Raw genomic sequence first — 72089 nt, forward strand, 5'->3', positions numbered from 1 at the left:
CTTAAAATGGATTTGTATGAAATTTTCTTCTGTAAGTGACATCAGCACCGGTCTCAAGTAGCATTCACACAAGGAGACAGCTGCAATGTCAGAGAGCCGTAATATACACTTCCATGAAATCCTAGTATTTTTGTGCAATTACTTGTTTACAAAGGCGACTGAAGTAAAAGCTTCACGTATTACATATAATAAGGGAAAGTGAGTAAGACAAGCAAAGATAAGACACCACTAGCAGACAGGGTAGGGAAGAATTTCTGTATTTGGTAATACTTTGTTTATGTTACTACTTCCGATACCTATCCTACTCATGCCCTCCTGTTTCACTTGTCTGAGCCCTGGCAATTGGCATTTTGACACTTTAAAGTTATATCTAAGCTTTCCCCAGTGCTCAAATAGCATAGCATTACTTAACCAAGTTTATGGAATGGAAATGCAAGCGTTTCTAGAGTACCCTGCCCATGGAAGAAGGGGTAGGTCAACAGCAGGTAAGTTCAAAGATTCTTATATTGAAGGCTATCATTCTATGCGCCCTTACCTGGAACCATGGCATTCTGACAGATGTGCATAGGACGGCAATGTAAATCTTGCTCCAAGATTCTGTGTCCTACACTGACTATATTGGGTGCATAAGAAAACTTCCAAGTGTGAATAAATTTTGACTGACTTAAGAATTTCACCAGAATTTTTTATTCAAAAACTTGCAGCAGTTTGCCTAATACTCATGAAATAGTAGGTTTATAACCAAATGTTTTGCCAATAATTCAGTTTAATTATTTCTAAATTAAGTGACCACAGCACAAAAAGTAGAATGCTGCAGTTACATAAATTCTTTTGCTTTACCCAGCTTATAGTGGCTGTTATAAATCCAGCTAGTGTACAGCATTTTTTCATAATCTTTTAATATGTATTATCCAGATTGACACTGTGACAGCTCTACTGTGTGGGTTAACATGATACTTGGTACAGATTTCTCATATTTGGTCTTCAGATAAACAGTTTTCAAAAACTGACTAAATATAAGCCATTCCAAGCCATTTCAGTCCATCATGAAAATACAGATTCTTCTCAAAATGAAAAAATATATATAAATAATGGTATTGCCAAAAAAGGGCAAATCAAAGGTTCAAGCCAGTCTTTACCTTTAACTCACCTTAATATGAAGGGACAAGACAGCATGTGAATGAAAGACAAAAAACAGTCTTAGCTTTTAGTTCAGTTCTGAAATGTAAGGTGGATTCTACAATCACAACTCTGAGAAGTATCCTTTAAAATGTTCAACTGCAGAACACACACTTTAAAAAAAACCACATTTATTATAGTATGGTAGCCACTGTTAGAAAACCTCAACAGCTACTCTTAATGCAGACCCCAGAAGGTCTGTGCAGGACATCAAAAGTTAAAGATAAACTCATCAGATTAATTTCTACTGGTGGGCGCTTATGCTGAAAAATATTGGATATACCTCTGACAAGTTTTTTTTTCTCTTTTTAAAAGGACTTGTGATAAAGAATTTTCTCTTTTCTAAATGAAGAACAGTCTGCCATTTTAAACATACACAATATTAAGCGAGACTCTTGTTTTACTTTAGACTGGAAAAATAAGCCAGGGACAATCAAAGTCAACACAAAATAACAAACAGCAAAAGGTAGCAAGAAAGAGAAACAGATAAGTGCAGCTCTGGTCAAATTCATCATAGCAGTTCTTTAACGTCAGTTAACGGCTCATTTACACTGTATTTCTAATCAGTAACATGCAAGCCCAAAGAAGCATTTGATCACTACACAAGGTAATAAAATCTGATTAAATTTTATCAGGCAACTGCTAAAATATGAAAATTTGCAGATGTAACAAAGTAGCTTTATCTGAACTTTAACAGGACAAAATTAAATCATTCCATTGGTTAAAAAACCCTACATTCAGTTTTACCAAACAAAATTTCACATGAAAAGTACTGTGTGATTCCAAAGTTTCTGGAGTAGAAATGGAGTGATTTGAAATGTCAAAGACCCCATTATTTTGAAAATAAAATGAAAGTACACATCAAAAATTTCTAATTCCACATGTGAACAACAAAATACTGCATATCTACCAACAACTGCATTGGGTAGGTCATTATGAAAGGCTAGCTGCCAAGATGTAGGAAATGGCTCCTTGCCTCTGTTCCCTTTGAGGAATATACAATCGTTTGAAATCCAGTCACATGAAGTACTTATCATGCTGTGATATACTGAGATACTCAATCCTTAAAGTAATCAATCCAATAGAGCTTTTTAAAGTTGCAGACTTCCAACTTTTGTATCTCTCCTTATCTATAAAGAGTCACTTCAGAACGGCAAGGAGGAGTGGGGGGAAAGGGGTCACAGCCTCTGGAACAAGATGTTGGACAGTTTGGTTTCGATTTTTAAATTAAGGAGTTCTAAGGCCACCTGTGTTTTTTTTTTCTCAGTGCTGAAAGTTGAAGTCACAGGGCCCCTTTCCCCACCATGTGAGAACATGTTCAATATTTTAGGTGTTTCAATGTCTCCTTTTGGCACCACGGAGCATCATTCTAAAAAGAAATATTCCTCTTAAGTTCCTAGTTCTGGCTGCCTTGTTCACTCACTGCCACAGGTGGAGTTTCAACATTCACAGCTATGACTATGCTCTCTCCATCCTCCGTTTTGATACGTTTCAACTCTTGCTGATCAGACTGGTCTCCGTTCTGACGTTTTGTTGGAAGAGAAGCTGATGCAGATGCATGGGTTGCTAACATGTGTAGGGGACTTGCAGCAGCTGTAAAATAAAAGAATGGAGATACATTAAATGCAGGCAAGGCAAGAGGAAGCCCAATTCCACGAATGGCTTGAGTATTACATGAAAGTTTGATGCGGCACACATTCGAGAACGACCCTAGGATGTTCTTGCATGGGTGAAAATATCTGCAGTGGCTGACCTTATGGCTAAAGAGGAAGAAAAACATTATTGTGATAAAGGGAACTTACTGCCAGAAAGTGTGAATAGGATAGCAGTCTATATTCTACCGGGAACAGATGGTCCCAAAGGATTGTGAAACAACCAAGAAAAAAGCATGAGTAAATAACTATAATACACTGTAAAGAACTGCATTTTCAAGGTTCAGGGCAGCATGTGGGGGAGAGAAATAAATAAAACAACAGCAAGATAATTGGGTATCTAAAGCTTAATTACACCATGAATCAAACCAATGCTGGGGTCAAAAGAGTTACTTTAGGCATGCCCAAAGCCTTGAGCATAACTAGTGGTGGTTCCCGACTCTCCCACAGAAGAATTCCCTAACTTTCAACAGAAACATCCTTTTGATTTTAAAAGCTGACTGCTATCTGGGATGGGGAGCTATTCCTCCAGAAATACAAATGCACAGCACAGTTACACAGTTCTTTGTATCATAGATCAGTTCCTAACTTAACGTGAAAGGGAAAGGATGTAGACTAAAAAACAAACAAAAAAACCCTTAATTTTCCAAGGTAGTAGTTACCTCAAAATAAGCTAAAGAATTAAGCACAAATCTGTAATAATTTTGAGAATCAAGAATCCACAGATACTGGACATCACTGTGACAAAAGAAAATTTGTGACACTAAAGGCATCACTCCAAATGCTTACCAGTGTTGGCCTGACCTTGAATTGCTGTGGTGATGGGTACTATATGTGTTCCATTCTGAGTTACAGTTTTTATTGGTAGCTGGTGTTGACCTAGAGGTGTCTGTTGCACTAGAGTAACCGTCTGTAAAGGTGCCGTCTGAGATGTCTGAATGATCCGACTAGCAGCTCCTATGGTTGTATGGCTAACGGCAGGTATAGGCTCCACTTTAACTGGGGGTGGGAATAAAAATAAAAATCTGTTAGAATAAAAGTTTGAAAGCACTGAATGATTCATGGTTAAAGCATCAAAATTAGCACTTCTTAAGAGAAATCAGTATGATGTAGTTGTTTTCTCTACTTGCAACAAATACAAAACATATTTGGACTGTATTACTTCCAAGGGGAACTGGAACCAAATTCTCACCTTTCGTTTCATTGTGGTCTCCATTCTCTTGAGGTTCTCCCTTAGGTTGGGCCACCATTGCTGCCTGTGTGACCACGGCTTGTCCAGCTACAGTGAAAGTATTTGCTGGTGCTAATCCAGTCACATTTGTGACAGACACAGCTGGGATCTGATGAACAACATGAACTGTCTGTACTACAGGCTGCTGGGATGTTGATGTTGTCACAGGAGTTGCAACAGTGTATGTGACAGGTTTCATAGTTTGTGGTAGCTGCCTCTGTACAGTAATTAAAACGGGCTGGCTAGATAAGGGTGATCCTATCAAAAAAATGGCAAAGGGGGGAAATTAGTTAAATCATCCACTTTCCAAAAGTCTATGAACATATTGTTTACTTGAATTTTTAAAAAAGCCTACTCCTTCCTTCAACAGTTTCTTCAGCTATACTAAGAGTAAATCCAGTTAGTTCAGTATTACTGACACTGTTTTCAGCAGTAAAAAAGTAAAAAAAAAATGTTGTTGTGCCACAAGGAGAGGGTTGCAACTGCTGGCAACACCAATAGTTAACATAACTACATTTCAAGTGTAAGTGTTGTAGATCCGTAGTTCAGTGGCTGAGCACATTTTGCAGGAGGTCACCAATGTAATCTCTGTGCTCCTATGAAACAATTTGGTTTGCTTTCCCCTTTGGAGACCTCCTAACACAGCGTTGGGGAAATCCAGAAGCTGTTGGACTCCCAACTTCCATCAACCCCACCCAGCACCATCAATTGTCATAATTTCAGCATGACAATTCCATTTCAACCCCAACTCACAAATCTTTAAAGTATTTGGAAATGGGTGTTCTATTAGCCCTTCACAAAGCATAGAGTACTTATATTTTTAATTTTCATTCATAATTTCTTTCTGCAAACAAACTTGGCTTTTGAAGTGAAGCCTACATTATACTTTCCATTAGTTTGGTACAGTTTTAATATGCATATTAAATACATGAACACTATATGAATATTTCACCTGGGGCACTCTGTGCAAATCGTGCTTCTTGTATTACTGCTAATTTTGGCTGGATAGTACTCGGCTCAGGTTCCATTGGGACAGGTGACCCTTCCCTTGACAGGCTCTCTGGGGTCTGCACACCACTCGAGTGAGCAGATAACACTCCAGAGTGATTAGGGGAAGCTGGGGCACTTCTGCAAATGAAGAACAAAAGCAGCCACTTTCAGATTGAGAATTGACAGCTACGATGAGTAGTCAGCCTCAAAAACCATTTAATACATATAATTTCCACAAGGAGGAGCTCTTTGACTGAGAAGTACTACCAATTCCTGACTTCGCAGACTTTTGCAGAGGTAATTCAAAAGCAGACTATGGTTGCTATAGTAGCACAGAACAAGGAGTAGGATGTGGGGGGCATTGAAACAAATGTCAATAAAAATGAATGAGTTATTCAGCATGCCTCAATTTAGAGGTTCAATGTGCTGAAGCCCCTGTGTGGACATCAAAGCAGACACTGGCAGGCACACGGGCACCTTAGACAATCAAAAGGTATGGAATTCCCTAACTCAAATACCTTGATCTTTGTTACTCTGCCATATACGTTCCCCTTGGATTTCCCTACTTCTCTAACACACAGGATCTGCTTTAAATATTTTTAGATACATCATTTTTGAGACAATATCTAAAGAATGAACGGAACTGTTAAAAATTTATATCTCTGTGATTTCCACCTTGGTTTAAGCGGCACCAGAGTATTCTCCCTATTAGGAAACTACTAACTGTTCATGTTCTATTCGGAAATGCATGCCTAGCCACTATGAATTTTAGTTAAATGATGGAACACATGAAACTCTTAAGGAAAACTTTCAAAATCTGTGCTTAGGTTTCTGCCCCCTGCACCACCAATACAATCCCTGTAGAGCAAGAGAAGATTTTTGGGGGAGGGGGGTGAAAGAAGTCCCATTGCACAAGCAGAATTCATTGGACAATTGGGGGATCATGGCTGGGTGTCACCCATTTAAAATATTATATAAAGTATTATACACACCCAGATTTAAGCAGAGTGGGTTAGGTCCAAAAGGTAAATGGATACTTCTCCAGAAGGCTCAAGCCATGGGGCAAGCCAATGGTTTAAAAAAGTGCAATCAAAAGCCATGTAGAGCTGCTTGCTAGCTAGCTAGCTACTACAGAAGCGTGAACAGATTGAAGGGAAAAAAGAGTGTGCCCTTGCTGGGCATTATCCCTGAGCAGCAACTGTGGAGCAAGAGGGCAGCTTGGCAGGTGTTATGTTAATAATGCAAACTGACAACATTCAATGTGTGAAAGTCGATTCTTGTGACACTACATTACCTGCACTGTGTGAATCTAGCCCTCCACAGCTATTGTTCTGTGGTAACTGAGAAATGCAATGCACTCGAAAGGGCTAAAACTGAGAAGGAACAACATTACTAGCCAGCCTAAACTTTGGAGGGGGAGGGATTTCAAGCCCCCAAAATGGCAACAGATCCTTCGTATGAAGCAAAACCCACCAAGTCTCCTCAAGAAGAAATTTTAATGGCTCCTTAGTGCAGTCAATCACAACCAACACCCGTTCTCCATTTAGGAAAAGTCCTTTATAATTGTTATACATCTAGCTCTAACAACATTGCGATTGCTTAGGACTGCGGTTACCCTATGCCCAGCAGAACAAGTCACACTTAAGGTGAAGCCTCTGAAAGTGTATTTTTAAACCCCCAACTTTGATTCCTTACCTAGAAGAGAGAGGTCCCAGAGGGGTTCTAAAGCAAGGTACTCCTCTCGGCCGCCTTTTCCTAAAAGCCTGCTCTATTAATTTGCTTTCAGAGGCAGGGTCTATCCTCCAGAAGGAGCCTTTGCCTGGTTCTTCCTGGGAACGTGGTACTTTGATGAAATAACGATTCAGAGAGAGATTGTGACGAATTGAATTCTATGGAATATAAAAAATATATAGAAATCATCCATCTCTTCAGTATCAAGCAGGAATATGGCCTAATGCAGAGGTTTCTGCTCCTTGTGAAACCACTCTCCAGTCACCACATACTCATTTGACAGCAGTCACCCTTCCATCATAACCAACTTTTTCAGCAGTGGAACTATCACTATATAGCCCCACATATTTATTAGGTTTTCAGGTCTGGCAGTCTCTCCCTCTTTAACACATGGTTTTGCCTTTTCCTGGTGCTTCAACTGTATTTTTACCTTCTGTCACCTGAAATACTTCAACTTTTGCTTAGTACAGCAGTTTTAAATTTTACATGCTGAAAAGTCATTTGACATTCTGGTGGCCTTCCCTGACTTGATCTTTCAAGCTCTTCACATTACACTCCTAGGATGTACTGAACAATGCCTTCTAGTTTCCTAATAACCAAAACATGAATTTTTCTTTTAAAAAGCTTGGAAATATTCAGGCAACATATGCTGTTCAGGCATGAAGAAATACATGAGGATGGCTAAGGATTTTGGTAATAAAGAATTCTCCTCAAGCTTCACTGTTTCTCTCCCATTCCATGTCCTCTTCTTTCCTCCTCCTTAAAAATTCCTGCCTCTTTTCCTCTCCCATCCCCTGTGTCTCTCCAATCTATACTGGAATATCCCAAGTTCTGCAACCTTACAATAGCTGCCAACAGACTACGTTATAAAAACAAAAGCACATGTTCAAGTTGGTTTTATTAGATGAAGAGGATAAGTAATCCAGTTTGGGGGTTTCTGGAAATAGCATTTGGAGAAGTTGGCACAGAATTTGTGACTCTTACTTAAACTGCTTTGACGTTTTTTACAATCAAGTGATGAATAAATTTTATGAAATAAATGAATAAATAACATTCCACTACCAGACATTTAGGGATTTCTCATTTCTCAATTACACTTTTGAAAAACCCTCATCTCCCCCAAAATACATCCATTACTAACCTTTCTATGTGGAAAAGGGTCATGGGAAAAGGGTTAGTTTTACTGAAAGAACCAGTGTACCATTTTAGGTTACTGAAACAGCTAATCATTTTCAAAGCTCTAAAAACCTATTTCACAAAGTTAAACATATAACCAGGGCGGGAGGGGGGCTGTGAAGTCCGTGGCTGAAGTAGTAATTAAACTAAGTCTTTTTCTGTTTATTTTACTTAAAACAATACTAGTTATGTTTACCTGCCAGCCCTTGTCTGCTGTCCTGTAGTAAGGATAGTTTTTAGTTATGTGCGTATAAATTCCATTTAGTGTAAGTTGCTTATCAGGTGCCATCGTAATTGCTTGTACTATTAGTTGTGCATAGGAATAAGGTGGCTTTGAGTCATCCTATAAAAGAAGATGAAAATGAATACAGTAAAAAGTTTTCTACAGCGGCTTATCCATTCAGTAACGTAAGAAATACATGAGTTGTGTATTACAATAAAGCTTGAAAATATCAGACAATTCTGGAACAGATTTGCATTGGGAGATATTATGTGTTTGAGAGTTGGGACTGATGTTGATCACAAGTAGAACTTGAGTCAACAGTGTGATACAAAAAAGGCTAATGTGAATATATGCTGCATTAATAGTTTCCATAGTTTCCAAGTCATGGAAAGTAATCATTCCATATTATTCTGCACTATTATTATTCAACCTCAAGTGGAACACCATATCCATATTAATCACAAAACTGGAAGATACACTGGAAGTCAGCCCCCCACTCAGCGTAAGATAAAACTACATTATAGAATAGCTGACAGCTGACCATCAAGTCTCTGCTTAAAAACCTCCTGCAAATAAAAGCCCTCTTCAGACAGTTCTATTCCATGATCAGATAGTGCTCGCCAGTAGAAAGTTTCTGCAATGTTTAGTTGCATTCTACTTCCCTGCAGCTTCCAGCTTGCGGTAGTGCCCTCTAGAGCAACAGAGAACATGTCTGCTCCATCTTCTGCATGACAGTCCTTCAAATATTGAAAACTGCTATCTTCTCTTTTCTTGGCTAAACAGATCCAGCTCTTTCAAGCATTCCTCATAGGATGGTTTCCAGACATTAAAATTCCATTAGCGTGCACACACTCAAGCTTGTCAATACAGCACCCACAACTTTAAACTACATTACTATGGTGTACTGAGATGTTTTTAAAACGAACAAAATATGAATGAATGAATGATCCAATACAGAAGTGCTCAGAACAGTGACTTCCCATGATATATAGACATATTGGAATGAGTTCAGAGGACGGCAACAAATACAGCTGCTGATTTGGAAAACAAGTCCTATTATTATGAAGAAAGGTTGAAAGAACTTGGCATGTTTAGACTGGAAAAGAGAGGACTGAGGGGTAACAAGATAGCACTCATTCAAATACCTGAATGGCTGTCACACAGAAGAGGACAAAGACTTGCTCTCTATTGCTCCAAGTGGGCAGATCTAGGAGGGGTAGTGGGCTTTTCTTCACTGAAGGTCTCCAAGCAAAAGCTAGACAGCCGTCTGTTAAGGATGTTCTAGCTCTGGATTTCTTGCATCAAGCAGAGAGTTGGACTACATTGCCTACAAGGACCCCTTTGACTCTGTGGTTGCATATTTGATGCCTTTTCTTTTTGAAACTAACTTTTATAGGCTTTAGCATTTTCAATATTCCAACACACAGAATGGATATAATTTGAAAGATATTTTAGAAAAATCACTTGACAACAAAGAAAATTGTGAAAGTATAATCTTCTAGCTTTATGATACTTTCTTAGCATTCTGTAGCATCTAAACTAAATACAGCACAGGTATTACAGGATACATGTTGTTTTCTCTTTCAAACTACTAAACCACATATAGTTATTATTGCTACTTTTGCTTTTTCCAACCAATACATTTCCATTAGTGTAACACAGAACTCAAGAATCAATGTTACAATATTGATTCCAATCAAGCTTACCTTTGGGCTATCTCCACCAGATGCTTCTTTGTCATTTTCTGACTGTGAATTGTCAGCCACTAGATGTAGGTCAGATGGTATTACACGGCCCATTTTGTACCCTGAAGAACCTGCACCACGAGGGCTAGATGGGCAGGAATTTGCAGCACTGTAGAATAGGAAGAGTATATTCATTACAGAGTATACCCACCCACTAATTAAAAATATCAAACACCCCCGGTTACAAAATAAATCATGCAATTAAGAACCTGCAATCATTTCCACAATAACCCTTATGAGTCTCTCAGCATTGTGAACTTTAGTAGTTATGGGGGAAGGGATCACTGGGATCTCTTTCATAAAGATAACATTAACCGCTATTTTATGAATGTGATGTTTTTGTGACGGAATTGAACTTAGATGTAAACATTTTTAGAAAACTGTTCTTCAGAGTCTAGTGCTTTACTTGTGTCTACAACAGTATATATGAAAATGGATGGACAAGCCTTAAACAAGGATGTGGCATCTCAAAATGTAGAACTACACAAGTAGGACAAGTACAGCTGCAGAATAAACTGCTCAGTTGAAACACATAGAGTACAAAATTCAATGTGGTGAGACAAAGAGCCTTGACAAAGCCTGGGTAAAAAGATCACACTGTCAAATCCAGTTTCTCTTATAGGACACAGTGCCTGGAAAAAGATATGGAGGCTAAATTTGCCAAATCACTGATGCCTTGATGACAATGCTCCATGTAAACAGTGGTTACAGCACAAATCTGAATGCTCTTTTTGAGGGGAAAAGAGAGGGGTCACTCACCAATGAAGGCAGTAGTGAGTGACATATGGGAAGAAGCAGGCTTTACTTTCCTGTTATTATTAGATTAGGAAAATGTTAACATCTTGGCAGAAGTCTCACATGCTCTCAATATAGAGAAAACAATCCCTCTTAAGGTCAACAAATGTTTGATTCTACCTAGTTTTTCAAAAAGTGTGGTGCTGCCCTCTAGCAAGTGTGAAGAGCAGCCAGCCTTCGTTTCAACTTGGAAGCTGTGAGGCCTTCAAGCAACATCTTCCAACAGCACATGGGAGGCTTGACAGGTTGAGGGAGGGAGGTAATTATTGTTTTAGCGGTAAAGTGGTCCAAATGCTGGTTTTTAATGCCACAGCTGCATCCTCCTGCATGGCTGCAAGACTATAAAGAGACAGAAGAGTCTCCAGGCTGTAATCTGGCAATCTTACTAGATGTCAGGATTGCTTGTTAAATATGGAAGTGGTTGCATATAGATGCCAACTGTCACATATTAGTTTGGAATAGATATCTGTACACGTAGGCACATCTCTCACATGTGTCCAGTGACGACAGTCAGATCAAATGAGGAACTACATTTAGGATGGTAACCTTAGGAATGCAAAGAATTGTTTTAGGTGCATTTCCCTATCTTCAGTAGATTAGATTTGAGATAGCTGAGGACACACCAGTAATGCACACCAGTTACAAAAGAAATGCTACAATGATCTAAATCCTATTCAGGATATAGTGGCCTACAGTGAGAAGGGCAGTAAACCAATCCAAAAGATTTCAAAAAAGGATGATATAAGTAAACATATAATTTGTTTATTCTTCACAATGAACAATACCAAAAACTTTGTTAGATCGGATAATACAACAGAGACTAAAGATCAACCTGTGGAGAAAAGGGAACCAACTGACTCCTGAGCTACTGTTGTTAAGAAGTCTGTTTTGCTGCATGCCCACAATAGTACTGGCTTATGGGCCTATTTCAGCATTTCAAACTGAATACCTATCAACTTTATTTGTGGAAGTTTTCAGAATGAACTTATTTTTAAAAAGCATTCAAAATGTTGACTATGTAGCTTCTAAAATGTACAACTGATAAACAAATCAGCTTTAGAAAAGCACCTGCATGACAAAGACATACCCACCCCTGAACAGGATCACTATCCAGACAACAGTTCAACTATTGCCAACCCAGCTATTAGATGGAGAATAAGCCCCCATAATGGCTCCATCTTCCATTTAATTTTCAGCAAACACTATGGTGATATCCAAACACACTATCTACATGTGTGAGTGGAAAGAGCTTCCTTTCATGTGCAGGGGGAAAGGCAGTATCTCCGTTGACAACAGTCCCTCGTGAGATTCTGCTCCAAAGGATCTTCAGCCTTTGGATGGGGTTTTCTGGGTGGAGGCTGACACTTAATGGAGTGGAAAGCTTAAAAGTTCCTGTGTGCAAAAGGAGCAGGGATTCACATATATTTTGACCCTTGCCTACAGGTTCTCAATAGGGCCTCCACCCAATTAAAAGGAAATTAACAGCATGCAATTTTAAATTAATTAAATTTGTCTATGAAATCAAATAGTTTTGAAGAGAAAAAAAAGCCATTTGATGATCCATGTGCATGTCATAGCAGATAATGTCTTAGAATATTAATTCTTTTTATGTTAAACAAAGAAAATGAATGCTTTTTCTAAGATGGTGCCTGCCATCTGTAGGTGGTGTTTTTTTTTAATACTTATATATAATTATTATTTTTACATGTGCTGCCCATTTAATAAGGGCACATTTTAGTCAGCCAATTTAAACTTACCTTAGCCAATTTAGCTTAGTTTTTAATATAGATCTTATCTGGGAATATAGTTGGAGTCAATAATTTATGCAGCTCCAATCAGTACTGTGAAGATACTGTAAGGAGGAATCTTAAAAGCCTGATTTACCCTTGATCTTTCATAATTAATGCATTTTGAGTCTTTAAACACAGACGTTTGGTATCACCATTGGGGGAAAAGTTCCATGAAAAATATTGGCATCTCTGGGTCTTCCTTTTACCTTGTTCATATAAATGTGCAGGGTAACACACAGAAGTTCTAGTCAGTTCTCCCTTGAGAAAGATTATATGGTCTCAATTGCTTCTCTTGAGATATGTTGTTTATGTTTTGTTCTGATAGGAAAGAATTTGCATGGACGAATGTTTGTTTTGATACCAAGAATCAACCAATGTGATTTTATATTTATGTGCCTCAGAAGCTGCTGGACATGCTTTATTTTGACAAAGCAACTGGAATAAAATGTGTAATGTATTATAATTTCCCAAAAATAACACATGCACAAAAAGGTAATTTAAAATAAAACTCCAGGGTGCCTGTAAGCAACCACACTGTGTGATTCTCATTTTAGCTACAGAACTTCACTGCCACTCCAGCTCCCCATGACCTCCAGGAGTAGCTTTTTGGGGGGCAGGGCAGTGATGAGAGATTGTGGTAAGAGGGGGAGTTGGGAACACACACAAAAGTCACAGCATGTGCACAGAATGCTGCATGGACAATTCTATAGATTTCAGCATTTATAATGTAGTGCCTTTCCTAAATTGTTTTCAAAGCAGCCACGACTATTATTTTTAATGCTGTAAAGCTGAAAAGCCTTGTAATGTTTTCGAAGTTATTTTTAATACTATTTTTAATGCTATAAAGTTGAAAAGTCCTCCTTCTCCTCCCTACAATCTGTTCTGGAGGGTTGGGAAGAAACCCCGAAAACGTGTGTGGGGTGCACAGGAGCACATGGGGAAAGGAAAGGGAGGGGAAATTCTACTGCATGAACAGGGATGATCCTTTAAGGTCAATGACTTCAATGGATACAGCCCACATACTCTAGGCAACACAAAGACAACTGTAATATGCTACAGAAGCATTTTGATTCATTACTTGTTATGTAGACACTGCAGTCTGAGTTAAAATCAACCACACACATTTTTCACTGAACATGCTACTACACACAAATCATGATTCCAAAGTCTCAGCTCAAGTCACAGTTTTGCCACCTTTGTTGGTGCAAAACCAACTTAAATATTCTTAAATGTACTCTGCACATACTAGCTGCTTAAAATATTTTGCAAATGACACCCAAATTTCCTTTGTACCCTTGGTAAAAATGATTTAGTTAAATTGCAATTAGAGACGCCTGCATACCCAACTTTTCTCCCCAAAAGAGATAAATTCTTTGCAAGTGTTCCAAGTGAACGCTCACAAAGGATCAAGACCATACAAGCAATCACTTTCAGCTCTTGCAAGGAACCAGAGTCCTCTGCCATCTCATCCCTTCTACTACTTTAGAGTCTCAAAACCTACTCAGGGCAGGGATGTGGTGGACATTTTCCTACATCCCAACCCAACCCAGCCTCCAACTGGAGAAGGCACTGAGGGTCAGGGACACTGAGAAATCCCACAGAACAAAAACAAGAAGGACATGCAAGCTGGAACTAATACTTTTCTTAATCTAATACTTTTTATTTTAGTATTTTCTTTTTGAAAGTGTTACCATAAAACACAGCATTGCATTGCATCCAACTAAGTCACTGCTTAAACAGAATGACACAGTGGAATTTCCCTTCCGTTCCTCCCCCATGTGCTTCCCCCTCAAATCTCCAAAGTAGATTTGGGGGTACAGGGAAGACGGAGTTCAGTTGTGTCGTTTGACTCATGCAGTTTGCTTAACTAAATTCATAGAGATTAAGATAGTGAACACAACAGAAACACCTGTTTGTGAGGTGTTGGCTGACCATTATATAAACAGAAACACCTTTGGCTCCCCCCCCCCATATTTGCATTTGTGCTGTTAAGACTTTTCGTCTCAGCAATTTTTCACATCTTAGTCAACCATTCCCTACTAGAGAGAAAGCACTTATTGGAGGCAAAAAAAATAGCTGCTATAAAAAATATCAGATGAATTTCCCCACATTTTAATTAACTGAATTATCAATACAACTCAACAAAATATGTATAAGCTTCAAACAAAATAAATAAAGATGGCTTATTAGAGAGATGGTCCATGTTGTTAAGTGACTTTGAGCATGCCCACCACCCATATAAAACCAGCTATTAGGTTACTACATAGTCAACATTTATCATGGTTCTTAAACTCAATCTAATGTTCCCAGGAATCCCAGCAGCTATGAATCATTGGTTCACAAAATGTTCCAAGTCTGACAATTTCTAAACACTCACATATTGAAAGCCAAACTAGACACAACAGCAGCAGACCTCTCCTTTTACATGCAGATTTCCCCCAATCATGTAGTTTAGGAGCAAAGGGGCCATGTGAGTGGGAACTGCAGAACCTTCTTTCCACATTCATATCCGCCGTGGAATTTAAGTGATCATGGAAGGTATTCAGCACCACTCACCAGCATGCCTCTCTTCCTCCTAAAATTGAACCATCTGTCAGGACCCACACTCTTGTTAGCGTCTTCCTAATCCATCAAACTAGCAGCACCAAAAGTAAAGGTGCTGGAGACTGACCCAGGCCACAGCGGTTTAGATCTGGCACCCTTGAACCAGAAATACTTGGCTTGGATCCTCCAGAGCCTGAAACTCAAAAGCCTGAACCCTCCCAAGGAAGTAACTCTCTTCATGACAGGAACCCGAATCACCATGTTGGCCCACCCATCACTACAGGCAGTTAGCCTAGAGAAAAGTGTTAGGAGTGGAGAAGGAAGAATGCTGGGCTTCAAGCTAAGAGTCCTGCTGCTTTAAGGTCTTCTACACCTTAAGGAAAGTGCTTTGGAAGCTGATCTGCAGACATAAAAGGATTTAGTTCAATCCTAGCTTTATGTGGCTACCGTATTTTTCGCACTATAGGACGCACCGGTCCATAGGACGCACCTAGATTTGGGGGGGGGGGGGAAATAAAGGGGGAAAATTTTATTCCCCCCCCCCGCCAGGCGCGGGGCTGGGGCGGGGGAAGCCCGAGCTTCCCCCTCCCCCAGAACGGGACCCAGAGCCATGCTGAAGCTGCGCGCAGCTTTGGCATCGCTCTGGGAGCTTGCGGGGCTGGGGGAGGAGGAAGCCCTCCCCCAGCCTCCAAACCATGTCGGGAGACAGCGGGATGGCGCGCTGCGCCTCTCCCACTGTCCCCCGAGTTTGCGGGGCTGGCGACGGGGAGGAACAGGCTTCTCCCCCCCGCCAGCCTTCTAGCCAAGTCGGGGGACAGCGGGAAGGGTGCGCTGCGCCTCTCCCGCTGTCTCCCGAGTTTGCGGGGCTGGCGACGGGGAGGAGCAGGCTTCTCCCCCCCGCCAGCCTTCTAGCCAAGTCGGGGGACAGCGGAAAGGGCGCGCTGCGCCTCTCCCGCTGTCTCCCGAGTTTGCGGGGCTGGCGACGGGGAGGAGCAGGCTTCTCCCCCCCCCCGCCAGCCTTCTAGCCAAGTCGGGGGACAGCGAGAAGGGCGCGCTGTGCCTCTGCCGCTGTCCCCAGAGTTTGCGGGGCTGGCGACGGGGAGGAGCAGGGTTCTCCCCCCGCCAGCCTTCTAACCAAGTCGGGGGACAGCGGGATGGCGGCGTTCCACCTCCCTGCTGTCCCCCGAGCTTGTGGGGCTGGCGGTGGGGCTCTCCTGAAGCCTGGAGAGCGAGAGGGGTTGGTGCGCACCGACCCCTCTCGCTCTCCAGGCTTCAGCGAAAGCCTGCATTCGCACCATAGGACGCACACACATTTCCCCTTCATTTTTGGAGGGGGAAAAGTGGAGCTTTCCATGGTGCTGTCATGCCCCATGGGCGTACTATCAAGGTAAGCAAAGGGCATCCTCTCTCACCTACTTTATATATAATTGGGGCAAACCCACAATGAAAAATATGTGTCTGAAACCATTACCTCTAGTTTGGCCTTGAGCGATCCATAGCACTGTAAATTCAAGTAAGACCAGCACGATTAGGTGGCTGAAGAGAATGTGCAAGTCTACAGTTTATTCCCAGGTTGAGCTGAGCTCCAAGTTTTATTACACAAATGAAAACTTCAAGTGATGCATTACTTTGTATTAAATTCTGTGGTCGTATATTAATTGTGCATGCAGTATCACAATGTCTAAATACCTGATGGTTCCTGTGGGAGAAGGGAGAGGGCTGATCAGGTGAGCCATGTTGTCTGGAATGTTTATTGTTAGGGGAGAGATCTGGGGTTGCACAGGTTTCACTGGGGACTGCGGGGACTCCTGTTTTTCTCTTTTTTCATTGGATAAAGCTGTAAATGTTATCTTGATGTTTGTGCTGGGAAACCTGAATGTACATCTGCAAAATAAAAACAAAATGCACTTATTAATTGGAAGAGTATAAATTTTTATTTGCATAATTTCATCAGTATTACTTTACCCTAATAAAATGTTAATTGTAAAGTGTTATTTCAGGTTACAAAATGAGCAATTACTATTTGCAGTTTTTAAAAAGTCTTAACACAGAGAACTGAACACACATATAAAGACCAAAACTAGCATTCACAGAAATAGCATAGTATCATGAAAAGCTAGATTTGAATCAAAAGCCTTAGTCCTACACACTGACCTAAAATTGGTTAGGAAATGATCCATACTTCATAAAAGGGCATACATTAAAAACCTCAATAACTCTTCTTTTTCTTTCTTTTTTTAGGTTACTGTCCTTTTCTCTAGAAAATAGCGTCTTGGGGTGTGTATGTTATATTCTGGGTGGAGGGGTAGTGTGTAAAACTGAAATCACATTTAGTCAGAACAACCCCCTAGAACCACTTCTACATGAAAAATCTTACCTGCCAGAGCCAGTGTGAGATCTCACAGGGTCACCTGAGATATTGCAAAAGCATCCATAGCCCACCCAAGAGTTTCCCAGAGTCCAAGGTTGAGAAATTAAAAGCTTTTTCCACGCAGGAAAATTCAGCAAGCAAACAGCTTTTAAACTCTCCTCCTCACATGCATTTAATTTGTGTGATATCAGCTGGCCAGCTGCCAAGCGCATAGAACTGTGATTGTGCAAGTTAAATGTGTGCAAGTTGTGATCCTACAGTATGGCAGGATTCCAACCAACTTGTTCAGCTGAGATAACTCTGACAACCAGGGGCTGCTTCAAACAATTGAATGTCATGGGGGTGGAGGAAGAAATAACTGTATAGAAATACTGTGTTCTTTATTCCTGATACATTTTGAAATCTGCTCTTTCAGGGACATAGACCTAGTTTGTTAAAGCTATAATTAATCGTTATCCATATTAGTCAATAATATAAATACATACACATTCACACAAAATAGCTTTCTTATCTGAATATTTCAAAGGATATCTCCAACATATATTACACAGTTACAAAGGTACAGAAATCAGAAACCAAAACAATCCAGTGATTGGAACACCTATGAAGGTAACAAATAATGAAAAGCATACCCCACCCCCCAAAAAAATCTCCTTCTCATAGTACTAGAACTCTGGGTTACTCAGTGAATCAGGGTAGGTTCAAGATGGATGACAGTGCTTTTCACAGTGCTTAACTATGGCAATAGTAATACTGTGTCAGATGGCTTTAAAAGGGAATTAAGACAAAATCATGGAAGTGAAGTCTATAAAAAGATATTAGCTATATTTTCCTAGTGGTGCAACAATAAAGCTGCTAGCACATTTGCAAAGCCAGCAGGGTTGTGAATGGTTTCAAATGGGATGGGGGACCATGTGTTGAGATTCCTGCATTACAGGGGGTTGGGCTAGATGACCCTCGGGGTCACTTCCAACTCTACAATTCTATGATAAGCAAACGGACTCAGGTTCAGAGGCACTATACCAGATGTTGAGGACAGGCAGCAGGGAAGGGTAGCCCTAACTGAAGCCCTAACTGTGAGCTTCCTAGAAACATCTGGCCTCTGGAAGCAGAATGCTGGACTAGATGGAGAGTTGGAGTGATCCAAGAGAGTTCTGATTTAGACTGAAAATAAGATGGACAACCAACTCCTCCATAAACTGGACCAAATTTCCTCTCTACACTATATGTATTTTTACAAGCATGACACCCCACAAGTTTAGCTTATACCAATTTTTCAATAAAAATAATTTCAGGCCAACAGCAACTACCACCAATTGAAGCCACTTCTGGAAAACATACTTCACTTGCAATTACAAATCCTACCATACTTTGCAACATTAAACCATATAAAATTTAAACCTCCAAGGCTACCAAAGAAAAGAGCTCTAAAGAAACCAAACACATCATCCTTGCACAGACTGAAAGGAACCCTGAAAGAAATCTGCCTGCAGGCAGTAGTTACTGTAGAAACCAAGCTCTTCATCGTTTTCCTCCAAGCAGAAGACACAAAAGAGCTGGAAAGCAGGGATCGATGGGAAGCAGCTTATAAAGCTGCTTGTCACATCAGCTGCAGGAAAACCAGACACTAATTCATTAAAACTACCCATGTAATGCCTCTGGAATTTGAGGCTCCATCGTCTGCGAGTACAAAAGAAACTCTGCCTATGGAAACGCTGCACTTTTAAGTATTTGGCATCTTTCAACACAAAAGCTAAACACAGGCTGGTTGTGTGGTCTCTAAATTTCATCTTCAACCTTAAGAACATGAATGAATATAATTTGTCTGGAAGAAGACTGCATGTCTACACTTGCTTCAGATTTATAAATGGCTGTTTCAGCATCTTAAACAACTTATGCCACTTTGAAGTAATAGAACAGTTGCTTCAAAATCAAGCCAACTTTTCCCCTTTCAGTTTATTATTATTTCCTGCTGTTAAATTAATTCATATTGTAAGCAGAAAAGGATTTTCTATTCTATAACCACTGTAAGTATCTATGTTTCCATGTGAGAAGGTCAACAAACAAAAAGCTGTGCCCTTCTATTAGACACTTACCCAACTTTTCATTCATATGCAAGCAGGTAGGTGTCTCTTTGGTGTAGTAACATTTAGGCCACATCACACCAATCAACAGCATACATTTCAAGCAGCCACTTGTAAGTTTTGACTAAATTTCTGGATAAACACTTTTTTTCTGTCAGAAAAGTTCTCATAATACCAAAAAGAAGACAACAAGCCAGATGTTTTTAGGAGTATGAAGGGTGCATATAACTTAGCATCTTCACCTGAACACAAAATTAAGGCTATATACTGAGATAATGTGGCAGTGTTTACTGTGATTTGGAGAGTACATTATTTATATACCACCTTTTCTCCATGTATGACATACATACAATGCGTTCATTTTTCAAAAAGTCATCTAAGAGAAGACTTTTATCCTTTTGGAATCTGTATTTTTTCTTTAAAAAAATATTGATTAGCCACTATTTCTTGCCAAAGGCATCTCAAAGCAACTTACAACCAACCAACCAAAAACCCATACAGATACATTAAAATGATGAAGAAGAAAATACTATTATACACTACCCTAATTTTCAAGCAATGAGAGATTCCAGGCAGGGGTTCCATGCACTTACCCAAGGTTTGGTTTCCTGGAAATAAGAGACAGCAGAGACTGCGGTGTCTTTAGGGTATTTGGTTTATTTACTCACATATACAACCTGAACATAAGCTGGAGAGGCGTACAGCATTAATAACACCCCAAAATTTCTTGTTTCTCCCATAGTCACAGGCTTGGATTCTAGCAGAAATCAAGCATGTCTCTCTCCCAGCTGCTGCTGCTGCCAGGTTCTGCCTGTATTGGATGTAAATTGCTTTTATATATCTGCTGGTGCTTTAAATTGTTTATATATATACGGTTTTAATTGCTTTTATTATAAAAGTTTTATACATGTAACTGTCCTGGTGTGTTTTATACAAGCAATTGCTCCAAATGTTTTTATTGTATTGTAAATTGCTTTTGGGTGTGTCATGGGAAGTGTTCACAAATGAAATAAATAATAATTAGAAAATAATGAACACATCAGATTTCAAATGGTCTCCCATCCAGGCACCAACCAGATCCAGATCTGCTTAGTTTTGGATGTCTGCCTTGAGCGCCTTTCAATTAGTGATTGAAAGATCAGTCTTTTTCCAGTCAGTATCACTTTCATATGTATTCAATCACAAGTCCATTCTTTTTTTTAAAAAAAACTGCACTAAAATGCATTGACAATATGCATTCTGTGTATATTTTTCTGAACCACAACTGCACTGCAAAAAATAGCAAAGTATGCAATGTCCTGATTCATGTATCAGTGCAAGAATGGCAAAATAGGCTGGTTCACTCTGAAATGCAGACCAAACATAATTCTCCCCATCCAACTTCCAATGCATGTATAAAATGGGAACATAAGAAGCCAAGGACATAGGCTGGTAGGCTCATTTGTTCTAACTCTTGATGCTACTTCCATCTAGCCCAATGTTTTATTTAGACATGTTTACTGTAGTGTCTGAAGGGAACAATAAAATTAAAAACCTGGACTGTACTTCAAAATACTGTGATTCTATAATGTGACTATATTGTGCAAATCTTATGCAAGCCATTTTGAGAGCCTTTTCTTACTACAAAACGAGATATATTAAATCAAACAAACACACTGTTCAATTCATGGAATCATACATTTTATGCACTCTTACTTCTGAAGGAGGAGGAATCTATGAATGATGCAAGCTGCTGCAGTAGCCAACATAACAACAAAGCAGTGTTGTTTTCAGCAATATACAGCACAGGTTACGGCCTAATTAATCTGTAACCTTTTAGTTCCACACTCTCCTAGACAAGCCCAGTCAGCATATGGTCCAACAAGATCAGCATATCACTTAACAACCCATGAAGCAGTGCACCTAAGCATTCTTCAGATTAACTATTAAGAGCATCTACTTTTCAACAGTTTTCTAAGCACATCATTTTGGACATTTTCCTGCAGATTTGCTACTTTGACATACTATACTTAAAACTTGCCCCACTGAAATCTGATTAATGCCTGACAATAAGAGCAGACGAACCACTCATTTTCAATAGCCTCTCAAGTCCTATGCCAGTGTCTCCCAAATCTTGAGCTTATGCCACCCTCGTGAGCTTATTCTGTATTCTATCCCCACCCCAAATCCAGCATTATTAAGTCTGTTCCACAGCTGGGTGTGCGAAGATCCTTCCATACAGTCATGTACATGCAACTTGCTGGTGTTCACAAAAATCTGTGGACTGCGGAACTAACTGATTACTAGCATTAGAAAAGATAGCAAGCCATATCTGATACTTCCTAAAACAGGAGCAGGCAATGTGGTGTTCCAACTCCCATCATCCACAGCTACATGGCACAAATGGTAAGAGATTATGACTACTGTAGTCTACAATATCTGGAAGGCACCACACTGGCTATCTCTGTCCTAAAACCATATATAGGAGAACACCATTAGAACAAAGCAGGTCATCAAAGCAGTCAGAGGGGAAGCAGCCATCCTCACAAATCCAGGGAGAATCCTCTAAAAGCTCTTCTAGCAAGAAGAAGAAGAAGAAGAAGAAGAAGAAGAAGAAGAAGAAGAAGAAGAAGAAGAAGAAGAATTTGTACCCTGCCCATCTGACTGGGTTGCCCTAACCACTCTGGGTGCCTTCCATCTAATATAAAAACACAATAAAACATCAAACATAAAAATCCACCCATGTCTTGACACCTTTTCCAGGCCAAGCCCACATTGGGAGAATCACTCCTTTATGAGGCAGATAATATCAACCAAAGCACAAGAACCTGCTTCCTTCCCTGCCAGACCTCCACACCAGTAGGTGTGCTGCTAGCGTGGCGATGGCAAAATGCAGCTGACTGGAAGTGTGGCTGGCAAAGGATAAAGTCCTACCTTGCTGAAATGGCAGCTTTGTACCTCTAAGATGGTACAAAGACTTACATTCAGTACCACAAACTGCTGTCTATACAAAGGATTGGTGTGCAAGAATCTAAGCACTTATGGTTAATGTTAACCAAGCATATAGTACAGTCAATGAGGCAAGCTTTAGGCTGCCCCAGAAAAGGGGGTTGTATGTATCTAACTTATTTATGTTAGAGAGGTACAAGGAACTTACTGGAGAGCTATCCAAGGTTTAACACAAGAATCCAAGTAGAGAATGTAAAATTACTTAGCAAAAAACAATCAAAATTTCAAGTAAACAGTGCTTACATTTATCTTAATGACAACTTGTTGAAACAAATGAGGAAATCAATTGTTATTTTTTAAAGAAAAAAATCAGTGACACCATCTATATTCTGTTAAGAAATACAGATGGACATCTTATGTAGGGTTCAGTTCCAAGAGATTATAGTTAAAATTAACCAAAATTTGTCTGGGTTCAGACAAAGCCTAATAAGCTAATAAAAGAAAACAACCAGGGACAGCACCATAAAAATCCAAACACAGTAGGTAAATAAACACTCAAATAAACACTTAAATGTTATTTAAACACTCAGGAAAACAAAAGGGCCTTTGCTCCAATTGAAGATAGGCACAAGTCAAGCTTCCCTGGAGGTGTGATTTGTTAAACAGGGCACAAAAGTAACCCATTCTCCAGTTGCCACCTACTGCATCAGTGACAGCAGAACTACCCCAAAAAGGACCTTAATGATGACCTTAAGGCATGAGCATGCTCATATTGAATAAAGGTAAGCATCAGTACTTTGACTCATGTCCAGTAAGGACAGGGAACCAGATATATGTCTCAGCATCAACAAGGTTTCAGCCCCAACACCTGGTTTTCAGTTAGCACTCTCATAGCAGTATTTTGCTCTAACAGCAGTTTCTGAATTCTCTTCAAAGTCAATGCTATGTATAATGCATTGTGATAGTCTAACCAGGAGGTTGCCAGGCATAGTTAACTGAGCTAGATTCGCTCTGTACAGGAAGAATTCAAACTTGTGTAAAGCATTCTGTGCCCCTGCCTCTCCAGTTACAAAGCTGGATGGAGGACCACCTCCAGAACACAAACCTGCTCTTTCAGAAGAAGGGCCAGTTCACCCAGAACAGTTTCTACATCACTAAACTGGACAAATGAATCACCTACCAACAGCACCTCCATCTTCTCTAGACTAAGGACCATATTAGTTGTGATAGTTTCAGCCAGCACAATGAATACCAGTAAAGCAATGAGGCTTCCCCCCCCCCTCTGCAAGACCCCAAAACCAGCTCTTGGGGGTCAGGAGAACAACAAATGAGGGGGGGGATTGTTCCACTTGGCAAACAACATTGAATTCCTCCGAGATTGTTTATTGACTCTCATTCAGTCTATAATCAAACCCAGATGTTGATCTGGTACTTAAATTGCCTTCCTTGAATCAGCTGAAAATGAAAGCAGTGCTGGGTTTCATTCACTTATTGATGGCACTTAATATATAAAACAGCATGTGGGACAAGATGGAACCCTGCAGGACCCTATAGCATAAATGCCCTTGAACGAAGCACCACTTTCTAGAACTAGCTGTTCAGATAGGAATAGAAACACCATAACATTGTATCCCAAATTTCCAAACTCGACAGTCTGAAAAAAGAAAATGATTTCTTTTTAAAAACATAAACATAACAGTTTTTCTGGAGGAAAGAAATGTGTGGCTTCATTGAACTCAGTGGGACTTTATTTCTGAATCAAGATGCTTAGGATCATGCTACATAGTTTCTTGGATTATTGAAACAAGCTTAAACAGACTTGCATTCCACAAAGCAAACTGCTCTTTGAATTTGCAAAATTCAGTAGGTGATCATCAGAATGCTGTTGCTTTCACACAACTGAAACTATAGATTTCAAGACATACAGAAACAAACACTTTAGGGAAAAGTCCTCAAAGTATGGTCTGAAGACATGTGAGGCCAGTACCTAGCTGAAGCGAAGGTCAGTGCCTGTATGGAAGTTTGGTGATATATAAATGCAAATAGGGAAATAAAAATTGTGTCTACATTTTTGTTATAGTATTCACAGAGTTGATAGCAAGTGGCAATACCTACCTTTACCTTTATAGCATGCTATCTATAAATAGAAACCCAGGACTGCATAAGGAATGTTGAGATAAGATGCAGCTTCTCCTTTCAAAATCACCCCAAAACCAGAATCACTATTTTCTTCTTTGGAGGGAAACTACAATGACTACAAAAATAGCTTAATAATTATTATCTCTTCATTCACTATGCAGTCTGTGTGTCATCTACTGATTATTATGTGAATGTCAATGTCTACCCCTCCCATGCAATGCCGCAAGTCACTCCAAGACAGAGAGGCAAGCCCAGCAAAACTAAAGTCAACAGGTATATCCCCACCAATCTAAAGAGTAACTGGAGAGAAAAATTAATTTGATGGAAAGAGAAAAGAAGTATGCTGCCACTATATTATCACTCATGCTTGTTTACAAGCTCTGTTTACAACACAAACACATCCATGAACGTTTCTGCAAAACTAAGTGGGAATATAGTTGCCAATGCTATTTATTGTATTTAACAGAAAATTTCTGCTCATGCTATGTGACATAGTGCAATGGGCAGAGCTATAGTGAAGGCTGCCATCATGTAACCTCTGCTATAATTTTCAGGATCCAGCTACAAGCATCATCAAAAATCAAAGTTCCTCCTTTTAGTAACACTTCCTGCTTCTGCTTTTGTTGCCCCAATTTTGTTTTATGACACGGATCCAGCATTAGTAGCCTCAGTCATTACCCACAATAGATTAAGTAAGGTGCAAAACATCTTAGCAAAACCTGAACCACTTTACAATCCATGCTGCCTTCATCATGACTTAGTTAACACTCTTATAGTGCAACCCTGTAACACTGGTTTCTTATTTATAATATTTTTTGAGCGGGTGGGACTCTGTTAGCCTACTGGGATACATTGGGTCCCTTCCATTACAATATTTACTATGTAATATTTCAACTAGGTATTTTTGTTTTCGGTTTTATTTTATTTCCTGTTAGAACTCAGGGCTTCACCAATGAATCTCTTTTGTTTCTCCTCCAGGGCTCTCTGATAGCACAATAAGGAATTTAAATTAATATTGTGGGGTCCCAATTTACCATATTTCTTTTAAAAATTGGAGGCTCATAATATTTGTTTATAGCTAGAAGCTGAAAATGAGTCTTCTGGATCCCAATAACAGATTGATATATTGTGTAAGAAAGAAAGTAAATAGAGGTTTAAACTATGCTGTGGATGAAAAACTAAATAAACCAAAAGGAAGGAAGACAGGGAGGCACCAGAACAGGAAACCAAGAGAAGAAAAGACCTCAAGGTGCACAATGATGCCCAATGCATTTTAAGTCAGAAGAGCTTTACCTCAGAACAACTAAAGCAGTTTCTTCTGAGGAACTGTTTAAAACTGTTTAAAAGAAACTTGTTCAGTTACCATTAGGAAAATACTCTTGAACTGAAATCCACTGGACTCAGATTGATTATAGCACATCCTTGAAGTCACATCTATTCTTCATATGCTTAGAATGTAAGTGGCATATGAAAGGGCACAGAAGTCAGTTATTGCAGTTTGTAGAATGCATGCAATGGCAATGTATTAACCAGCAAGCATTAATTGTGCCAGATGTCAAATAGTAAAAGCATTGGTTTTTTTACTATTTTGTAACTCCATTTTAGTTGATGCACAGCAGAAGTTATTCCATGGGATTCATAGTCTGTTACAAGTTTTTGATCTTGTTTATAGCAGTTGAACACCAATGCTGTTCTACACCTGTCTTGGGAACAAAACTGATGCCTAGTGTTTTAAACAGAGTATTCACTAATGAGTTTAAATCAGATCTCTTGCCTTCTGTAAGTGTCTAATGTTCAAGAGCAAGAGGCTATCACCAGCTGTTTCTGTTTTCAGCATGATAAAGGTTTCTGTTCTCCTGTATTAGAAACTTATTGATGTACTACTCTTTGGGAATCCTACATTGTATTTGTTAAGAGTCAAGCTACACATTTATACTGGATATTTGTGATTGATTCTTCTTTTTTAACTGAAATGTAGTTGTAAGTTCAGTTTGTATAGAGTAGAATGTGTGTTCTTTCGAAGGGGGTGTTTAAATCTTCCCTTCGTAATTTTCTCCTAATACCCCCTCCCAAATCTATCACTGCTGTTTATCCAACAGGAGTTGGGGGCAAATTAGAAGCTCCCTGAAGCATCATTTCATTTTTAAAAACATTTAATAAATCAGACATGGATTTCCCATTTAACAGATAGTTTGACCCCAAGACAAGTAGTAAATTGAACCTTTCTTCAATTCTTAAGCAATCCCCCCTAGAGGTTCTATGACTTACTGTATCACAAGATTAGAATTCTCTGTTCATACTACCTATGTTGAACTAAAACAAATCTTATCTCAGAAGGAACCAAATTTTAAAAATCTGCCACAGTATAATAAGATTTATTAGTGATTCACTAGCAATTGTGCCTATTCCTTTTCTCAATGAATAGAATTTGGAAGCTAATAATTCATAAACCCACTCAGTTCAGTTTGTTTACATACAATATTGAACAGACATGCTAGTAAGGGCTAAATCAGAAGTCGCCTACACCAAAGAACTGGATTAAATGAAGCAGGGTAGAGACTCTTCATCTGAAAGAGGTACATCTTAAGCTAAGCAATTCTAAATATTATTGCGCTTGAAAGACTCCTTATTGTGAAAATATTATTGCTGTTTGTATTTACTGCTTAAATGTATACGTTTGCATGTATTTAAAGTGATAACTACTCCTAAAGATAAGACACAACACATCACTGAGACTTCAAATAAATACCATCAAAACCAAGAAGCAATCATTGACATCATTCTTTTATTCCAGAAATGTGTGTTTATTCTGAAGACATGTACTGTATAAGCACACAGTATTTTAGAGACTGAAACATGGAACACCAGTTTCTTATTTCTACTAGAAAACTACACATAACAGTATATATAGTCTGACTTGGACCACAGCTGTTGTAACCATCTGAAAATCCACTCCTAAGCACTGGGGAAGCCTCTGGAATAGTATTGCATCTGGACAGCAACAGGGAACTGACAAAAATCGAGGGGGAGCAGAAGTGCTGTCCGCCATGTTGCAACTTGAGATCCCAACCTCTATCTAATGTTAATTCTACAGCAGTCAATAGATATCAATCATTCATGTTTTTATTACTAATGCTCAAAGCAGTGATGGCCAACCTTTGGGGCAAGTGTGTCTAAAAGTCCAGTTCAAAGCATAAGAGAGTGCTACTCTAATACACACTAATGAATAGATGCAGTCCTCCTGGACTCTAATATAATTTTGCTTCTAAACTACAGAGAAATTGTTGCAAAGAGGAAGCTGGCAGGAGTGCATATGGCATAATCACACTTGCAATCTTTCTGCTCCTGTCCAGGTGTGCAGATGTCTGCTACTTGAGCCACAGGTTGGCCACTTGAGCAATGAAGGATACAACTTTAAACAATTCATTTATAAATATAAAAGTGATCAATGTGTATACCTATTAACTGCAAGGCCTTCACCTTAACTTTTGCTGTGCAGTCAACAACTACTTAGCATACTTCTCAATGCTTACACATTTTAGATATGTATATGGATTGAAAGAAGGCTTCCATCTTTCTATGTTTTAAACTATAGTTTCAAAATCTAGAATGAAGAATCCCCAAGCTGTGTTTTCAAATATTATTATTTCTAAGCTGACTTAACTGCTATGGAAAATTAATTTGAGCAAATTCTATAAATTATTTTAAGTGGCCAATACTGGGATTCTAAGGTATCCAAACAGGAGGGAGGGAAACACCTGAATTTGCAATAGGGATTTGCCAGATTAGGGATTTGCCAGTGTACAAACTGCTTCCACAAAACACAAACACTAAGCAAGACAAACGCCACGGCTTGTGTGTAAAACAACTAGTTACAGTCTGAATCAAAATTTTCTGTTTAAGATAAACAAAACCTGCTATGTAACCACGATAAGGATACATGTAACTCATAGCTAACTATCTACATTATCAATTTCTGCTAGTATTCTGGCAGATGGAACAATTCCAGGCTACTCATTGGTAGCATACACATTTGAAAATAAGTATTTTTACTATAAAGAGTAAAAGCAACTGAGTTAGCCCAATATGCTAACCAATATGTCACAAAATAGATTTTTACTATACCTTCTTTAGGGTGTGAGACAACCATAATATTAATTAAGGTCAAATCTCTGAGTGTCAGACCAAAAACTCCCAAGAAAAAAGGAGGATTGGTGGAACAACAAAAAATAAAAAAAACCCAAATATGGACTGTAACACAGAAGGTTAATGTGAATTTCAGATACGTAACTTATATGAAAAATATACAAGCTAACTTAAAGCTCTGGCAAAGCTCCTAACTTAAACCCTGGCAAAGCTCCTAACTGACTTCAGTGGGGTGGAATTTCACTCCAGGTCCCTTGGTAAGCAGATCTCAAGATTACCTAAGCACTCATTCTGAAGTTAAACAAGATTAAGATCTCTTATTATTTACAATATTCTACAAGTCTGTCCAGTACCACATAAGAGACTTTCAATGTTTTATTGTTTTGTCTATTGCCCTCAATCCACTATGAGTAACAGAAAGATGCTAGAAAACTGCTTAAAAGTGATGAAAGGATCAAACAAGGAAATTGCACACTGGCTGAGCTGTTCAATATGAACATAACTAATCACACACCAGGTTACTGGACCAGACCTTGATTTTAATTCTAAGTCCATCTACTTGAAATTTTGACTAAAATCACCAAGGCTTGTATCCAATTAAATACATTTGGAATCAAGTTTATTGGGGTGGAAGGAGTTGTGAAAGAAAGATGAAAATCTCAAATAAACTATTGACAAAAAAGCAGCTGTAAATTCCACATTATTCCACATTATAAGTTAATAACTAGTTATTTCACATAAATATAGGATTATCAGTGTTCTGCTTAAAACGGAATCAGTCTTAACATTTGCATATTCTTTCAAAAATTCTTTTGCAAATGGTATCTCAGTGTAGGTGATGTACTATGTTACACCATTCTCAGACACACCACAGGTTGGAATGCTGTGACATGTCACTAACACAGCTAGCTACATCCTGAAATTAACATTTTAAACAGCATTTTTTTTTTCCTTGATGGTGATTTAACCATTTAATGACTTTGAACTTTCCCAACTTTTTTGGGGGGGTTGCTATTTGTGCATATAATGCACTGAAGGGAATAATGACAACAATAACAGATGTGATCACAGAGCAGTCTTATTTCAAACCACGTGTTACCTGACTTCCTATATTCCTAGATTTGTAAGGTCTTCTGAAAACTATCACAACCCATTAAGCTACAAAATTAAATAAAGTATTCTCTCAAAATCATCACAATGAACAGACCAAGTTCACAAATGAAATGCTTAATATTCAGATTCACAGTGACAAATCATCAGGTGTGGATTGGAGGAGAAAGTATCATTTCAAATTTTAAAATTAAAAGTTACATGCTCCCATCACTCAATATAAAACTGATTTTTCTTTTACATTACACTATATTAAGTACATGAAGCACAACCATGGTTAAAAACAATGTATTGCCTTCCTAACAGATTCCTTTCAATTTCAACAAAATAACTCAACAAGGCAAAGCAGACTATTTGCTTTGCTTTTCTGTATCGTTGCCAACAGTATGAATGGAAGTCACAGTTGACAGAGGTCAAACAAGTCATTTAACTGTATTGACAATACAGCATTATACACAGAAACATAACTAAGCAATAGTAAAAAGTATTGAAGTGCCTAAAAAGGGCTGACTTAAAACAAGTGTTGTTGGGGCTTTTTTTATTTAGAAAATTGGTTAAGAAGCAGTATTATTTAAATACCTCCGAAAACTATTGTGCTTCAAAAAGGGTGTCCCATTAATATTTCCTAATCAATATCATTTCAAAGCAGCACATTTCTAAACCATACCACACTTTTCTGAATTATTATTATTTTTAAACCCCGGAGTGACATTTTTAGCCACAAGGCTATTGTATCACGAGGCATTCTTGTTCAGAGCAGGGAATGGAGGTCTGTAGTGCTTCGTTTTCCCCTTGGAAGACACGGAGCCTCCTGTAGCATCGGGGGAAATACAAATCGATAAGATGACAGATGTGCGTGGCTTGAAAGGAGGCTCTCGCCCCGATCAACGTTGCGGGCAAAAGGGGTTATTTGGTCGAGGGCTGTGCAGCCTTTAAGACTTAAGCCTCAAACCAACAGGAGTTACATCCAAATAAATACACCGCCCGGTGGGGGAGGGTGGGCTGGGGTATGTATATATAAATAAATCATCACGGCTCCAAAAAGCGCTAGGAAACCGGGCGAGCGACCACGCGCAATGCCCACGCCAGCCGGGCAGAAAGAAACCGGGCTCAGGTGCTGCTGCTGCTGCTCCTTTGCTGCAGACACCCTTCAAGCCTCCTTGCCCGGGTGCCGCGGCCAGAAAGAGCCGTAAGGCGTGGTGCCGTCCCTCCCTTTCCTCCGGAGCGCCTGGCGGAGAGGCCTGAACCCGCCTCTCTCACGCCCCCCTGACTGACACACCGGGAACGGGGAAGGGGGGGGGGAGAAAGAGAGAGAGAGAGAAAGAAAAGAAAAGGAGGTCACAGTGGCGCCGGAGCGCGTGTTCCTTTCACCCGTCCACTTCGCACGCACCGCCCGGTCGTCCCTCCCTCTCCGCTCCGCACTTACACTCGGGGCAGCTGCAGCGGCGGCGCCCCCCGGCGCTGGAACACCCCGTCCACGAAGACGCCGTTCTTGCCGAGGCAGCGCAAATAGAAATCGCCCCCGCCGCCAGACGGTACAGGGGCGGCAGGGGTGGCGGCGGCGGCGGCAGCACCATCGGGCTGGGGCCCGGTCCCATCGGCGGCGGCGGGGCCGGCAGTGCTGTTGGCGGCGGCCTGGGCGGGCGGGGCCGTGAAAATCTCGAGGTGCCTCCTGGAGATGAAGCTGGAGTGGCCCATGCTCACGTCCACCGAGCCTTGCGAGGAGTTGCGGCCGATGGTCACCGAGCGCTTCTTCATGAGGTATTCGAACTCGCGGCCCTCCAGCCGGGCCACGGCCGCCGCCGCCGCTGCCGTCCCCGCCGCCATCTTGGCCGAGACAGCGCGCGGGACCGAAGGGGGGCCCCCCTCCGTCAAGTCCCCCCCACCCTGCGCGCGCGTGCGCGCCCCCCGCCTCCCCCACACGCCGCCCGGCGGGCCGGCCCCAGACACCGACAGACACAAGCAGCGGAGTGCTACCGTGCAACGCACACTTTCACGCAGCCCCCCGCGTCCGCCGGACGGGCGGCCGGCTCGGCCAATGGGAGCGCTGCACGCCCATGGAGCTATTCCGCACATGCCAATCGCAACCGGCGCCGGGACCAAGCGCAAGGCAGCAAGGTAGATTGTACTTCAGAACAGACAAGACAGCCAGGCAGGCGGTAGAAAAACGCGGAATGGATTATATATGGATATATGCACACTGTATATGTTTTAATTGCTTTGAGCGGGCGGTGGGGAATCAGATGCCTGTTACTCCCTGCTCCGGGAACTGCTGTCCAGAAAGAGTGAATAGTATCTTACGCTTGTAAACAGATATATAAATTCTAGAGGCAACTCATATCATCTTCAGCACTGTACATACATAAGCATGCAAATCTGAAATAAGCAAAGGAGGCAACTTTCACAGTTTTCTTACTCAAGGGGAAAAGTCCCATTCATATATATTTATATTTTTGTAGCATTCAACTTCATATACACTACCCTGACAAATGGGATGCCTACACACAGTGTCATCTCCCCACAGCCGCCACCACCACCCACTGATTATTATTATTGTGGGAAAGATAAGGGCAGCATTTGTGTGTCACCCTCAGCTCCATTACCATTCTGATAGTTCTCACTGGAGGCAAATAACCAAACAGATTACGGTACTTGTGTCTCATTCTACACCGACTACTTACAACATATTACCGTTCTTCCTTTTCAACCCAGTGGCGTAGCGTGGGTTGTCAGCACCCGGGGCAAGGCAAGTAATTTGCGCCCCCTAACCTGTGGATTTGCGCCCCCTAACCCTAACCCCCAGATGTTGCGCCCGGCCCCCCCTGCACCCCCCACGCTACGCCACTGTTTCAACCTACTAGAGATCAATTCTATTTCAGGCTAGCTGTAGTGGAACGCATGATTGTCATGCAAAAAGGTCTGAAGTTCAAGCTAATGTGACCCTAGAATGGGCCGGAGATCAGGCACCTATCCCAGGTCACTCACTGCCTGCTGTAGCCGGAGGAGAAACTTACAAGAGAGAGAGAGGTTTTGATAAGGGTCTTAATAACGGCAGATGCATGCAGGTGGTGATTGTCCTTGAGCTATGCTGATCCACTCCTAAACCTTTTGAATGTTAAAATTTAAGACTAGCACCTTGGTGATGAGTTGTGTTCCTTATATACCTAACCGCCACTTTAGTCTCAAACTTGTAATGTTCTACATACCATTAATACCGAAGTTTTAAATAATTTTCTCACTGATTCGAACACTTTCTCTCTGCAGGTTGCCCAAGTGTAGCACATTTTCTGTCAATATTTTATTCAGCAAATAAAAATGCCTTTTGAACTAAATTTGCTTCTAAATTTTTTATATTTTGTAATGGGTTGTTTTAAAGGTTGTTTTAATGATTTTTAGCTTAATGCTTAGTTTTTTATATGAACCCTAAACCAAAATACTGAGGGTTGTTGGGTGTTTTTTTTTTGCAAAAATAAAAGAATCTATCTTCAAGAACATAGCTGTGCATTTTAATAGCTTTCCAACCTGACTGGGTCTACAGAATGCATTAGTGGAACATTGGTAACACAATCCTAGCAATGCAATCATACACATGTTGACTCAGAAGTTAGTCTCAATGGGACATCCCCAGGCAAGCAAGTTTAATATTGCGACCTATTTCTACATAGGATTTGGATACATTATACCCTGTTGAATTCCACAGGTCCTAGGCAGGAGATCTCATTCTGAGTATTTCCAGGGCAGCAGTGTGATGCTGCAATCCTAGGCACACTTCCTTAGAACTGAAATCAATTGAACTTACTGAATTCAGATTGCCTTTACTTGCAAGGCCAATTAAAAGGAATAGAGTTGAACCTTCCCTAAATATTAAAAACAATTCAATTAAAAACAATTCAAAGTCATATTACTGAATTCCCAACACCTATCTCCTTTAGTATAATGGAAAGTATGTTTAATTGTGGGTTTAGCTCAAACTAAAAAGAAAATTATACAGCTCTTGTGTATTCTAATACAGTCATACCTCAGGTTACAGACGCTTCAGGTTGCGTTTTTTTGGGTTACGGACCCGAAGTGCCAAATAGCAACCCATGCGTGTGCAGACGTGCCACTGCGGGTTGCGAACGTGCATCCCACATGGATCACGTTCGCAACCAGAGTGTCCACTATATACAGTACAAGCAAACATTTCTACTTCCCCGACCAAATAATTTTCCATCCCCAGGCACACTGTTCTGGGGGTTCTCCTGATCCTCCGCAGCTGATTTGGGGTGGAGCACATCAGGAAATAAAAATAAAATAAAAAGCCCTTTTGCATTAGCAGAACTCCTTGCACTGGCACCCACTAGTGCAACTGTTTTGTTAAATCAGAGTCTAGAGATGCTGTGACTCAGTTCACCTGATTTTAGAATTTCATCAAGGTGTCTGAAGTGTCCCATGATTTCTGCAAACTGACCTGGAGCTCATAAAGTGCTCTCGCTCAAAACCAAAAGCCCAGTTTGAAATATTCTGAATAATGCTAGTATTCCAAAAAAGCCATTCAGATTTTAAAAGCCTCACAAAACAATCTGCTTTGGCGCTGTCATTGCACAATTATAAGTTAGTTGTTGTATGAGCTAAGGATTGCATTTGCAGGATTTAGGTTGCAGTGAGTGCTGGGATATTACATTATATTAGATAAGCTGACACCTAGGGAGAAACCTACCTGCTCTGTTTTTATGTTCTAAGAAAGGAGGAACCACAACTTAAAGTATTTGTATGTGCAAGAGATTAGTCTCAAATATGTTTTAAAATGGGGCTCTTTATCAAACATGGGCCATGTTTGCCAATAATGGGATTCAAAGGGCTTTATCCTGATTTGTTTCCACAAAGTTTGCATGGAGGCTACTAGTGTCTGGTCTTTATTGGACATTCCTTTTAATTTGTTTGCAAGGCAGATATATAACGCAGCAATCATCCTGATTTGCTTGTGAGGTACTTATTCATCTTCTCTGTAATCATTCATTCATCCATCCCACACTTTATGGTGCTTTCCCACTCACTTTCCTAACTGCAAAAAAGCATCTCTCTGTATTTTTTTAAGTTTATTTGTTGCAGTAGGGTGACAAAGCACATTGGATTAAATTGCACAAGCCTAATTTTCTGGTGTAGGCTTATATCCTTCCCACAAAATAGTGGCAGTCTGGAGATACCAAAACATTATGGGGGACAGGAGCAGGAAAATAGAGCATATGAGACTTTATACTAAGTCAAACTACTTCTCTATCTAGTGCAATAAGGACTGGCAGCAGTCCTTCAGAGTCTTGGGCAAAGGCATTCCAGTCACCTTCACTACATGATCCTTTAACTGGAAATGCCCGTGATGCAGCACAGGATTTTCTGCATGCAAAGCGTGCCCTCTGCTACAGAGTTGTGATCCTTGACCAACCCAGACTGTGATCATTTGGTATGTCTCTATATAAACTGTAGAATCTCTTATTGATTCACATAATGTACAACCAGTTTATTAATAAAATACATTACAGATTGTTATACGTATGTTCTCTGTCACATCCTTCGTTTCACAGTCATCTTTGTTGGGCAAATTCCAGTCCAGTAGTCTGAAAAAATCCTTGCCTGTTATTTTGTCCAACACAAATGTCTGCAGTTGGTTTACAAACCATGCTACCCACAATGCTCTGGGCGTCAAGCTGCTTATGGAGATTGTAACACGCCGTGCAATAATATCCGATTAACTAAATTATATAGTCTTGGCGCCCTGAATAATATACACAAGTAAGCTACTTCGCTTTCAGGAAGCCCCCTCCGTTGCTTCCTGTTCAATCTGCACTTTACACAGCCCCCTTCTGGGAGGAATTAACAAACCTCGGTGCTGCAGCAAGACATGTGCTTTTGAGATGACATCATCCTCAGTGTCTGGGCAGTGACCTAGGCAGAGTGTGTTTGTAAATACAGAAAAGGGCCTTGGGGGTGGGGCAGGCAGAACAATTGGTACTGGAACATAGGGCTGTTAAATCAATGAAATGCCATTTCAGGGACTAGATTAGGCCATTTTGAGTTGACAAATGTTTCAAAGGCAAGACTTTGCATGATACAACTGAGCCAAGGGCAGGTTAAGGAACAGCCTCGACTTGAAATCCAGGCAATTTAAAATAATTGTTGAAGTCGTTTCATGTGCCGCTCCTATTATTAATGTGGAAATTGCTGTATGTGCTCTACTAAGCAAATGTTTCTTTAAAAAATTAAATACAAACCATGCCTCATTTTTTGTTTCTAATACATATGTGAAGAATAACGGTTGATACACATCACTACAGTGACCTCAGGAATATCCTTATTTGTTCTGAAATAAACACAACCACCAGCACAATCTGAAAACCCAGTTTACATAGCAGTTGTATTCAGTGAATGCTGTTTAAATGGTTAATGGGAATCAGTGCTTTTTTCCGTTTTGCATAAGTAGCAGACAAGTCTGGGAGCACAGAAGTGGAAGAGAAACTGCAGCATTTTCTGAGATTTGATCATTGTGACTTTTCTGCTCTCTAAATACCTTATATTAGCAGGAGTCATCTCCATCCCAATCTGCCTTTGACCTGAATAGGAGTGGCTTGTAATTTCCTTTAATCAGATCTGGGCTCCTGTGACTTTGTAGAATAATAGTGTACTGCAATGTCAAAACTGAAATGTAATGTGGCAGGCATTATTTGTTTAACCTTTTAACAGTTAACCACTCTGCTCTACAATTACATTAATTTAAATAGAATGTATATTGTTTGCCTAGTTTTTAAAATGTCAGAAATTGAATAACTGCATGCTCTTGTTTCAGGGGCCTGATCTTTTAAGAGTTATCACCAGTCTTGAGGTTGCCTAGCTTTCTGCCAGTGTTGAAGTGGCACTGCTGGTGGAATACATCACCAGAGAACGTAGACCCCAACTCTCAGGCAGAACTGCCTGCCAGAGGGCACAAATTACTTTTTAAAATTGTGCTAGTTTAGAGTTCAGAAAGCACAAATATAATACTCAGTAGGAGATACATTTGATGATTAAAGCAGATCCTTGAACAGTAGGTGAAAGAATCTAGCAAGTATTTCAAAAGCCTAGGTTTAATCCCCAGCATCTTGTGGTAGAACTGGGAAAGGCTTCTGTCTGAGACTCTGAAAAACTGCTGCGTAGTAGACAGTTTTGAGCGAGATAGATCTGTGGTCTGACTAGGTATAGGAGATAGCTTCCTATGTTCCAATCCCACCTCATTTCCTACTCTTGAGGTTTGCCATACATCCTTCTTCTGAGCAATTTATTGTTCAGACAGACTACAGGCCGCTGCTTTGCATTTACCAGTCTTCATTGACACTTGTCACTCGTTGTTGTTGTTGTTATGCCGCTCATCTGACTGGATTGCCCCAGCCACTTTGGATGGCTCTCAACCAAAAACAGTAAAAAGACAATACAACATCAAACACTAGAAACTTCCTTGAACAGGGCTGCCTTCAGATGTCTTTTAATAGATAGCTTCTTGGTCTGTTATCTGACTTGCCCACTCAAGTTAGAGCTTGCCCTCTGTTTTAGAAATGAAGGCTCTAGTCATGGTTCCTTGCTTGTTCACCTGAATGCCCTCCTTTCTTAAGCCACCTGAAAAGAGCTACCACAGCTTCGGGCTTTAATTAACCTACTATTGTACCCACCAGCTGCAAGGATGGCTACCTGGGGTTTTGAATTGGAAACACTACATTCTATAGCCACAGGCATTATCAAATGTAACTAAATTTTTGCCTCACTCCTGCCTGAAACTCTGGAGAATCACTGCCTGTCAATGTCAGCAATATTGTGCTAGATGGACCAATGGCCTTACTTGGCTTACCACAGCTATTTCAAGTGTCCCATCTCAAGAGCACACAGTCCATCACAGCAGAGTTAGGCACTAGATAATGTGTTTTAAATTTACAGTACCATTACAATGCACTCTACCACTATGATCTACCAGCTGATGGATCACTTAGCTTGCTAAATATGTAGTGCCTGTGAGCATATTGGACTAGAAAGGGGTACATTGCTCCCCTGTTATACTGGTGCTTCACATGGGATCTCTTTATATCGTCAGTAACCTTGAGATGGCAAGGGAGCTTTCCCTGATCACAGTGTCCTTGACTCTCTGTGGATTTGCCCCATAATTGTATGAAAAGAATTAAGGTATTAATTAATTAAGATAACTAAGATAAATCAGAGCAACTGGCCATGGACAACAGTCTCAACTCTGCAGATACCATCAAACCCTGAGGTAACATTGTAGGATTAGGATATGAAAACTGAAAACAAAACAGCCGCACATTATTTCCGTTTCAGGACAGGATATGTAAGTGTAAAGCCCTTTGGGCAGCCACTTGGGGGCAGCATAACTGTGTTTACACCTGCAAAGAGCTGTTGTTGCTGCACCAGCACTTGCACCTCTCCAAGTCAGCATCCTATGGCTGTTTATCAGCTTTTTGATCACGCAGCAGAAAATATAGGACTGGGCTGTAATTTAAACAGAATGGACAGATGCTGAAAACCTTATCAGTCTTCTTCCCTTGGTTCTGTGCTTACTAATATTGCTGCAAATGAGATAATACTACAGCTATGCTTTCTCCCTTAATGGTTTTCTTATTTTTGAATGCCTATTTTTTTCTAGATCAAAACATTACATTAAAAAACAATAAAGAAGATATAGTCAGTCTGTATGGTATCAATAAGTTGATTACTGGGGTAAAGTTTTCAAGCTTATATAGGATTGCAGGGACAATATGTTCAGCCCCTTCATTTCATTAAGTTGTCCATTTAATGTACAGTACAGATAAGGAAGAAATAGCACTGTGGAATTTCAAGAGCCTCATTAATGAACTTATGTGTATGTGTAGTGTGAGGCTATGTCCCTAATGCCAATTCCTCTCTCTAATTAGGCTAACAGGTAGCCGTGCTCTCCTTATGTCCTAATTCCAAATGCTCTAGAAAGGTGAGACAGAAGATACATGTGCTGCAGACTCAGCCAGCCCACTCCTATCCATGTTTACTCAGAAATAATTCCCACCGAGTTCACCAGGACCTAGTCTTAAGCAAATGTGCACCTAATACATAAATTGACTTTCTGAAAGTCCTGAGGTAGAAGTCTCTATTTGCAGCCAATTGGAAGCCGCGCTTTGGTTTCTGAACATTTTGGAAGTCAAACGGACTTCCAGAACGGATTCTGTACGAATTTCAAGGTATGGCTGTATAATGAACTCACGAGCAGGATTTGAGCTATGAGCAACAGAAGTGATTAGATTATAATATTGTGGTTATGATTTAATAGATAGAAGATGTGGGGGAGCAGAAGGGGAGAAACAACAACTTCATGGAAAATGGGGTGGGAAGTCGATAAAAATAAGAGAAAAGAAGAAATTGTGTTTTGATTGTATATGTTAAAAATGTTGAAACTTAATGAAACATAATGGAAAGAATAGAAAACTTAAATTTAAAGATATTTAAAAAACATTACCTTACATTGTTTAGAGAAGCTTTATTTATTTGATTAAATGCACAACATATTGAATGTACATCTTTTCCACCCGACAAGCCGTTAACTGCAGTTTATGTTCTTGAAAAGTTCAAGCTCCAGTGATTAAAGATTGCTTCTCTTTCTGCAACAATTTCTTATAAAGAGCTTTCATGGAGCTGTAACATTTTATATGACACGTGGAGTGAAAGGCTAAAGATTATTGTTTGCTGTGTTGGATATAAGTTATATAACAACCGCAGACCGCACCACTTGCACTATGCAAGTCAAAATTATTGGATTAGTGCACATGAGAGCTGTCCTCAAGAAGCTCATTTGATCCATTTGGTCAGCAGACAAAGATGTTTAATGAGGTGTAGGGAAGTATACTTATCAGATAATTACTGACAGACTCTAGCTTTGACAAGATGCCAAGATCTGTACAATACACCCAGGCAGCAGCTTTAGATCACCCACCATCCTTTCTTAGAAAAATTGTGTCCTGGTGTTTGTCCACCAGCCATATATTAAATTATGATATCTATGATAGTCATCGTATGTAAAAAGTAGGGATCCCTTTGCCTATGCTAGCAGGCAGTCTGCATCCAGAGGTTCTGAGTTCAGATCACTGGGTGTTGGAAGGAGATGAGGAAAAGAACATGAATGTTCCCTAATGATGAAGGCAATGTGCCTTATTATCCAAAAGGAAACACAGACCCTGGTAAGAGCACAGATACTCTTGGAATCTTGTGCTGCATGTAACATTATGTTCACACTGGAAGAGCTTCAGAAGGAGTTTGCAATGCGAAACTAGAGGAGTGGATAATGTAAAAAGAAAAATTAATTTTAATAACCATTACTAAAAGAACATCACCAAAAAAAGAGCAGGTTGTAGACTATTGCATCATTGTCAGTTGCACAATAATAAGGTGCACTGTTTTTGAAGTGGAGGTTTCAGGCAGGAAGGAGGGTGAGGCTGAGTGAGTGCTCAGGCAGTTGCAGTTATGGGAGAATACAGTGGTACCTCAGGTTACATACGCTTCAGGTTACAGACTCCGCTAACCCAGAAATATTACCTCAGGTTAAGAATTTTGCTTCAGGATGAGAACAGAAATCATGCTCCGGCAGCAGCAGGAGGTCCCATTAGCTAAAGTGGTGCTTCAGGTTAAGAACAGTTTCAGGTTAAGAACAGACCTCCAGAACGAATTGAGTACTTAACCCAAGGTACCACTGTATAGAGAAAGAAGGCGTGGGGCAAGGTAAAAGCAGAAATGTTGAGTGCTGAGAACACATAATAAATCAGGGTAGATGAAACTCGATGATTAAAAATGTTGATTTAAACCAGACTTGTTTAAAAATATCATGCTATAAATTTGAGTGCAAGCAAATTTTAAAACTAAAATTTAATTGCTCTCTTACCAGATTTATTAGCTTCACTCCAGGTAATGTTGAGCTGCAACCCTATACACACACTTACCTAGGAATACACAGTTGAATTCAGTGGTACTTACAGTATTTCTGAGTAGACATGCATGTGGTCTAAGTCACATGAAAAGCAAAAGGGTTGTGATTTTCTTTCCATTGCTTTCAAAGGTCCTTAGTAATGATTGGCTATAGCTGGAGCAGAGTCTGTTTTTCTGTGTACATGAAGAAACAGTTTGCTCAGTTCTCAGATTATGAATGTTTAACTGCTGCCTACCAACCAACCACACATTTGGCCATTTCCTTTCATCTTGTGACGATAAACTGATTTTCTCCAGTAATTACCCACTTCCTTTTCTGGATGGTTCTGGGCCCTAATTTACCTCAACAGAATGCTATGTAATAAATGATTTTTTTAAAGTGTACCTGCTTTATTTGAATCTCTTTGAATCTTTATTAATATTTAAATGCATATGGTTATATATATATCAGTAGTGTACAACTTCTTTGCCCCAAATGATCACACAGGGCAGTGCAGAGGCACATCTCAGTGGTGGACAGCCCCGGCCCCCCTCCCCACCTTGTGCATCATATTCACCATCAGAACTGCACTATCCCCAGCTTGCCAAACAGCTGCTCGGCGGGCTGGGGAAAATCTTATATATATGGAAGCCCAATCATGGCAGAGAGATAGCAACACTCAGCAGTAAAGGCTGCTTGGTCACCTATGCAGGACACACTTGAAGGTCCCCAAGGGCTGCATGTGGCCCCCAAGTGGTGAGTTGAGCACATGAGGTCTAAAAACCTACTTCATTGTCACAAAATGGGCAGATTAAAGCTATTTTATTTAATTTTTTAAATTTTTTAAAAGATATTTATTGAAGATTAAATTAAAGCTATTTTAGGTTTATTACAAATTATATAAATACTATAAAATACAATAAACTATTTATAGATACTGTGGCCATTTATAGATCTGGCCACTGTGGCCCTAACAGTTACTATTTAGTTTGTAACAGTATGGAATGGGGATGTCAGTGGTATAAAGACAGCAGAGAGTCAGGCAAGTCAGTGACCTGTGGCTACAATTAACAAACTCCCTTCCTGACTTATTTTGGCATTTGCCCTTGCACATTACTTTTAACTGAACCAAAGCACTGTACTATAGCACTGTTATACATGGAACTGCCTCTGAAGATGGTTTGGAAACTTCACTGGTGCAGAATTTGGCAGCCAGGTTGCTCACCAGGGCAAGAGCTTTCAGCATATTGCATCAATCCTGGCCCAACTGCACTGGGTGACAATTAGTTTCCAGGCCCAATTCAAAGTGCTGGTTTTGACCAATATTGTGAACCACCTTGTGATCTTTGGCTGAAGGGCAGTATAGAGATATAATTAATAATAATATCTTATTCTGACAAGTATCAGCTCTTCTAAGGTATCAAGCATTTATGAGGTCTTTTTAAGCACAGCAGCCTGGGAAGCAAGGTCACTTACATGGTGTGAATATCAGTTAGCTTTGCCAGTACCCACTGAGCGTCTTGGGCTTGCGGGTTGGAAGGTCAGCGATTCGAATCCGTATGACGGAGTTCCCGTTTCTCTGTCCCCACTTCTGCCAACCTAGCAATTTGAAAGCACACCAGTGCAAGTAGATACATAGGTATTGCTTTGGCAGGAAAGTAAAAGCATTTCCATGCTTTATGGTGTTCCATTGCACCAGAAGCTGTTTAATCATGCTGGCCATAAGACCCGGAAAGCTGTCTGTGGACAAACACTGGCTCCCTCGGCTTGAAGCTTTGACTGGACTTAACTGTCCAGGGATCCTTTACCTTTACACTTTGCCAGTGTTATTTTCTTTTAATGGCTTGCTATACTGTCTGAGGGAACTTTATGATGACAATGCAACCCCAAATTGTAAGGGCAATTTGGGTCTCTAACCCACCCCCCTTTTCCTGATGCCATCTTTCCAGTTCAGTTACTGGAGACACTTTCAAGGAGAGAAGTCACAAAAAGTTCAGCGGGTGTAGGATTGTAGCCTCTCAAAGAATTCAGTGGGACTTCTGAGTAAACCTAAATAGTATTGCAGCGTTGGGTTTCATGAGGATCGTAGACAGACAAAATAGGAGATTGGAATCATGGGCTAGATGTTTGGAAAATGCTGGATGGTGTAATAATGTTGGAGAAATGTACAGAGGGGAGATCTGCTGACTGGAACAAGCCCTGGTAATTTTATTATAGGAATCACAGTCTCTTGGTTGTGCAGGGTTTTCATCTGGCCAGGCTTGCTTTTTGTTCTGTTAATACTAAAGTTGTAATCCTGTAATTACATAAGAAGCTGCTGGATCAGGCCAAATGCCCATTTAGTCCAGCATCCTGATTTCACAGTGCCTGTGTGAAGCCCGCAGGCATGCAAACTTGGCAGTCAACTCTTTTATTTTTATTCAATTATTTCTGGATTAAATGAAAGCAAAGTGAAACAAAAAAAAAATCCAAAATTAAGAGGGCGGCTTTAATGCACAGCTTCAAAGAATGAATGTCTAATTCCTCTGGTCGTGGAGAGTAAATACGTTTTCATTATCAGTATTGTTGATTGGTGTTTACAAGGGTGGGGTGAGCTGTCCCGCCTTCACTTCGGAACACGGGCGTTCGCCTGCGTGGCGAAACATCCACTCGCCCTGGATGCTTGGACGCCTGATGCGGCCGGATCGCTCGCTTTTAGGTTTGCCACCCAGCTAAACCCCACTCATATCAAAGGCTGAAGAACTTGTGTGTATGGGTTCTTCTGGCGCCCTTTCGCTTTGATTTCGGGGCGCTGAGGGGGTTAGCAATAGGGCTCTCCGATAGGGGGCGCGCCTCCTTCCCGCCATGCGTGCTGGACCAAGTCAGAAGTAAGTGTATTCGAGGCTAGCGCTTCTGGACGTCGTGTGACAGGAGCCGCTGGCCGGTGAAACGAGAAAGGAGCCATGCAGGTTTCCCTCCTTTCTTCCCTCCCTCCCGGGGCGACTGCCCCAGCCGGTCTCCTCAGGCGTAACTCCTGGCAAGAAGCGCCAATACACCTGCCCGCTGCCCTCTCTCCCTCCTCCCCAATGGCCACGGGCTTTTGGACATAACGTGGCCCGCGCCTGGTTTTCTTTTCCGGAGACAGGTGGCCACCAAGAGAGAAGCCACGTTGCCACAGCTCGGAGGGTATTTGCTTTGACCCTGGGCAAGTTGAGTCACCACAGCTGTCCCAGTGCCCCGGCCCGTTAGCTAGTTCAGACACCAAACCCCAGCCTGCCCCGCTCGCGCAATATAGTTGCCCGAGGCCCTGGCCTCGGCGGCCCCATGACGTCATCCCGGAGCGAGAGGTAGGGGGAAGAGTTCGTTTTGCCTCTCCCAACATGGCGCCGCTGCTGTCGCGTTGCTAGAGACGCTCTGCGGTCGCGACTCGGAAGGAGGAGAGGGGAGGGGGGCGCGGCGGGAGCGGCGCAGGCAGCTGGGCTGGCCGGGTAGAGAAAGGGAGGGAGTTGGTGGGACGGAGCGGGGAGTGGTGGCGCGGGGGGAGAAGCTGAAAGAGAGGAGGAGGATTTAAAGGAGCCATGTCCCCGGCGCGGCGGCCTCGGCTGCTGCTGCTGAAGAGGCCGGAGCCGGGTGGAGGGCAGAAGAGGAGGGTGCAGCGGGGCTGCCGAGGGGGAACGAGAAAGCCCTGAGCACCCAGCGCGGGGCGGCGGCGGCAGCACTGGGCGCAAGATGGTGAGTGCGCCCCGGCGAGGCTGGGAAAGGAGGACCTGACCGGAGGGGATGGAGCCAGGAGGGGACGAGGAGGCGGTGCCTAGGAGGAGGGCAAGTGACAGGGAAGGAGGGAGGAGGAGGGAAGGAGCGCCCGTGAATGAGCCTTGCTGTCAGGGAGGTAAGTGACAGGTAGGCCACGAGCCGGGCGGGAGCTCCGGCTGCTCTTCCCCCCTGGAGCGGAGCGGAGTGGGGAGGTCAAGTGCTGGGGAGTCCGAATGGGGCAGGTGGAAGGTGGCAGGTGCCCGCTCTCGAGGAGGCTTGGGCGGCGAGGCACACCCGAGAGGGTTGCAGGTGACTGGGGGGAGGCGCCCGGGAAGGCGGACAGGTGCCGGGGAAGGGGGAAGGTGTCCGTCGAAGGACTTCCGAGCGGCAGGCGGGTCACAGGTGTGCGTGGAGTGATGGGCATCCGGACCTGGCATCAGGTGATGAGACTGAGCGGGATGCTCATGAAGGGACACACACCCTCTGCGTGGGTGAGTGGGGTGGTGGTGCTTAGGGTGGGGGCATGAATGATTCCCAAGGTACTTCAGCAAGCCGGTAAGTCAGTGTTTCCTTTGGGAGGAGAGGAAATGAGCCTCGAGGTGGGTGGGACAAGAGAAGACACCTGCCTTTTGCTTGACCCAAAGATCCAAGAGTTTGGGGGCTTCATTGTAAAGAAGCCACAGTCTTCTCCTTGGCACAGTTCCTCGGTGTTGTCATGTTCTGTTACATGAAGTTATACTTGTGAGAAATGGATGAGCTTGAACTAGTGCAAAACACGGAACTGCTGCACCCATTAGGATGAGGACTCACAGACATAGCTTGTCTTTGATAGGTCTACTTTGTGTCAGATGTCTGCCTCTTTCCCCCCTCTTTAAGTTGCTGTACTTGATTACCTGAGAGAGTGAGCCCCATTGCACTCTGTGGGACTTGCAACACAATCCTATACATGTCCACTAAGAAGTAAGTTTCCTATCCATTGATAGTGGTAATTTATTTGGTGCGTGCTCTCACTTGGGCAATTTGCCAAAGGTTTGCTGCTGCAGCAAATCAAAGAATCGGTTAGGACAGTGCTTAAGACTATTATCCTAAACCTACTTACTTGGAAGAAAGACCAATAGAAATTATTGTGACTGTGCTGAGTAAGCATTGTTTCTATCAGGTTGTGAAATATGATGCCTTGGACAATATTGGTGCACTTTAAAATGTTTTGAAGTTAATATGGGGTGAGGCATTTTCTGCTTAAATTATTATATTGCGTTTATCTGTACCATACCCAGATGTCTTCCTGTGTTAAGTGGTTATGTCATTTGCAGACCTTAGTTTCCGTATTTTCAGCTGGCACTGTCCATTGGAAAGGAAGTAGTGGGATGCTGAAGGTGAAATAGAACAGGTAGTGCCAGAACTGTTGAGAGTACTTGGATGCATCTTAACCTGTGTACAGTGAGAGTGAAAGGCATGCTTAGTGACGGAGATAGAAGAACTGCATAATGAATATTTTTTCAGGGAGATAGTATGTATTGTTGATTTTTTGCACCATTGTTGTTGGGATGTGGAGTGAGACAAAATGTATACCTCCCTTAATTACATGCAAAAAGCAGTAAAATGAGACTTAGTAATCTGCAGCAAAGGATTGCTTTACTGAACATGGCCAGAAGAAAGGTTCAGTGCTGCCTGTTGGAATTTGGAAAAGTTATAACATTCAGGATGAACTATCTGAACCTTAAAATATATAGTCCACCACATTACATGCATTTGCCTATGTAGTTTTAGATGAGTTTCAGGGGTATGGCCATGTTAATTTGTAGCAGCAAAATCTATGAATAATTTTGTGGCAATTTAAAAGACTAACATCTATTATAGCATAAGCTTTTGTGGACTAGTCCACTTCATCTGACCAGTCTCTGATGAATATTCATTGCCATTGATTAGTTCAATTAACCAATTAATACTTGTAGTTGTGATAGCTCAAGTCGGTAGAACATGAAACTCTTCATCTCAGCGTCAGAGGTTTGAGTCCCACATTGGACAAAAGATTCCTGCATGGCAGAGGGTTGGACTAGATGATCCTCATGATCCCTTCCAATTCTACAATTCTGTGATTCTATGATACCCATATAATGCTCAGCTAAAAGACACAGTGACCTGGTCTACATGTCACACTAAGCCAAACCATGACTTAATGTGATCATGTAGGTGTGTCGGCTTCCAGAGAAGATAATGTGACTGCCTTGCTGCTCTTCCAGTCTGCCTGCTGCTATGTTGAGCTAAGCCATGGTTTAGCTTAGTGTGATGTGCAAGTCAGGCCAGTGTATGAGGACTGCTGTAATCCTAAAGGAATGAAAACTCTTAAAAAGATCTAAAACAGGCATTTACAGGGCATCCTATATGTAAAGGTTTGTCAGTGGTACCTTTTTAATTACTCCCAACAGACTGATAGTGAAGAGTGACTCCAAGTCTCCCTTACTGCAGGCATGTAACTGTTTGCCTTTCTAGAAGTTACAGATTTAGGTCAAATAAGAGATGAAAAGTCCAGCTAGGGCTTAGAGTTTACTAAAGCTATCAGATTCCTTTGCTCTGCTCCTAGCTTTCATGTTTCTTATAGAGACACAGGCAGGAAAACAAGCAAGCTGTTGGGAGTCTTTTAGGAATAATGTGAGATGAGGTGAGTGGTAACTGGAGAGAAGTCTCTCTTGGTTGGGGAAGGCCCTCCACTTATGGAGTTCTCTGCCAAAGAGGTTTGTCTAGTATGTATATTGTTATTTCTGCTGGACAGTTTTGACACTAATTGTTTTTAGTATATGGTTATTTTTATTGTTATAAACTTACTTGTGGGGGGAATAAACTGAAAAGCAGTACTGTATAGAAATATTAAAAGATAAGTAAATTGGTGGGGACAGGTAGAAACAGAATTTACTATTTGATTGCACACCTTGGAGAGTTGCTCTTTGCCTCTCGTGGGTGGCAGATTGCTTGACTGGTGATGGAAAACGGGGCTTCTTTTGCCTGCTAGTATTCCCTAGGCCTCTAACAGTTGATTATTGGTTCCTCCATGATGTGTTACTGCAGAAATGTATGTAATGGGAAGACCTGCTAAGTAATAGATGAAGGCTCATATGTATGCATGCATTTGGCACTGAAGCTGTGGAATTAACTTCTTTTAAAAGAAAAGGCTTGTTTTTATTAAATTTAGAACTCAGTCTGCTTGCATGTTCAGGCTGTTGTTGATTAGCTATGCCTTGTGTATTTGAAGGCTTGTGATTGCAGCTGAAAGACTGAATGCATGGTATTTTCATTGTGACCAAGTTATTAAAACGCTTCATAACATTTTACTGTAATAGTAGCTCTGTTAATTGGCTTATGATGAAGATGGAAACCACAGGAGGGGAGGATGCTTTTGTGCTTGTGAGTTTCCCACGGGCATCCAGTTGGCCACTGTGAGAATAGGATGCTGGACTAGGTGGGCCCATTGGCCTGATTCAGCAGGCTCTCCTTATGTTTTGAAGATGAATTTCTGAGCTGAAATGCAGCAAGGTATAGAACAATATAGGCAGGTTATTTAGCATCTTCAGAAAAATAATATATGTGGAAGGGTTTCTGTGAACATGGCCCTATGTATGGTGCCAGAGAAAGAGAGCCCAAAGAGCACTTCTTTGTGTAAATTATCATACTTTCGGAGGCAAGAGACCACAGCTCCTGAAAAGATTCTTTGAAAACTCTTCTTGGATCTGTTCATAGTCTCTCTCTGCTCACATTGCCTAAGCCACAATGGGAAAATTCAGATTGTAACTTCTCTGGGGTTGAGGCATGTCTCCTTGGTTGAGTGTGGTGGAGTCTCCTTCTTTGGAGGTCTTTAAGCAGAGGCTTGACAACCATATGTCAGGAGTGCTCTGATGGTGTTTCCTGCTTGGCAGGGGGTTGGACTCGATGGCCCTTGTGGTCTCTTCCAACTCTATGATTCTATGATTCCCCAGAGTAATGTCTGTAAAGAAACTTGTACATGGATAGTGTTACTTAAATAATTTTCTCAAATTCTTCATCAGATTGATTTTTCTCTTTCAAGTTGCATTGCTTCTATATACTGTACCAACAAAGTATCTTATCACTAAATTAAACTGTCTAGAGGTCACTTGTGACAGAAAGTGGTACATAAAGGCATTCAACAAGACATGACAACTGTGGTCTGCTAACCAGGAAGTTTTACATACAAACACACACACACACACACACACACACACACAAAGTTTGGGCTTTAGAAACAGAAATATCATTTCTAGGCTGCAATCTTGTGCACTCTAACCTGAGGAAAAATATAACGGGTCTTACTGCAGAGTAAACTTACATGCTATTGCAGTTTAGTTTCATTTAAATGGTTTTGATAATTGTACCTGCTCCAGCCCGTTTTGGTGGATCCAGACTATAATAATCTTTAAATTGTGAACTTGTATTGCTGTGTGAAACCTTTCTGTGGAACTAATCCCATTCTTTTTCATTTTTTGTGTCTGTGTTTTTCTACAGTATCTGTGGCAAATGATGAAGTTTCTGTATTACCGTATTTTTCGCTCTATAAGACGCACCAGACCACAAGACGCACATAGTTTTCGGAGGAGGAAAACAAGAAAAAAAATATTCTGAATCTCAGAAGCCAGAACAGCAAGAGGGATCACTGCGCAGTGAAAGCAGCAATCCCTCTTGCTGTTCTGGCTTCTGGGATAGCTGCGCAGCCTGCATTCGCTCCATAAGACGCACACACGTTTCCCCTTACTTTTTAGGAGGGAAAAAGTGAGTCTTATAGAGCAAAAAATACGGTATATTTCTGAACTTAACCCTATAAAAGGCTGTTGTGGCAATTTTGAGTGCCTGAACTGTGCTTTTAATAACTGCCACTTTAGAAAAATTAATTACTCAGTAACTGCCAAAATAATTTCCTCCTTGAGTAATTTGCTCTGCTTCCTCCTGGCAAAGGTGCACAACAGAAGGAATTCTGGCAGTGCATCAGTCTACCTTGGCCAGTATTTTCTGTGCAATGATAGTTGTCAGAGGTAGCTTGTTGGTGGCGTGGCCTGTTTAGTTCTTCAGCCTCAAAACCAGAAGAAGAACCTAATAGGGCAGGCAGTTTGAGAACCAAATTTGAGAACCAAATTGCCTCTCATGATTATGATGATGATGCCAGGCAAAGTATTTATGTATATAGACCTAATGTTATTGCTGCTCTTCTTCTGTAGCATCTTTGTGAACTAATATTGGGTTTACAAGATCACTCCTGGCACATGCCACAGTGTGACAGATTGGGAAGACATGTTTCAGGGTGATTATTGTGGCTCGTCTGGTGAATGTGTCATCCAGGAACAGCCTGTATGGAAGAAAGGTGCAACAAGTTTGTCACCTTGAGGAAAAAGACTTGCTAAGCTGTTGTCTCCTGTATTTTATCTTGCACCTCTCATGCACCAGCCACATGTGTTTACTTTGATTGCCATAGCCTCACTTATCACCACTTTTGGGCATCTATCTCCTCCTAGTGGTAACTACATTTGTTGCTCTGTTGCTTGCACTGGTTTGTGCACACTCTTCAGTGCTCACTGCTAAGTTACAGCACCTCTCGAGGTTCCAAATGGACATTCTGCATCTTGGCTCTAGATTCTAGCAAGTACAGTAGAAAGAGAACAAATCTGGGCTCGATAGAAGTAGCCCTATAGGATAATAACATGATGCCTGTGGACTAGGCAACATGTAAGGGCCTCTTATGTCTGCTCTACTAAAGTATTATTAAATGAAGATAGTTCTCTGACTGACGAATTCATTTTGTTTTGTAATTAGTTAGTTCTTTCTGATTTGGGGTTTAAGCTTTTGAAGCATACTGTGGTCACTTCTTTTCCATTGCTAAATTTCTGGCTTGAATTTTAACCTAAAGTTGTTTCGCAGTTTCATTAAGTGTATTTTTTTGGGGGGAGGACCCTCTCTAGGTATTGGGAAGCCTGAGAGAAAAAAGTCTGTATAGAATTCTTAGCTGCCACTGTATGCACATGTATGTGAAAACCCATGTCTACTTAGAAGTACAAATCCTGTTTCAAAGGAGCTTGCTCCTAGATAAGTGAGTATAGGCTTTCAGCCTGAGGCCCATTTACCTGTAAGTAAGCCGTGATGGGGTGAGCTCCCGTTGCTCGGTCCCAGCTCCTGCCAACCTAGCAGTTCGAAAGCATGCAGTGCAAGTAGATAAATAGGTACCTCTCCGGCTGGAAGGTAAAAGGCATTTCCGTGCACTGCTCTGGTTCGCCAGAAGCGGCTTAGTCATGCTGGCCACATGACCCGGAAGCTGTACGCCGGCTCCCTCGGCCAGGCGAGATGAGCGCTGCAACCCCAGAGTTGTCTGCGACTGGACCTAACAGGGGTCCCTTTACCTTTACCTTTAAGTTGCAGTGAACCCAATGGCTTGAATATGGAGGAGTTCCCTTCTGCTGGTAGGATCATCCTGTGATTATGGTTCTGCTCATGAGACTCTATAAACATGAAATGGACTGGGCTGTTAACAGTAGATTCCCAAATACTGTGATTCATTGACATTGTCTTGTTTGTTATGTGTCCTTTACCTGAGGACTGTGTGTATGTGGTAGTATATTTCATATTAATTGCTGAGGAAAGTTGTGAGGTAATCCAGAGTGCAAAATAATGATTTTGAAATTAAAGTTTTATAGAGAGCAAGTTGTACGTTCATGGCATGTGTTTTCCCCAGTCAGTTTTAATGTAGAATGACATTGGAACTGATAAATTTGGACAAAAATAATTTGTGTTTCACTGGTAGCTAGTTCAACTGGTCAGGGTGTGGGGTAGTTGAAGAGATAATAGGACTCGTAAGAGGGGCCCAGTGACAAGAGCATGTAGTGGATGTGCGTGAGAGATAATATATACACAGTCAGTTCTAGAAGAAAGGTGGTTTCTGTGCCGAGAATTAATTGGGATCTCTGAAACAAATAGGGGTTCTTATTAATAAATATATAAATATATTTAAACTAATAGGACATGTCTAAAATGCATTAATGAGTCCTGTATTTCTTGCTGTGTATGAAATTGGTTTCAGCATATTATTTTGTTCAATGTGACAGTACCAGTTTGAAGGAATTGCCTGAACCCACAATGAACTCCATTATGTCTTGCTTTAAAATTTGTTTTATGAGGGTTTAGCTCAGTTCTGTAGGCCTGAAACTAGAAAGAGCAGCGTTGATAAGAAATGGCATAGTAGCTAGTTGGAAAACAGAAGATTTCACATAATTCGATAACAAACAGTGTAAATCCTGTGTGTAGGCATAGTCATTATGAGTATACAGAGGAAGGTAAAAGAAAATTCCCAAGAGCACATCCCTTGAATTATGATATCCCAAAGGTGGATTGCATCAATATGCTGTGAATGCTGTTTAGGGAAGCTTTTAATGTTTGATGAATTACTGTATTTTAATATTTTGTTGTAAGCCGCCCAGAGTGGCTGGGGAAGCCCAGCCAGATGGGCGGGATATAAATAACAAATTATTATTATTATTATTATTATTATTATTATTATTATTATTATTTATTATTTATTTCTGTTGATGCTGATCTGAGTTGGCTTCATTGTTGCAGACCAGCCCACAATTCAGCAGATTCCTCTCTTTCCCATCACCCCATGATGGTAATGTCTTTTGCTTATTTATGTGGAATGCTTTGCCCTTGCATCCCATTACAGCTGTTGAACTGTGGATCCTATCAGGTGTCGTGTAAGGCAGTGTTCTCTAAAGTGAGGTCCCCAGATGCTGTTGGACTACAACTCCCATCAGGGTTGGTGGGAGTTGTAGTCCAACAACCAAGATAAAAGAAAACTGTTGTAAGGGAAGTAGGGTATCCCTGTGGACCTGGTGAACATAAGTGTTATACAGTTACCCTTCCTTGTTTTCACTTGCACTCAATGCAACCATTCTCCTATGAGGAGATGACTTGATTTGTGAGCATAGATTGCAGTGATACAATTTAATGCTTGTGCTGCAGCACTATTAGTGCCTCAAGTTCCCATTCAGAAACATCTTGGCAACGGCTAAAATGTGGTTAAGACACATTTTTCATTAAGGATGTGGAGAAGTCTATAGAGCTCATCCCGCTGTTATTTTATAGTGAAGGTATGGACCTACTCTTAAATCCCAAACTAGATAATTCATTGTGGACAATCTTCCTGGCAAGTTCCAGAAGGATAGTCATGGTAGTCAGTTGTAGGGGAAAAAACCCCCTATGACTCTTTGATTGTGATAATAAGAACATTTAGAGATCAGTTGGATCAAGCCAAAGGACCACCTAGTCCAGCACTGTGGCCAAACACAGGGGCCTATTCTGGGAAGTTTAGACTCGGTATCTGAGTGCAGTAACACTCTCCCCACCGTTGGTTCACAACAACTGCCATTCAAAGCATACTGCCTCTTGGCAGTGGAGGTAGAACATGACAATTATGGCTAATAGCCACTGTTGCCAAATAACGAGAAAGCCCAAAGCATGATATAATACCACTTAGAATTGGTGTGAAAAACCTGTAGGCTTCCACATGATGTTCAGGTGCCATCACGGCTAGTGGTCAGAAATGAGGAGACCTGTAGACAAACCACATTCAGAGGCCCACAGGTTTGCAATCCCTCACAAAGGTTATAGTGGCTTCAAGGCTGCTGAGTCAGGGACTGAGCTGGCACCACAGGACTGATTCAGACTTGTTACTGGGTCATGGCCAGACCTGCCAGCCTTCCTGTCCAGTCTGGGCATGCTACAACCTACTACTACTACCTGTTTCACATGCTGCAGGTTGGCCACCCTCTGTCCTACAGTGAAGTTGAGGTTAATATGTTTTTCATTTTTCATTTTCTTGTAGCATGCTAGTCTGTTGAAATAGGAATTTCTGTGCTCCACACCAGAAATGTGAGCTGTTCTTAGGCCTTAGCTACAATTTTTAAAGCATTTGTTATATAAATTCAGAAGCTGTTGAGTGTACTGCATCTTAAGCAAAATGTCTGAAAAAGACTTGTGTGAAATTCAGTCTTTTGAACATTTTGTCACTTTTTTATTATAGGTTGTCTGGCAGTAATTGATGCAAATCCACCCAAAGCCTTGATGTTTGGTTTGTCAAATTGACACGGTGAAATCCACAAGGAATGGAGAAAGCTATTCCCACTACTTTATCAGAACAGCAGAAAGAGCACAAGGATGATGGAGAAAATACTGCGCCAATGTCCCTGGTGTCAAAAAAAGAGGATTTTGCTGCCCTTGAGTGCCCTCAAGGTGAAGAAAGAATAACTGCCTTTATTAAAGATGCAAAAACATCTCTGGAAAATGTGGCTTTGGTGGGGGCGTCAAAGGAAGGGGAGATTGTTCTCAAGAAGACTGTCCCTGGTTCTTCAGAGAAACTAGAAGCAGCGAGTAGAGAGGGGAAAGTGACGGGTGAGATGTGTAACCGTAAAGAGGAGCCCAGCTTTTTGACACCATTTACTCATCAACAGCCAGATGCTGCTTTGGAAGCCTGTAAAGTGACTGGTAAGTCCAGTGCATTGTAATGTCAGGCACTTTCTTAAAAAAAACAAAGCAAAACAACTTTTATAGGTTTGTTTCTTTCAAGGTAGATAAAAGGTAGAGGCCAGGCAGGCCTCTGAGATGAAAGTGAAGAAATATCAGCCTAGAGAATCGTCTGAAGCCACTGCGAGATGGTTTTGTTGCTGTGACTAATTGCATCCAAGTAGAAGACTGTGCACTTCCTTCAGTGCAATGTGTGAAGTGGCCTGTAATATGTTTGCTTGTGACATATAGAAAGAGGATCAAAATGGATCTCAAGAGTTCAGCAGCCTAGTTGTAACTTGTGAGTTCAGCACCACAGACAGGGGTCTGAATTTAAGTGGTGCATGGTAGAAAGCCCTAGCCCAATAACTGTTTTATGCAGACTAATACTCTGAAGTATTTATATCATAGGTTTGTCAAAGCTGTGACGCTAATAGTATCCTTTGACTTCATATGCCAACTGTGCAAGTAAAAATGGCTGTTTTGCGCTTTAGCTGTTTGGGCATGCATGTTTTAACTGATAGTCCTCTTTATGCCTATTTAAGGTAAATAGCCTGTAGCACTGTGCAGTGGTACGTTCCAAGGAAAACTGTGAAAGACAAATGTTTAAAAGAAGTACATACAACAGAAATTGTCCTTATCCCGTGTATGTAATTGAGACTGTGAGTAGGCTGCAACAGGTGCAATGCTTCCTGCTCCTCCTGAGCTTTGCCACTTTCCCCTCTGCTACAAACGGCTGATTTGCCATTTTCCTCTGCTGCCATTTGTGTTGTTCTTTGTCTATGAGACACGTGCACAACATAGGAATATGCTGAGGTGACATCGAACACTTCTGTAGTTCCACAGGAATGCAGGAGAATCTGCTCTCATTCCGAGTGCAGAGTACATTTTCTAAAAGAACTTAGACATTGGAAGCACTTACTTACGAAGAACAAACATACTGTACAGTAAGTAAACGTGACTCTGTAAACACAGCATTTCCCCCCAGAGAGTGCCATGAATTGCTGTTGTGACCACATTGTGGAATGTGTCAGAGGCATTCACTGAATGTTGTTACTGATGAGCAGCATAACGCCTTGACATTCACTGCGCCTGCTGTTTTGTGAATCATTGAGTTCTTTGGAGGCTAGGTACCCATCTGTATGTTTGAAGTGCTTAAAAGAAAATCAAAACTCTGCTCAAATGTTCCTTGTATTGTATGCCAAGGAAAGCTGAATCCTACAACTTGTATGAAATTCACACATTTGGTGGTGTTGGCTTATTCCTGGTTACCTAGCTTGTTTTGTTTCTGTTAGTCATGAAGGAGGACAGAGAAATATGTATAGCATGAAACAACAGCCTTACCTCAGCACTGTATCTTTTTTTTTTTTTTGCCTGTGCTGTGGTTTGCTCTTGGGGTGGATTTTTTTTTGGGGGGGGTGCGGTTAGTCCTGTGGGTTAGGAGTGGGTCACCCCTGCACAAGACATTCTGTTTCTGACACTTCAGTTTTATATCATCTTCTTGGGCTATACAGCAGTATTAACTAGCTTGGACATGGCTGATGCTGTGACCTGCTCTTTTCTCAATAACATACTGTGTTGCACCACTGGCATTTGTTTCTTAGGAGATTGCCATGTTCATAGGTTCCTTTCAGGGATAAATATTGTCAAGGTCCCGATGATAGTCAGTACTGCCATCAGTGGTATAGTGGTAAATGATGAAGTGCAATCCCTTCACGACAATCCCTGTAACCAATGCTGACGTCAATTCCAAGCTAGCTTTTTATTCGTAACCACCCTCCAGTCCTATGACAATTTCTGCTGGACTTGGAAGGTTCCTTTCTATTTTATGACCTACTGGTTGGCCATAATAAAGGGATTTCAGAATTTTCCAAAATAAACATGGCAGCTTAACCCTTAGATGTTTGTTCTAATACAACCTACCTCTTTCTATGCTTAGTTTCTTAGTTTCTGAGAAGACTAGAGTGTATTTATTTGGCATGCAGAGGATTGGCAGATAGTGCCCCAGGAGTTGATATTGTCATCCCTACTGTGACATAAGTGGCAGTGTTTTTGTCCTTGCTCCACTACACCACTGACTGCCATCCTGGTATTTCAGTTATAACAGATATCTGTCATGGATGGTATCTCAGTTATGACAGATGAGAATTAATCTGAACACATTAGATGAGTTGGGCATTGGAGAAGAAAATAGTAGGCCAATTGTGTTCAAGGAACAGGTGTGCTTAAACAAAATAGCAAGTATGATGTGAATCCTTCAGAAGAACAGTTCTAGGAAGGGAATGGTCACTAGCAAAATAAGGCAGCTTAACTACTGAGTGTTTGGTGGCCTGCAAGAAGCAGGTTTGCCTGGTCATTATTGCTTTTGCTTTGACTGCTCAGTAAACCTGCTGGGCATGCTGTGGGGTTAACTGCTAGGGCTTTGAAGTAAGGCAAGAAACTTCAGCACTCCATACAGGTGACAGCATATGCACTGAGTTGGGTCACACAAAGGTGTGTAGCGTTCAGCCTTTAGTTTCATTATCTTTTATTTTTAGGCTTGCCATATTTCAAAAAGTAAAAATCTTATTACCCTTGCTGGTACCTTTCCCGGGAAAATCAGAGGCTCACTATGTCAGGTTCCTATTGGAAGACGGGACAAACACTAGAACATTAGCAGTGGCAAAGTTTTTATCGGTGGTTGCAAAAACCAATGATTCCTATCTTTAAGTCTGAACAAAATGCTTGTTTAACCTGGAGGTAGGCTGTCTGAATTGTGCATTGCTTTGTAATGATTTGTTGGGTCTCTGGACCGTAATAAAGATTGATTTGATTTGAAAAATCTGGACACCCCCCAATACCCACCCTGGATTCCCTGCCTTCCCGCTTCCCTCAGCAGGCATGTCTGGCCATTGCTTCACTTGCACATGAGCCTATGTTGCCTCCCTTTTACCTGCAGGAGACAGTGGGAGTTGTCGGGAGGAGCGCTCGCACCTTGTGGCCAGGTGGGCAGGCTCGGAGATGTAAACGGTAGGTCCAGGCCCCTGGGAAATGACCATAAGGTGCTGGCACTGCAGCCACGGCAACAGCTCACTGCGCTCGGGACACTGTGCCACTGCCGTCTAGTGCACCACCCACGCCTCAGAGAAGCAGTTTCCCGACAGCGCAGCCACACACGGCCAAACAAGGGAGGCAGCGGGCAGTGCCAACAGCAGTGGCACCATGGGCAGTTGGAGCTCTCGCCGTGTGCCCTGCAAAGAAACCCCAGAAACCCCCCCCCAAAAAAAATTGCCCCAGATGCCATTTTGGGTATCCGATTTCTGGGCATGTCCTGAATTTTCCGGATGTATGGCAAACCTATTTATTTCCCCCTTTTCTCTCCAGTGATGGGCCTGGTCATTTTGTCCCCTATTCTCTCAGTGTCTTTATTACCACCACCTCTGGATGAAGTAATTCTGTAGAACTGTAGCCTGCTTTCAGTAGGAGTTTCTAAGCTTTTGTTGAGAGGGTGTAGAAAAACCTGATCTTGTTGTCTCACTAGTATATTAAAACCAGCAAATATTTTGGGAACTGAGTAGCTTCTCTGGCAAAATGCCTTGCCACTAAATATGGGTTTCTACTGGTAATTAAAATTAATAAATTTACAAGAATATGCATCTATATAATATGATTGTATTCTCTGTTTCTTGAACGAAGCACTCAAAAAGGTCTGTGGGTGGTGCATTGATTCTCAAAATTTAGAAACTCTTAAAAATGGCTATATAATTTTCTGAGCAAAACTTTTCTGTGGCTCTGAAGTCTTTACACAAGCAATCAATTTAGCTAGGAATTTTCCAGATAAAATAACTCACAGGTCCTCCCTTGGGCTGTATGTATCATGTAAACATTTAGAAAAACACATCACAAGCCTGGCTGTTGTGTTGGGGACAGGAAATGTAGTGATTTAAAAAATCCTAATGCTACACTTTTCTGGACGGTTACATTCAACAGAACTGAGCAGTCACTCATCCCCCTCCTCATTTAACTTGTGTGTCTCACACAAGCTTGTTTCTCGCAGAAGCTCTCATTTAACTAAAACGGGCATACTCTAACTTTGACACAACTAGCTATTATCCAGTCACTGGAGTGAACCTCTGTCCCTGCCCCACCATAGCACAGACCTCACTCTCTTCTCAGTCTCCACATCAACCAGTCCTGTCCCTGCGATTTCCACTTCTGCCAGAAAACTTGCAAAATTGCTGACCTGGATCTGGCTCCACTTGCAAGATCGGGTGGGAGATGAAGAAGGCCAGTGGGGAAAAGAGGTGTCTGCATCTGAACAGCATTCACCACTCATCTCCCAAGTAAAAGTGTTGCTGCCTGTGCCAGTGCTCCAACCACTGCCACATCTTCCTGCCTCTGCCCCATGCTTACAAACATGGAGCAACAGCTAATCAAGGGACAAAGTGGCATCACACGCAACTTGCAAGGAAGGAAAGAGAGCGCTCCATAGTTGCCTAGGCAGTGTATTACAAATCCCAAATGGCCTCGTGAAAACTAATCTACATCTCAGAAAGGAATCTTGCACATGCATTAGTTCTAAGAAAATTTAGGACTTTGAGAAGGGGAACATAGTAATTTCCAAATGACTTTCATAATTATCAGCCAGTTTCCAGCTTAGGTCCCCCGTCTGTTTCAAACTGTGGTTTGCAAAAAAATGAAAATCTGGCCTCTTTGAGAGGCATACAGATAGTTGGTATCTGATGCCAAGTCTACGCGGGTATTTTTTTTTAAGCGGGTGGACAGTATTGTGCTGCTGCAGCAGCACAGAAAGATAGGGTTTTTACACTGAACACACAAGCTAGCATATTGCATATTCATGTTGTCATTTCGTTCCTTTCATGCAAGTTTCTAGCCCTTAAGACTGCAAAGATAGGCTCGAAAATGTGTGTGAGCAATGTCTGAAATCTCTGGAACCAGAGAGAGATTAAACAGCACTTCCTGTGGACACAGAATGACTCTGCTATATATAGCTTCATGTCTCTCACCAGATATACCAGTGTCAGAATAAAACCCAAAGCAAGAAAATAAATACAAATTTGTTTAGTTTGCATAGGCTGGGATCCAAAGAACTACTTTAGGGATGTGCCCAGTGGTATTTTTGTTTCCCCATCTCTTCTTTGAACAGCAGGCATCCATGCCATACCACAAACTCTGGCAATTAAGCAGTATATAAATACATATTTTTTTAAAAAAAATATATTGAAAGCCCCTTCATCTTCAGAAGGAATTTGTCATTGATAACAAAATGCCAGCCCATATTTTCCCCCACCCATGTAATCCGGATTTACCCTTTCTGAATAAATCCAACATTTATTTATTTTTAAATATTGCCAATAATCAATTTGTGATATTCCATGACCCATTTGCAATATTAAGCCCCTGTCTGGAAGCACCATTATGAAGTTCCCTTATGCCAGTTTAGGCAGACTGGAGATTTCTACTGCAAAGCTGTAGTCAATGAGAGATTGTAATTAAGAGGTTGTTTTATAAAAATGGCAGACAATATTCATCCTTAGACTAGCCTTATAACTAGCTTGAAAATGTGTGGTCAGCTTCTGTTTAATTGACTCAGAAACTATAGTTGTTGCTGGGGTTCTTGTCTATCCCCATATCCTTTAAAATGAAATCTCATCCTGTCTATTGTGGTTGATGCCATATGCATTTATTGGCAAGCCACTTTGTGAAGGCATTTTGCCTTGAAAAAGCAGGATGCAAATACCAAAATAAAATGATTTCCCCCTTCCTGGTGTTGCACCACTACCTACCATAATTTTTAGTTGTGTTTAAACCCCAAAATATTGTCAGCAATAATGGATTTGTGCTTGATTTACTTGACTTATCCTGACTGCAATATTTGTGTTCTATTTACTGTAGAATTTGATATCCTCTGACCACCTCCACCCTAGGTTGATTGAGAGTAAAGATTTTGGCTCAGCTTTACCTTTCTATAGACTCAAATGGTCATTCAGTTGAGTGACCACCTCTGCTCCAGTTAATTTCAGACAAATACTTGGAATTACAAGATGCCGTGAGATGACTCCCTCCAAGCTCATTTTGTAAAAGCTTTGGGAGTCATTTAAAACAGTTGTTATTATGTTGGCAGACAAATGTGAACAATACTGATCCAGGGTTGGATTGCACATTTTCCCCAAATAACATAGGAAATGACTTGTAGAAACTGGTGGCAAATCTGCTCCTCCAAAACACGATCTCAGTGGGAGTAGGTGAAAGTAGAAGAGTCTCAGTTGCCATCTGATGGTGAGGGAGGTATTCAGGTTAGCTTGCTGAAGTGAAAAGAGTGGTCTTATAATATGTGTTCTGCTGCCTGAAAGAACTTTTTTTGCTTTTATCCTGATGTCACACTGAGTCTGCTTCAGATCTGCCAGCCTCTTAAAGACTCTGACTGTCAGCGCACAAAGGTCTCTTTCATAAACTCAGAGCTCTTTCTTCTGAGCGGCTGTATCTGTAGCTTCCTTCTGTGAGGAACTTGCCATTATGTTTCTGAGTTTGTTATGCTTAAGTTTTAAATCTGACAAAGGATGTGCTCTTTTACTGTGGAGCAGCAGGAAATGGAGAGAGCTCTGGTTGCCAAAAATCACCAAAATGTTCACTTGAAGTTGGTGACCAATGAATGTTGAAGCAAGCATTCTTAGGGGTCCAGAATGTGAAGCAACTGCCCCCTAACATTTAGGCCACATCTTCAGATCCATTTCTGAAATCTTACAGGCTTTGTAAAACCAACAGTGAGGGAGTTTGAGATCTGTAGGCTGAGACAGTGGATAGAAGGGATGTTACTAATTATTTGTGCATCTGGTTGTTCAGTTTGCCCACACACTTAAAGTACCCCATGTCTGGCACTATTGTGGTGGTGTTGTTTTCATTGGGGTCATAGCAATGTCTCATCAGCACACCACAGAAGCTCCTGGAAATGGACTTGTGGTTTTGACGTGCCTTGATTATTAATGGTAGGGAGCCCCACCAAAAGATGATAAAGCATTTAAGCTTGCAATTGATTAGTGCAGTGTCCCAAGACCTAATGGTTTCTGTGTCGGCCAAGTTTGTGATCAGTGTGAGAAGATGAACGGTAGACCCATCAAGCTGGAATCATAGTTCAGTAGGAATGACTGCATGATTGCAATAGCGTTGTATATTTATAATGCATGCAGTAGCACTCGTAACCGTGTTTTAACAGTTTGTGTTTAATGAGCTCCACCAAGATGTTATGGAGGGGATGGTTCAATCCTATGAAAGAATGGAAGGAGTTTGGGGACTTGGAGCTTGATGACCCAGGGAGGGTCCCAGCAGGTTGGAGGAAGCAAAATTGTGCTCCCAAAAATGTCATAATACAAGGAAGGGGCCCGTGATCCAAAGAGTAAGCATCTGGATCCAGAGGAGATATCAGCTGGGTTGGCAAGGAAGTGTTCCTCCCCTGTGGAATCTGATGCCTCTCGTCAGACTTCTCCTATTGTGGAGCTGCCTTTGGTGCCACCTCCTGTCAGTGAAGAGCTTCCCCCTTCTATGGAAGCGACTGAGAATAAGTCAGATGCTGTGCTGGTGCCGACTCCTTTTCTGCCTCCATGGAGATGCCAGCACAGACAAGCTTTGAAGGCCCAACCCACTCATAGGAATCTGAGTGCCCATTTACTTACCCTGTCCCAGGACTGCAGCTGTTTGCTGTGCTAAGAACTGTGTTCACCTTGCTGTTCAAAAGGAAGAGGCAAGGGGCACATTGCTTGTTGGATCAAAGTCTTAGCCGGTGCTTAACCATGTCGCTATAATTTCCTTGCACCTGCTAAACCTTGTAACCAGTGCCTTGCCTATGTACCAATCTGATTTATGACTTTGAAAGAAACAGAGCTGGGAGTGTGATTTCTTTGACTGTCACTTGTCAGTGAGGGCCAGGATGTTTTCTATTCGTTTCATGTTTATTCATTTCATGTTTATACCACTTTATATTTTTATGAAAAAAAACTCAAAGCGGCTAACAACTCATCAAAACATGAAAGTATACATTCAAGGCAACATAATTAATAGAAAACTAAAATATTATCTTAAAGATTTCAAAATAAAACATTGCAAAGGAGGCCAACTACAGAATGCACATCTAACACAGCAAAGATAATCAAAAAAATCAAAAGAAAACATTACTAAAAGAAGTCAAGTATAAAGTATACATTTAAAACTGCATAGTTAGCAAGAGAATTAAATATTTTCATAAGCATAGAACATATCTACTGGGCCATGGCTGTGGAAGCTCAGGCTCAATGACCTGGATCGGCACTCAGAGACAGCCAAGATACCATCAAAATCACTGCAAGTCATGCTCAATCTCCTCATCCCTTTTAAAAGCTTTTAGTTGCATATATCTGGCACATTTCTGATTAATACAAACATTTCTGATTTTCTGCAAGACTTATATCTTTAAAAATCCTTATGGTGATGCAACTACACTACTGGATGACCTTTTGGTAATAGCTTTTTTGCATGCATTTCATGACATTTAGAAAAATTATCTTGACCGAATTTTAGCTCTACTTATAGAAAAAAGTTAATTCAGCAGAGAGACGAAATACCCACCAGTATTTTTGAAGGCCAACACTTTCAGGAAACCCTAACTCAGAATGCCTTGACTTCTGACCTATAACACCAGGCAAATAGGTTTCTTCTGTAATTCCAGACATGCACATTCCAGAGATGTTGTGACCTGTTAAATCTTCAAATCTCAAGGCTTATCCAGTTTTTTGAGGTGAATTGAAAGTGGTTTCTTACATTAGTTGTTGTATAGGATCCAGGTGTCCTCCCGCAAAGAACGCTTCTGTGGGGAAATTATATTTTCCCGGTACTGCATTTTCTTCAATCTTTTTCTTTCTACCCCCATCAGACAACTAGTGATGTGTAAACTGCCATCGAACAAGAATTGTAGACAGCTGTTGGATTGTGACCTTGACTTTACAAATGAATGTAGCACAAGTTCATCTAATGCCTCCCCTCACTATTTTGTCTACACTTTTAGTTTCATTTTGCTTTGTAAAAGTGCTTGCGTCGCCTTTTTGTTGAAGATTTTCTCCTGACTTTGTAGATTTTTGTTATGTCTGAGTGTTCCCCACTTCTAGGGCTGAAGTACACAGCCTGCAATTTAAAAACAAATCCCAATCCTGCCCCAACCTTGGCAAGGCTTCTTACCCTGCTGTAAGCCTGTTCCTCCCTTACCCAATCTCCTCCATCCATTTTGCTTGGCCTATAAATGATGCCATTGTCTCAGCAAATGGCAAAATGTAGCTAGAGCACATTTTGAATGATTATTTGGATATGTGTCTCCTTTAATCACCTTTGCAAAATAGAGTTTGGCCTGAGGATGTCCAGATACGCTCAGAGAATAAGTACTTCATGCAAATGCTAAATACTCATATTTGGTCAGAAATATAGTGCCTTTGCCATCGCTGTTACCCCCAGAAAAACCATGCAATTTGGATTTTCTTTGTGGTCTGCAGCATTTCAGATGCTTCTGCGGTCATAAGCATTTGAAAGGTAAAGGGACCCCTGACCGTTAGGTCCAGTCACAGACAACTCTGGGGTTGCGGCACTCATCTCGTTTTACCGGCCGAGGGAGCCGGTGTTTGTCCGCAGACAGTTTTTCCGGGTCATGTGGCCAACATGACTAAGCCGCTTCTGATGAACCAGAGCAGCACCAGGAAACGCCTACTTGCACTTTGGCGTGCTTTTGAACTGCTAGGTTGGCAGGAGCAGGGACCCGAGCAACGGGAGCTCACCCCGTCGCGGGGATTAGAACCGCCGACCTTCTGATCGGCAAATCCTAGGCTCTGTGGTTTAACCCACAGCGCCACCCGCGTCCCTCCCGAGCATTTAGATCTTACTTAATCAGGGTAGTTGTCTACTCTTGCCTTCTGGCTTTTCTCTTTGCACTCTCCCTTAGGCAGGAAAGGTGTGCTGTTATAGCTAAAAACCTGAATTAACAAAAGTTGCTGACCGGATACTTGGCACCAAGCCTAGCTTGTGCTTTTTACAAACACCTGTCCCCATGTTCCCATGTGGTGTGTTTTTTTAGGGGGGGGGGGAGACATGGTTGCTGTTGTTGTGTTTATGATTTGTCAGTACAATTCTGAGTGCCTAATCAGTATACTACTACCAACCTGAGCCTTCCCATGTTTGTGCACAGGAGAAGTACTGTCACAGACTTGAAGTAGCCCAAATATACAAAAAAAATCTGAGGGGATGACGACTCCTAAACAGCCCAGTAATAAGTCAGTAGCACAGAATGTTGAAAGACTGAGAGAGAGAGGGAAATTGAGAAAAGAAGAGTGAGGAATAGATTACCTATTTATTAAGAATTCACACTGATTTGCTCATATAAAGCTGACACAGCAGTAAATTTGGTTTTTATTGAGCATTCATTCTGATTTGTTTGTGGTGCAGTTATACAACAATGAACATTCATCCTGCATTTAACCTGACTGCTTGAGGGATTTCTCTGTCATTTGAAACCTAAGCGCCAGACTGGTTTGATAGTGCTCTCATCAGAAGCATTCTTTATGGTCGGTCATAATGGAAACCTGCAGTGTACCTACTACTCCAACAGCATTCTGGTTCTGCAGAAGACCTCTGGACACTTCTCTTTTTTTCCAATGATCCATTTTAGGCAACTAGACAAGTCTGCACATTAGAGAGTAGCAGGGAAGTTTCTCCAAGATGAGGAACCAGAAAGAAATCAACCCTTGTACACATGACTCCACCCCCCACCCCCAGCCAAGCGAATGGAAAGTGATCTGATGTAAAGTATTCCTTTAAAACAGAAATAATGGACAGACAAGATCCTAGTAATTATCTAAATTGTACATTCACCTGGTGGATAAAAGATGTAGGCCACAAATATCTGAAAGACCATTATGCAGTCATAAACTGTGTCTGGGGGAAATCCAGATGTATGGCAACCCATGTCGCTCAACAGCTTTCCCAAACTTTGTTCAGATTTTTACTTTTTGAAATATGGCAACCCCACCCCTTCCAGCCCTACAGACCCTTTAAGATATACAGAAGGGGCTCTCATGGGAGTTCAGTCACTCTCAGAAGGGCAGAATATATGGCCTGGGAGAGGGCTTTCACTGTGGCATCCCCTAAACTGTGGCACTCCTTTCCCACAGAGGTATGTCTAGCACCTTCATTGTGTAGCTTTCACTGCACCTCTTTACCCTGGTCTTTGACATTGAAGATATTTTGTTTTGTGGGACACACCACTTTTGCTGAATTTATGTTGTTCTGTTCTGTTGGAATGGGTTTTCTTGTTTTTGTAATTGTAACAAATACAGTCATACCTCGGGTTAAAGACGCTTCAGGTTAAATCTTTTCAGGTTGCGTCCCGCGGCGACCTGGAAGTACCATAAAGGGTTACTTCCGGGTTTCGCAGATGCTCAAAATGACGTCATGCGCAGAAGCAACGAATCACGACCCGCAGACGCGGGATGCATTCTGCTCAGGATGCGAACGGGGCTCTGGAACGGATCCCGTTTGCATCCAGAGGTACCACTGAATTGTTCTACCTCTACCCCACCTCCCGCGAAACTATGGTGAAGAATGGGTAAGAAATATTAGAAAACATTGAAAAACAAACAAACAAATGATACTTCACTTGTTAGTGGATGATAAAAGGTAAAGGGACCCCTGACCATTAGATCCAGTCGTGGCCGACTCTGGGGTTGTGGCACTCATCTCGCTTTATTGGCCGAGGGAGCCAGCATACAGCTTCTGGGTCATGTGGCCAGCATGACTAAGCCGCTTCTGGTGAACCAGAACAGCGCACGGAAACGCCGTTTACCTTCCCGCCGGAGCGGTACCTATTTATCTACTTGCACTTCATGCTTTTGAACTTCTAGATTAGCAGGAGCAGGGACCGAGCAACAGGAGCTTACCCCGTCGCGGGGATTCGAACCACCGACCTTCTGATCGGCAAGTCCTAGGCTCTGTGGTTTAACCCACAGTGCCACCTGCGTCCCTAGTGGATGATATAAGCCCTTAATTAAATGGAAGTTGGTTTGCTTCATTAGATTTTAAGTGATGTGATCTGATATTCTCCAAAGAACGCCACAGCAGTGCCACATCTAGCTGGTTTCTTTCAGCAAAAAAGTAATTGGTACGGCTCCAGCCAAACACCAGAGTCAGAACTTTTCTTCACAAGCAACTTATTACATAATAAATGCACATTGTTGTCGTTTATTCATTGCACACAGGTCCACATCTCTTCCCTCTAGTCTGTGTTTTTCCATCATGGAATGTCATATTATCCCAGCACTTGAAACACAATATTTTGCAAAGCCTCCCTTCAGATAGAACATTAATTCCTAGCATGATTGCTCTGTTGCTGTGCAAATGTTGCAGGCCTCTGTTGGGTCGTAGTATTTGTGATGTTTAGAATGACAGATACTAACTCTTCTTTCTCCATGCCTGCATTATTTTTATTTTATTATGTATTTGCAAGAAGGCTTGTAAACATATTGCCCAAAGGCTTTAGGAAGGGCCTTGAGGAAGTTCTTGAGTTTCATATCAAAGTTATTTTGGCATTCAAAGTACCCAGGGACAAGATCTGCAACTCAGCCATTCAGAGCTGCAGTGTGCCATTGATATGCTTATGTTTAATTTCCTCCATTCTGTCAAATCCTGAGTTTACTTGAGGTCGGGACACTGTGAAGCACAGATACCTGTTGTAACCGGTGGCAAAATTGCAGGGACTGGTGGAATCAATAGCTATGGCTTCCAGCCGGATGGCCACAAGCCCATTCCATCTTAATGCCTAGCCAGGAGCTGTTCAGAGTACAGTGGTACCTCAGGTTACATACGCTTCAGGTTACAGACTCCGCTAACCCAGAAATAGTGCTTCAGGTTAAGAACTTTGCTTCAGGATGAGAACAGAAATCGTGCTCCGGCGGCACAGCAGCAGCAGGAGGCCCCATTAGCTAAAGTGGTGCTTCAGGTTAAGAACAGTTTCATGTTAAGTACAGACCTCTGGAACGAATTAAGTACTTAACCCGAGGTACCACTGTACTCCAGCATCAGTTGGTTGCATGGCAGCTGTGTGTATCTGGGGTTTGCAAGGACTTTTGCCCCTTGTGGTGGCATGGAAGGGGAGTCACACCTCTGCACAGTTTATCTGTGCATTGCACCCTAATTACCTCTCTAAGGTGCATTTACATTTAGATAAAGGGCTTGTGTTTACAGCAGTTTACAAGAAGTAACCAAAGGCATAAACCTATATTTTAATAATTGTAGAAATATCGTACTTTCCTTGTCTTAAGCTTTGGCATATAACATCCATAGTCTTGTCCCTGCCTGTATGGCTTTGTTGTATTTTATTGGATTTCGGTTTTTTGGGTTTTTTTTACCATTTAGTTGTTTACTGTTTGTAAGCCCCTTGAAGTAGTGGGTTAGAAGTTACCTTTGAATTAGGAATAGTGCAACTGCCCAACTGAAATGTAGCTAGAAGCACACTTTGATTGGTCTTCTGGATAAATCAGAAGTGATGTTGTCAACTGCTTGCCCCTCATGTTAGGGATAGTTAAGTGGTCATATTCACTGCTGAGTGAAACATTGAGTAGCGTGACCCCCCCCCCAATCCAATGGTGGATCCTACTCAGAGTAGGCTCATTGGAATTAATGGACCTAAGTTAGTCATGATCATTAATTTCATGGTGTCTACTCTGAATAGTACTAGCATTGGATAAAACCCAATGAGTTTATATTTCAGGCTGAAGTTACTGTTGTGGAATCATCCTGTTAAATACAAGCAGAGATTCCCCATTAGGGAGACAGATAAATTTTGTGCCTGCTCATGCTATTTATTTCTGAGGCTCATAATTCTGAATTAAGTCTTCCTGGTCCAAATGTGCCATGCTTTGATTGGATAGAACATTACCTGCACATTTTCCTTTTTAGTAAGCCAATTGCCAAGAGCCTTGTCTTTATACCTTTACACCAGATCTTCTTGTGGCCTGTTTTGTTTAGTTTTAAAAAACAGCACACCAGACAATCTGGACTCAGGAAAAGATAACCCATGTTACTAATTAACTCATTTTTTTGCATTTAGCTCCATCGTATTTTTGGACACAGTCACGTGTATTTAGGTGAATAGAGTTCCCCAAAAGGGCAGTACACAGGGCCCCACAGACCAGAAATATTTCACTGAATCCATTACAGAGCTTTTCTATTGCCTAAACATGGCTCTTTTTTCTTTTACACAATAAACTGAGTTAGTGAATGTCAAATGACATACATGGGTCTGTGAACTGCCCTTTCTTTCTTTCTTTCTTTCTTTCTTTCTTTCTACAACATTTGTTAAAAATGTGTTTGTGCTGGTGACATGTCCAGTACTATACATTTGAAATGTATCCCATTTCTATGACCCCATTTTTGAGACTGTAGTTTTCTAGGTTATCTATAATTGCTTGTGCTGTTGCTGGCTATATAAATATAGTATTTATCACATTTGAAGTCACGACACCTTTTTCCTGATAACTAATAAAATTGTTTTACTTGCAGCGTAATACTTGACTTTTCCTCGTGATTTATGGAAAAGGTTTTTTTTCATTAAGGCTAAATCTCTTGGAATGAATGGCATATTGTCAGATTGCACTTGAGGAAAGCCATTGCGGGGGAGGGGGGGAAATGTCCTGCAGAATTTATAAAAGCTTGGGGGGGGGAAGAGTGGATGCCAAATGACTACTCTGAGTCCTTAATCTATCGCCTCCTCTACTTTTATACGTAAAAAGGAAAAGACAGAATGCTGCCGCTATAGAGGCATTTTGTTATTACTAACAGCAACAAATGATATGGTGCAGCAGCAGATTCCCTTAAAGAAGATCATGCTGATATGCCCAGCAAATGATAGATTAGGCCGAACTAGATGTGACAGCAGCCGTTCTGTACTTTTAAACCTGGAACGGCTTCAGTCACATAGAAACAGGGGGTCTAGTCGTAAAAGGAGAAGGAGCAAGTGGCTGAAGGAGCTGTGGCTTCTCTCCTCAAACACTTTTCTCTTAGCGAGGGCAACTTCTAATGCTGGAAATTCTGCTGGGAGAAAAGTTTCCAAAGGGACAGTGCAGGGTGGTAAGCTCTGTGTTTTGGTGGGGTGAGGATTCAGCAGTGTTCATTCATTCCCCCCCCTTCATTGCTTTAAAAACCAGATTCTCCCTCCCACCCCTCTTTCCATGCCATTGGGCCTGTCCTGTATTCAAACACACAAAATTGTTGATGTCATCTAGTTTGATCTTCTGGGGTAGTTTTCCAAAGTCCCTGTTAGGCTTGGATGTGATCTCTCTGTTGCCATCCGCTCTGATATTTTATAATGTGAACAGTTTATAAATCTTTTAAAATAATAAAATCTATCTTATGGAAGAAGGACAGTAAGGCCAATTCTTTTGAGCATTTAACCAGTGTTTTACATTTTATGCTCTTAACATATGTTATCCAAATATTTATTTATTTTTTTATGTTCAAGGCATAGTAATTCATGTACAGTGGTACTTAATTCGTTCCGGAGGTCCGTTCTTAACCTGAAACTATACTTAACCTGAAGCACCACTTTAGCTAATGGGGCCTCCCACTGCTGCTGCGCCGCCGGAGCATGATTTCTGTTCTCATCCTGAAGCAAAGCTCTTAACCCGAGGTATTATTTCTGGGTTAGCGGAGTCTGTAACCTGAGGTGTATGTAACCTGAAGCGTATGTAACCCGAGGTACCACTGTATCTTCATGTAATAAGGTAATTCATGTCCAATGAGCTTTCCATAAACCTCAATCCTGATCCTTCATATATCAGTATTAAAGTTGGCTTTAGTAATTTTATTTTCAAAAAATATGCCTAAGAATCATAAAATTGTAGAATTGTGGAGTTGGAAAGGGACTCTAGGGTCATCTAGTCCAACCCCCTGCAGTGCAGTGCAGGCTGTTTTTCTTGATTAGAGGAAGGTAAACTTGGAATTGTTTGATGCGTTATTGTCTTTTGAAAAGAATATAAGGATTACCAATTATTTTCTTAAGCAACACAGCTCTGGATCTTATGAAAAGCTCAAGACTATGAACCTGATGTAGGCCTGGCAGGGTGGTTTGTGCTAAGCATCAGAGCAGACTAGAGGAGAGGTCAGTTGGAGGACTGTAGCTGTTACATGGTTCACAAAAAACAGTAAAGCATACACCAATATAATGGCAGATAAGATGGCAGATAAGTAGCACTTCTGCATCATTTTAAAAACTCGATTGCTATATCTATTCTTTCATTGAAAAAACGGATCAGATTGTACTATTTAGATTATGAGGATGCTTTCTAGCTTTGAAACTGTGGCTGTGATTAAAGGGAAAATCTGCTGCCTGCGCTGTGTGTGTGTGTGTGTGTTGTTTTTCTAAAAACCCACGACTCCCATTCTTGAATATTCAGAAGCAAAGTTTATTTTGGATTACCAGAGAGGTTAAAATGTTCGCCTCTAAGATCAAGACATTAAAATCCCTCATCTCTTGCTGTTTCCAAGAAATGAGGTCTTGCAGCACCGAGTACAGTTTTGTGCTCATCAGTAAGAAGATAAATCGTTCTGTTTTTCCTCTAAAGGAGATGGTTTCTAAAAATAGAAATGCTAGAGCTCTCATGAACAAAAGAATTCCTAAGATCCACCTCTGCCATTGTCCTTCTCTCTTTATCTGTACTTCTACTGCTTTTTCCTTAACAGCTCCATATTTTTAATACTTCAAAATTTACCTTTCTTTGTCCCTTTATAAAGATTGCAGTTCTCTCCAGCTTCTTTTCTCCCTTTCAAGTGAAACTAGCCTACTTGGTATCTTTTTCCCCTGAACAAACAGGACCCTGCTGTTTGTCCACCAGCATTTCATTTTTTTGCTGTCTTGCAAAACACTCTTAAAAAATGTGAAGAACTTTTGGACAGGCAGTGTTCTAAAACTTCAGAGGTCTTATCTCTTTTGGCCTGGATTTCCATCAGGTTTGTAACAGAAATCTGGAGATACTCCATGTCTTGGCTTGAAGATGGTGTATAATAGAGTCTTTCATTCTCTCTCACGGGCGTATTGAAGCAGAGGCTGTTTGGAAAAAGATATGCTTCCATCCAAGTTACAACATGGCAGTGCATCCTGAATCAAAGTCTGACAGTGAAGATATATGTATTATATGCACATTTGTTGCACGCATGTCCTGCTTGTGGGTTTCCCATGGACATCTGGTTGGCCACAGCAAGAAGAGAATGCTGGACTAGATAGATAGGCTTTTAATCTGGTCCAAAAGAACTCTTTGTATGTCCTCAGACTAGTGGGAGAGCACTCGGTCTGTTCAGTCCAAACATAACCGTTTCTCCTGGGACAGGTTTTGGAAAAGTGTTCCATTCTGCAGTTGTTCAAAGTATTTCCGTTTAAGTGTGGAAGATTCATCTCTGGCTGCCACTGATTGCCTTGTACACACCTCCTTCCCAATTCTCAGATTAGTTTTGCTATTGGTTTGGGTTTTTTTTTAAATCTTTGATCTCTCTTTTATCTGTATGTGCAGCTTCTTTTTTTAAGGGAATAGCCCACATGAAGCATAACTGGCAAGGTTGAACTTTCTGTTTGACTTGCTGATATGTGTTACGTGTGTATACCAGGCAAGCTGAGAAGCTGGCCTGAAGGCAAACTCACACTGATAAAATGCTATATCTGTCTTCGGCCTGGATTGGCAGGGGCAACTTTTCCTTCCTAGGATCATTGCAAGTGAATATCACATTGAATTGTAAAGCTTGCCTACAGTTAGTACGAATACGAAACCTGCTGTTTTATTTTCTTCTCTTTCATGTTCATTGCACTACAAATGTAAACAATGCCTGATATAACCGGGATGCCATTGCATTTCCAGTCCATGAAGGCATTCAGGTGCAGGAAGGAATGTACAAAGACTCAGTCACAAAAATGGACGGCGCAGATTCAGGCTTTTTCAGTTTCAACCTGATACTCCTGTCCTGTGCTCTCCAGTAGCACT

The 72089-nt window shown here is 41.3% G+C and overlaps 2 protein-coding genes across 13 annotated transcripts in view; one reads left to right on the forward strand and one right to left on the reverse strand.

Annotated features, from left to right (window-relative positions):
• Positions 1-671: 671 nt before the first annotated feature.
• FOXK2 (forkhead box K2) lies at positions 672-31707 on the reverse strand. 2 transcript variants are annotated; one of them, XM_053376225.1, is made up of 9 exons: positions 31261-31707; positions 16746-16940; positions 9889-10036; positions 8156-8302; positions 6748-6941; positions 5015-5190; positions 4024-4320; positions 3636-3830; positions 672-2772 (listed from the first exon to the last, which is right to left on the reverse strand). In XM_053376225.1, the coding sequence occupies exons 1-9, from the start codon at positions 31659-31661 to the stop codon at positions 2576-2578; spliced, it is 1950 nt and encodes a 649-aa protein (XP_053232200.1). In that variant the 5' UTR covers positions 31662-31707; the 3' UTR covers positions 672-2575. The 2 variants fall into 2 exon arrangements, with proteins under 2 accessions (XP_053232200.1, XP_053232199.1); XM_053376224.1 differs by having other exon boundaries at positions 3621-3830; positions 31261-31706.
• Positions 31708-43554: 11847 nt separating this feature from the next.
• The window catches only part of WIZ (WIZ zinc finger), a 55966-nt gene continuing 27431 nt past the window's right edge, over positions 43555-72089 (forward strand). For 4 of the 11 annotated variants that reach the window (XM_053376232.1, XM_053376236.1, XM_053376234.1 and 1 more), the window contains exons 1-2: positions 44329-44487; positions 53579-54039. In XM_053376232.1, the coding sequence (XP_053232207.1) occupies positions 53661-54039 (379 nt within the window). In that variant the 5' untranslated portion in view covers positions 44329-44487; positions 53579-53660. Of the gene's footprint in view, positions 43644-44328; positions 44488-44556; positions 44645-44924; positions 44949-53578; positions 54040-72089 lie in introns of those variants that run through there. The other 7 variants (XM_053376227.1, XM_053376231.1, XM_053376229.1 and 4 more) reach the window with 6 other exon arrangements.

This window comes from Podarcis raffonei, chromosome 2, assembly GCF_027172205.1.
Source record: "Podarcis raffonei isolate rPodRaf1 chromosome 2, rPodRaf1.pri, whole genome shotgun sequence".
In the NCBI taxonomy this organism is placed as follows: Eukaryota; Metazoa; Chordata; class Lepidosauria; order Squamata; family Lacertidae; genus Podarcis; species Podarcis raffonei.

What these genes read in the sequence shown, in the direction of transcription:
- FOXK2 (XM_053376224.1), bottom strand. Translation starts at nt 31,661, where the DNA reads ATGGCGGCGGGGACGGCAGCGGCGGCGGCGGCCGTGGCCCGGCTGGAG. An exon ending in TCTCCCACAGGAACCATCAG is followed by an intron (nt 10,037 to 16,745) that starts GTATTTAGACAT and finishes CCTATTCTACAG; the next exon opens with TGCTGCAAATTCCTGCCCAT. An exon ending in CTGGGACCTCTCTCTTCTAG is followed by an intron (nt 5,191 to 6,747) that starts GTAAGGAATCAA and finishes CTTCATTTGCAG; the next exon opens with AAGTGCCCCAGCTTCCCCTA.